Source organism: Camellia sinensis, chromosome 9, assembly GCF_055761805.1.
Source record: "Camellia sinensis isolate YWXY chromosome 9, ASM5576180v1, whole genome shotgun sequence".
NCBI lineage: Eukaryota > Viridiplantae > Streptophyta > Magnoliopsida > Ericales > Theaceae > Camellia > Camellia sinensis.
In genome coordinates, this window is record NC_138969.1 from 48786024 (window position 1) to 48858112 (window position 72089).

Here is a 72089-nt window from a genome sequence, read left to right on the forward strand (position 1 = left end):
GCCAAACTGGATGGCTGGCTATGCCTGTTTCCCCTTTTGGCTACCTTGATCAGTTACCTTAGAAGTATCTTCTATGTTGCATTCTGGCACTTCATTGCTAACAGGTTCCTTCGAATGGTTTTTCTCGACTAGTTTTTCAACCAGAAATGTTTGCTCAGCTATGAAGGCTTCGAACATTTCTTCCTCCACCATTTCTTTCTTTTGGCTTATGCCAATTTCTTTTTCTGTCTCGCTATCACTCTCCATCAGAGCTTTCTCCGATCCTGCTAAGCTAGACTTCTCTCTGGCTTTTAGTTCAGAATGAACCTTGGCCAACTGTTTTCTGCTGTAACCCACTTTGCTTTGTAGAGTTGGCTTTGGAGTATGGTCTGACTTTGGAGTCTTCTTTCCTTCTGTTTGGACCAATGAAGAGTTCTCTCCATTTTCTTTCATATCTTGCTGGTACTGAGTGCATCTGCATTGAATCTTTCTCCTTTGTGATCTCGACATGACTGGGACCATATCTGGTTCCTTTGTCTTTGGGTGTTTAAGCAATACCCAATTGTTCGGTGCCACCAAAGGAGGTTTAACCATTCTTCCTTGGTTTCCAACATCTCTCTGGGTAGGCACTTCCCTAGGTTTGTTTTGCATCACAAACCAATTTGGAACTCCAGGTACCCACGAACTTACTGACTCAGATGTTGAACTGCTTCTTTCTACCTTCGAAGCCATCTTCGAAGCTGGCTATGAAGGCAATTGCTTGGCCCTAACCTCATGTTTTGAGCCTGATTCAGGCCTTCGATAAAGGTGGCCACTTTCTGTCCTGTGTGAGGTTAGTCTAGGGGGCCAATCTCTGGCTTTGATCCCATAACCTGAACTCTTCTCCAGTCTTCTTTCAGAATGACTGCTCTCTATTTTGTAATAGTTAGGTGGCCTGGACTCATACAAGGTCCTCTTGCCTTTAGCATGCATTCTATCGACTGCTGGTTCAACTACCAATGGCTGCTGCCTAACACTAGCCGGATGCAGCCTTTTGTTATAAGCATTGGTTGGTTTAGGGCGTCTCTGCACATCCCTGTAATATTGCTTCCCATCAGTTGGAAGCCCTTTTAACCACTTATAACTCAGTCTGCACCTGGGACACGTCCTTTGCATTACTGCTACCTCTAAGGAATCATCATCCAGTGATTCTTCATCAGAGTGCTCCCTCTGGTGTGAGAAACCTTGTCCAATAGCTGGTGGGTTTCTAGTGTCCTTCTTGATGGTTGTTTGGTTGGCAACATGTATCTGCACATTGACTTTTTCCAATTCTGTCAAGGACAAGTTCTGAAAATCTGACATAATGACATTGGCTGCCACCTTTCCAACTTCTGGAAATGGGTTACTGTCAATCCCCATGGCCTTTTCTGCTTTGGCTGGGAACTTCAAACTTCATTTCCGAATTTGTTCTTGGATCCTGTCTCGAAAAACAATGTAATTTTTAGTCGAGTGAGACCAAGAGTTGTGCTATTTACAATATACTTTTCCTTTAAGTTCATCTGGAGATGGAAGTTTTACTCATTTTGGTAACTTAAGGAAGTTGGCCGCAAGCAAATGATCAAAAATGTCACCTGCCTTTGTTAAATCGAAAGAGTACTTCCTGTGAAGGTCTTTCTTTTTAAACTGCTGGTCTATTGTTGTATCCTTATGAATTAATACTTCATAGATTACAGGTTCTTTGCCCACAATCTCTGCTGCATCAATCTCATAGTTAGGATCTCTATAATATGTCTTGTACGATGCATTATTTCAATCTTGTTCCTTCTCTAGTAATGCCTCATACCTAGACATCTTATAGGTTAGTTCCACCAAATCTCTGAATTCAGTTGAGTCAAACTTCTTTCGAAGCCTGAACTCTAAGCCATTTTGAGCCAATCTTACGAATTCTGGTTCTAGCAGGATGACTCTACATTTATTTCGAGCCCTTTTAAATCTGGCAATAAACTGAGTAGTCTTTTCTTCAAGCCTTTGACTTAATCTTGCCAAGTCTGCCATGGAAACCTCTGGCTCCGACTGGAAGAATTGGGCATGAAATGCCTCTTCCATTTGTTGCCAAGTTTGAATGGAGCCAGGTGTAAGGTTGATGTACCATACAAATGCTCCCCCAGTTAGAGAATTTGGGAATAATCTCAGTTTCATATAGTCATGATTAGTAAATTCACCGCATTGAGCAGCAAACCTAGCAATATGCTCTACTGTTGATTGGTTTCCACTCCCATAGAAAAGGGTAAAATCTGGTATCCTGAACCCCCTTGGGTATTCATGTACCCTAGCTATCCATTCTGGGTATGGTTTTCTGTATACAGGAGTCTGGACCCCCCGAGCCATTGGTCCACACATCTCCCTAACAATATCAGCAATTTGGTCCCTAGGGACCATATTTTGTGCCTGCTGAACCACTACTGGAGGAACAAACACAAGGTTTGGTGGACAAACTTGTGCCTGTGGTCCTCTTGGTCCATAAGGTGGTACATTTGGGACTGGTTGTCCCTGTGGTGCAGGTTGCTGTTGGGGGTGTGGATAACCCCTTTGAGCCTGTCCTGCGAAAGGACTTGCGGAAGGTGCTAGAACAAGTGTTGTGTCCCTTCCATTTGTGGGAAAACCTTCCAACCCCCCTGGTATAAATTCGAATAAGGGATTATTATACCCCCTAGTGCCAGGTATGGCTTCGAACATGGGATTTGTGACCATTCTTATACCAGTTTCTTGTGCTGGGCCAGATCCACCAACTTGCATGGCTTCATTGTTGAGTACTGAGGCATTTTGACCTGCTATAGGCCTCGAAATGGGCTCATACCAAGACTGAGGTGATGGTCTTTCATAGTTCTGATTACTAGTTTGGCCATTAGAATGTCCATTAACTTGCATAGGCTGTTTATCTCTAGCCAATCTTTGTTGAGGGACATTTAAAATTTCCCCGGTGTGTCTTGTGTTTGTTGGTTGGTGGTTATTCATTTGATCCAAAAAGGATGTTGTCCACCTTTCCATTGTGTTCATTAATTACTGTCTCATGGCATCTACTAGACCATTCCATGGATTTATTGGATGAGTAGATGGAACAGTGGATGATCCAATTCCTTGGTTTCGTCCAATACTATGAACATGTGGTTCTTGTCCTGAAGTACTGGTCTGTTCGACCATAGGTTCTGATAACATGGGAGTTTCCACAGGATGTGTTACCACATTATCCTCTGGATTAGGTATTTCTACCTCTCCTTCTACGCCTTCTTCCAAGCGTTCATTTTCTCTTTGTCGTCTTCTTCTAGCCATTTCAATTGGTCCCACCGGGCGTACCAAAAATATATGTTGGCTTTTTGGCTTTTGAAGGTTATATTTGTAAATGCGAGCGTGCCAGCAAGGATCAATCAGTCCTTACAGAAATTTTGATTGCCAACCAATTATCAGACGATTGTGTTTTAGTTCTTTCAGCCTTAATGAAGAGGACTTTTACTGGTGGCTTGACTTAGGAGAAATTAAGCAAAATAACAGTTAAATGAAGAACAATTGAAGTATTTCATTAGAATGAAAACTTACAATGATCCAAACTCAGCCTCGTAGAGGTTTACAGCAACAATCTACTTGAAACTACTCCTGTGAATGAAGTGCAGTGTAGGAATTTTAAAGTGCAGAAATGTAAAGAACAGAAATTTAAAGAACAGGAAATGTAAAGACTGAAAATGTAAAACTGAAAAAGAGAATATGAAGTAAATGACTGGTTTGTTGGATCTGGCCTCGTTTGGGGACTGACTATTTTAGTCAAAAAGCCAAAAAGCTAACTAAAACTAGTCACATCACCTCTCTATTTTTCTGCACATCTTTTCGTAAAAAGTCAAAAAATTACTAAAATAGCCTGTTCCCAAACGAGGCCTGAGTCTGGGGGTTTTTTCTGGGACCTTCCCTACTATTTATACTTCTCAAGGATGACCATCGAACTACACTTCAAACCGTCGAACTGCTCCTCCATGATCGCTGATCATGCTGACTTAAAAGTAGTTCCACTATGCCATCACTTACTGTTGGGCTTCCCTCCTATATTTGAATTTGAATGTGAGTAACCGTTGAAGCCACGTCACCTTACATCTCTTTACTAATCCAATGCTACTCAGATCACGTGAGAACCAATATTAACTGCCACGTGTACGATCAGGATCGAAGACTTGAATAGTCTTCCTATATTACCCTTACTCTACCACGCGTTGAATTGTGATTGATTTTTACAAAATATTCAATCACATAATTTCTTAAATTTTTGTGTATCAATTATTCATAAAAAATTACTGAATTAAATCCCATTTCAAATTGACAAGGACAAGCGTACTTATTTATCAAAAATGATTGGTGGCCCTAAAAAATTTACCCCTAATGCCCCTAATTTCTAATTTTGGAAACTGTTTTTTTTTTTCTTTCTTTTTTCCTTTTTTTTTTTTTTTTTTTTTTTTTTTACCTTAAACGGAATTTCGGGGCATTCGAGCCCCGAAACGTCGGGCCCTCAATCACTGCGCCTTATTTATATCCTATTTAAAGTCTCATAACCACTCTCATTTGTCAATCGCGAGACAAAAGAAAATCAAATGAATAAGGGATTAAGGCTATATTTATATTATGAATTTGGCTAGAGATTTAAAAAGGAAAAAAAAAAAAAAAAGGACGATGTGATTAAAATATAAATTAATTTTTTTTTTTAAAATTTCTATTCAAATTTGCAATTCAAACATAACGTAAAAGATATATATATATATATATATATATATATATATAGGAAAATAGTTGGGTTTTGGCCTAATTTAAGAACTTGGCTAAAAGTTAAGTTGTGGCTTTTAACCTATTTTAGGTCATATTACTTTTTTTATTTTTTCACACATTTTTAAAAAAAAAATAAAAAAATCAATTTTTAACTAACTTCACAAAACAACCCTTAATATTATTTTTTACTGTCATAAAATGTTCTTGCAAACAAACAAGACATAATATATGGCTTCAACAAAGTTGTAAAAATATAATTACTCCAACTATTCAGCAAAGATAAGGATAATTATGGAATTATAACAAAGAAATTTGCAAATGGCAAAAGCATTGAAAAGCCCTGCTATTTTTCTTGTCATCAGAACATCTTCAATTCTTCATTATTATTATTTATTTTATTTAATTTTAAATTTGAGTAAAAATTTTAATTTGATATAAATTATTACAATCATTTCATTAAATTTTCATCAATTTTTTTTAAAAAAATAATAAAAATAATTTTTATATACTTTTTTTCCATCAAATTTAAATTTGATAAAAAAAAAAAAAAATCTAACAATGTGTGGTACAAGTTGGCCAAAGTAGGCAACCCCATCAAAGTAAACATGGATATGAGAACTAAAATGCATTTAAAAGGGAGGGCGCACCACTGATTTCCTTCCTTTTTAAAAAATTACATGTCAATTTGATAATTTATTATATTTTTCAATTATATTTTTGTTAAATCTGTACTCAAATCTAAGAGCTCTATTTATGACATTTCTAGTTCAATAAGTAATACTATTGGCATTTCAGTTGTTTTGTTAGGAGGGGCATGTGCAAATCAACAGTCTCATTAATGTGGCAAGCAACTTAACTGTAACAATTGTATCTTCTATGAGCCCTAACTCAGCATGATGACGTAGTTATCTCAAATTAATGAGAGCAATAATTACAATATTGCTAGAAATCAACCTCAACCACCGTTTGAGATATACTCTTGCGGATGATTGTCTTCCTCGTGCTTGCAGATGATTGTCTAGGATGTATGTCCCAACTTAATTGGAATATACTCTCCTTTGTAACACTTTGTTTTTTTTTTTTGTTTTTTTTTTTTTATTTTGGTGTTTTACTTGTTTTGCAGATTTTATTAAAAAATTGATTTCTTTGTTGTTCCACCCAAAAAAAAAAAAATTTGTCCATCTTGGAGAATCTCACAGCTTGTCTGTGACCAAAATATGGTAGAATACACTACCATTATTTTCACAAACTCATGCTATATTACACAATAGTGATACAAGCACAAGGACTCTGATCCTATGTTGAAAAATCTGGGTAATCCCCAAAAATATTGATTCGTGATTATGGTTCAATTTTAGACAATATATAACAATTCCAATCAAATAATCAAAAAAAAAAAATCGACACAAAGATTTAACGTGGAAAAATCACAATTGGAGCGCCTCCAATTGTGATTAAAAAATCACGGGCAAAAGTCACAAAATAATCCACTAAGAAGGCAAAGGAATTACACAAGTATACTCTCAATTACCTAGCGAATCCACGCCCGAATCGAACCAACCCGTGCCTCTTCCTGTCCTATCTTCACCTCGGAATTATCTTGCCCCACGTTGAAACCACAACGCCGATGTCGAATTTATGACGATGAGCCACTCCGGAATCCACCAAAGTTTCAGACCCAAATCCTCCGGAATCCACAGAAGAACTACACTCTCTCTTTATATTAAATAAACAAACAAACGAACCATTTGATATGATTCACTCAATTCATGATTAATCTCTCACAAAATATCAAAAGAAACAAGTAAACTAGCCCCACAAGAAAACCCTAGAACCCAAAAAGTAGATCTGGAGGCCGTTGATAAAAAACGGAACAAAACAGCGAATTTATAAAAACTGGATCGCGGCGCTTCGCTCGGGTGAAGGAATTCTTGCTCGAGCGAAGAAACTAAAACGCGTGTTTTTTTCAAGAGTCTTCGCTCGAGCGACCAAAGTCTCGCTTGAGCGAGAAAAGCAAATTCACAGTATTTTTTCAGACGGAGAAAACTTTTGGGAGCACAACATCTTCGCTCGAGCGACCAAACAACTTTGAGCGCAAATTTGCATTTTGCTTCGGGGGCGCTGCCCCTCAACCCCGCCGTGGTGCTGTCCCGGACCGGCCAAGGGGCGCTGCCCCTGGACCCCCGCGAGCTGACCGGGCAACTCGATCCCCGGCATACTCAGCAAAGTGGCAAACTTGATCTGATTCAGCACAAACTTTGATCTGATGCAGTACAAACTTCTCTGCAAAGGCACGATTTGGGTTGGATTCGCATCTAACAACTCATAACCTCACTGAAATAAAAAGTGCTAATAAAAATACAACTGAAAGGAGTTTTGTCAAACGGAATTGCTAAAAATAAAATCTAACATATGTAATGAAAATTTTTCATTATATATTTAATGGCTACGAAAGATAAATATAAATATATATATATATATATATATATATATATATATATATATATATATATATATATATTATTTTAAATTAAACAAAGATCACTACACTCATCATTAAATAATGTAATAATAACTAGATAGCACTGAAGTTCAATACTCGGCAAATTCATATAAAGCACAACTTCAATTTTGGTGGAATGAAGTAATCCTTGTGAAGTGTTGATATTTGAAGTTTTCGATAAAACGAGCCTGGATTTTCGAAAGCTTCTTCTCCGATTTGGAAGGAAATGGAAGTATAGGCTTCGAGGGTTTACTAATTTGATATTCTTGAGGAATATAAATTGCTTTCTTTACATCATCAAGTAGTTCTGTGTTGGAGTCGAATAGATTGGAAGAGTTGAAAAACATCTGAAACACTTTTAGACATGATAAGTGGAGAAGCTTGCATGGTTTAGGCAAATCATTGAATCTATCATCCATCAAAGCATGTTCAAGTAACTCTCTCTTCTTTTCTTCCAATATCTGTCTAACATAAGCAATTGAATCTTCAATCTCTGACTGTGGATACCCTTTGCAGTGAATCAAAACAAGGTTTGTTTTCCCATTTAGTTGCTCCTTCTGCGAGTGCACACACATGATATGAGCTTTTTGGAAAACAAACAACGTTGAAATTTTATTTATTACAAAAAAGGGTTTGTAGAATTACCTGATAACTTTGAATGTCGTTCAACAATCGTGTTGTAGCCATGAGCAATTTTGTGATGGTTTCATATTGGGAACATTTGAATTTATGATTTGGTAATTTCGGGTTTAAGAAACATGAAGCAGGCAAAACTATTGTGTGTGGCGATTGATATTGCACCAATGTCAAGGTATTCGTGCATGGATGGTATGTATCCATTGTTGCTCCATGTAGCCTCCACAAACCATGAGGCAAATGTTTCCCGCCACTATCTCACATGAGTTAGTTTTGAAAAATTAATTATTTCAGGCTTCCAATTATAATAAACAACGATTATTTAGTAAAATACATGACACATTTATATATATAAAAGCTTACAATATCTTTAAGAATTTTGGTTATGTCGCTTCCTTGTTGACGGAGGTGCTTATTTCCAATGTCACTCACAAGGTCTTCAAAAGTATCAAAGGTAATTTTACCATGGCCACTTAAACCATTTCCATCCCATCTGTTAATAAAAAATTTGAGGAAGTGACTTGATGGGCATTAAAATGTGTATATATATATTAGAAAATAGGATTGCACCTTTGAACTGCCTCTGTCAAGTATTTCAATTCTTTTAGAGAACCATTCATGTCAAAAAAGTCATCAGCAACTGTTATAAGTATTGCACTTTTTGCAACAATTAATCGAATAATAGAATCGTATGGCAAGTTATTGCTGACCGCCACGGCAAAGTAACAATAAGTTGTTTTTTCCCTTCCAAACCCCATGTCACTAAGGCACCAATCCTTTGACCACCTATACCCATAAGCAAGGAATGATCTATGATGATACGCATGAGCCATTTTACTCTAGTGATATCTATAATATTTGAATATAATGTGTGTGGGGACATATTTCTTGGATACCAACACGTGGCATGGCGACGCCGACGTGTCAGCCGAAGTGCCACATGTCGTGGTAGTTACGCCGAGGTGATCTCGGAGTTGCCAAGGTTATCTCCGAAGATATCGGAATTCGAGATAAGCGGGTAAGGGACAAGAGTCCTAGGTCAAAGAGGAGACTTAGCCAAGATAAGGATAAAGCTCTTAGGGAGTTTATCTTTATCTCTTGAAGAGTCCAAAGTAAGTATTAAATTGGAGTCCATAGAAGTTAGGCTTCTAGTAGGACTTGGATTGAGTAAACTATAAAAGAGAGGCACCCCATGGGTCTAAGGTATGCAGTTTTATACTCAAGCTTGTGAGTTTAGCACTTGATTATCTTTGAGAGATATACTGACTTGATCGTTGGAGTGCCCCTGGGTGGAAGAGCCACTGCCGGAGCCATTTTCTTTCTGTTACAGGTTACTGAAGCCATCTATTCTGCCGGTGCTCTCCAGCTGATTACTAGGCGGGCAGTGTGGTAAGAAAATTACCCTCACAATTTGGCACCGTCTGTGGGAATCTTAGAAGAATAGATGGCCAGTGACGGACAAGGGGGAAACATTGGGGGCGAAACTCCTGCTGGGAGTGGTAGACCAATCGACCTTGACGTTGAAGGAGACAACCACAGTACAGAAAATCATGACCAGGGCCACGGAGAAAAAGACGTCGGCCAGGAGGGCGACGCTTCAAAAAGGACAAACCAAAGTAAGTACTACAACGAAGATAACCTTCAGGTTTGGAGGGATAGGTGTCTACGAAGGGATGAGGAAGTAAAAGACTTGGCAAACAAACTGGCAGACCTACAGTCAGTGGTCAACTTCATGATGCAAAATAATGTTATGCAGCCACCATACCCGCTGCAAGATACGCCGATGCCACGATTAATACCCAGAAGGGAGGGAGAAAAGTAATCCCCGAAGTCCCTCAGCACACCAGGAGTAGAAGCCACTCTCATCGACGTTCCAGGGAAGTCGGACGAGAGGAACCAAGGCAAGAAGAGTCCCAAAGGACACATCGCATGAAGGATCCAGGACCCAAAGAACATCGTCATGTTCAAGGGCAAGCACTCTGCTTTGACACAATCTATGGAGAAAGATCGAAACGGGCCCACCACGAGGCCGAAAGCAGTGTGCCAAAAATATTGAAGTCTAGAGATAGCCGAGCTCCAGGTAGGAGTAAGGAAGACTTAAGGGACTACTTCAAAAGGAAGCAGCAGAATGCTGAAGCCGAGGTGACTTCCAAAGTTAAGCTGAGAACACCATTCTCGGTGGAACTTGACAAATTTGAAGCACCAAAGAGATTCAGTATGCCGAGGTTCTAAATTTATGATGGTAAGTCAGACCCCAACTTTCATGTTGGACTATACCTGAACTCAATGGCATTATACAGTGGGAACAAGCCATTGCTCTGCAAAGTATTTCCCTCATCCTTTGGGAAAATTGCATCCGATTGGTTCCATAAGCTACCAAAGGGAAGCGTGAAGACATGGGAAGGCCTGGCCGAGATGTTTGTGGCCAGGTTTGTGACGAACAAACTACAGCCCTTGAGGGTCGACGCCCTGATGGCTTTAAGAATCACCAAGGAAGAAGGCCTTAGGGCCTACGCGAAGAGATACTACGAGGTGTTCAATCGAATACCCGAATGCAACCAAGAAGTGGCGGTCGTATCTTTCAAGAACAGCCTCAAAGATGACTGCCCACTACGGAAGTCTTTGGCAAAAACACTGCCAAAAAGCATGGAAGAACTCATGGCAAGAATTGAGAAGTACGCCAGAGCCGAGGGAGATACATCGGGAAACAAAGAGATAAAGCAGGAAAAAGGAAACAGCTTGCCGAAGCGAGGCCGAGGTAACAACGGACTGACCAAACAAGAAACAGAGTTGAAGGGTAAACAGGCAGTGACAACGGTGTTCCAAATCCCTATCCATAAAGTCTTGGACCAAATATGAAACCAACCCTATTTCAGAACTCCAGTAAGAACACCAGGGGAATTCATGGGAAGAAACGTTGGTAGGCGTTGTGCTTACCACAATGAAGAAGGGCACCCAACTCAGGGTTACAGAGCCCTAAAAGCACACTTAGAAGACTTGGTAAGACAAGGCCATCTGAGGGACCTTATTGATGAAGCCAAGACAAGAGAAGAACAGGCAAGATTGCCTCAAGCACCAGCAGCTCCACCACCTCCAGCACAGCAACCACAGGCAGGAGGGCCAAGGGTGGTTAATGTGATCCACTCAAGGGTCAACGAGAACGAAGTCAGAGGAGAAACCCAGAGGGTAAGGCATTTACAGCATATCTACCAAATCGGGGAAAAAAGACCTCGGCCTGAAGAAAGCCAAGGACCAATGATAACCTTCACCAAAGCCGACCTAGAGATGGTCCAGCATCCGCATAATGATGCCTTGGTAGTATCCCTCCAGGTTGGGGAATGCCAAGTAAAACGCATCCTAATAGATCAAGGCAGCTTTTGTGACATCATGTATATCAGATGTTACAAGGAACTGGACCTTCATCCTGACGACCTGGAACAATCCAACAACCCTATGGTCGGCTTCAATGGAACGCCGACATGGCCACTGGGCGCAGCAAGCGTGGAAGTACAAGCTGGTACTAAGAAGATCAAAACAGAATTTATGGTGATTGACACACCCTCACCATATAACATCATCTTGGGAAGACCATGGTTGCACGCAATGGGGGTAGTTCCCTCAACATTGCATCAACTACTACGGTTCCCCACAGAGCATGGAATTGAAGAAGTCAGAGGAGATCAACTACAGGCAAAATGTTGCTCCATGGCAGCAACGAAGTCTACTTGCAACATTCAAGAGCCAAAAGAGGCAGAAATTGAAAACGAGGACATGGAGGTCCTAGATGATGTCGGCAAGGAGCCAACCAAAAAGAGTGAAGAGACACTAAAGAAAATCCTAGTCTAGGAAGGCGACGAAGAACGTTTCTTTCTTCTCGGTTCAGGCTTAGCTAAAGAAGAGGAAAGAGAACTGGAAGATTTTTTGAGAGCCAACATTGAGGTGTTCGCCTGGACACCTTATGAAATGCCTGGCATTGACCCCGAGGTCACTTGCCACAGACTGAATGTTGACAGGTCGGCAAAACCTGTGATTCAACGAGCCAGAAGACCGACGTTAATGCACGTCGAAGCAGTAGAAGAAGAAGTAGACAAACTTCTGGAAGCCAGGGCCATCCGAGAAGTTCACTATCCGACATGGCTGTCCAACACAGTAGTAGTGAAAAAGAAGAACGGTAAATGGAGGGTCTGTGTAGACTTTACCAGCCTCAACAAAGCCTGCCCCAAAGACAGCTTTCCTCTGCCCAAGATCGACCAGCTAGTAGATGCAACTTCAGGGCATGAAAGGATGAGCTTTCTAGATGCATACAGGGGGTACCACCAGATTGCTATGTACCCTCCAGACGAGGAGAAGACTGCGTTCATCACCCCTAAAGGCTTGTACTGTTACAAGGTAATGCCTTTTGGGTTGAAAAACGCAGGAGCAACTTACCAAAGGTTAGTAACAAAGATGTTCAAGCACCTGATTGGCAAAACGGTAGAAGTCTACATCGATGACATGGTCGTGAAGACCAAAGAATCTAAGGGACATCTTGCCGACCTAAAAGAGATCTTTGATATACTCAAAACATACCGGCTCTGACTCAACGCATCAAAGTGCGCGTTTGGAGTTGGATCAGGTAAGTTTCTAGGGTATCTAGTAACGAGAAAGGGCATAGAGGCCAGCCCGGACCAAATCAAGGCCATCCTAGAGCTGCAGAGCCTGACATCGGCGAAACAGTTTCAGATGCTTACTGGAAGGGCCGCAACCCTAAACAGATTCATCAGCAGGAGCTCAGATAAATGCAGACCCTTCTTCAACTTGGTGAAAAAAGCCACAGACTTTCTGTGGACAGAAGAATGCGAAGCCGCTCTAGCCGACCTAAAGAAGTACTTGACCACAACTCCGGTTCTTTCCAATATAGAACCAGGGGAAGAACTGTTTTTGTACTTGGCAGTTTCAGAACACGCAGTAAGTACAGTACTAATCTGAGAAGAAAAAGGGGAGCAAAAGGCGGTTTATTATGTAGGTAAAACCTTGGCCGATGCAGAAACAAGGTATCTACCACTAGAGAAATTAATGCTGGCCTTAGTAATGGCTTCAAAGAAGTTGAACCATTATTTTCAAGTGCACAAGATTGTGGTCCTAACAGAGCACCCACTGAAGTCCTTGTTGCAACAAGGAGACTTAACAGGAAAATGATAGTAAGATGGGCAGTGGCCCTGGGCCAATATGACCTGGAGTTCAGGCCGAGAACAGCAATAAAGGGCCAAGTTTTGGCCGACTTCATGGGAGAATTCACACCTGAAACCATCGAACATCGGGCTCTGTTGAGCCGAGATGAGCAGTATCCCAGCAAGCAAGGAGAAGCCCAGCCAAAGGCAAAAGAGCAAAGGAAGGAAAAACTTAGACCCTGCAGCATCTACATCGGCGATTCATTCAGACTGTTCGTCGATGGAAGTTCAAACTGTCAAGGAGCAGGGGCAGGAGTACTGTTGATATCTCCAGATGGAGAAATAATAGAACAGTCCATCCATTTGGGGTTCAAGGCCTCAAACAATGAAGCGGAGTACGAAGCATTAATTGCAAGGCTAAAACTGGCAGCAGCAGCAGAAGCAGATGAGGTAATTATTTTTTGTGATTCACAACTTATTGTTAACCAGTCAACAGGAGAATTTGCAGCCAGGGACGAAAGGATGTCGGCATATGCAAAAGAGGTCATCAGATTGGCAGCCCTATTTCAGAACTGCCGACTACTCCAAGTTAGCCGAGATGACAATACCCACGCCGACGCGTTGGCTTACCTGGCAAGTTCAATTCAGACTGGAAAAACAAGAACAATTATGATCGACTACATGTCGGGCCCGAGCATAGAACCAGAGAGCACAAAGAAGCAAGCAATGTGTGTGGACATGGGGCCAAGCTGGATGGATGCAATTATTGCCTTCCTGAAAGAAGGAAAGTTGCCAGAAGATCGTAAGGAAGCACACAAAGTCAGATTGAAATCTACAAGATTCTGTCTGACAGAAGATGGACATCTTTACAGAAGATCCTTCACTGGACCCCTTTTAAGGTGCGTACACCCTTTGCAGGTTGAAGATTTCCTATATGAAATTCATGAAGGAATTTGTGGTAGCCACGCTGGGGGCAGATCATTAGCCCACAGGGCCATTACCCAGGGGTATTGGTGGCCCTATATGCAGAAGGATGCTGAAGCCTACGTGAAGAAGTGTGAACAATGCCAAAGGTTTGCACCTTTAATACATCAGCCAACTGCTGACCTGAACCCAGTATCCAGCCCTTGGCCATTTGCCCAATGGGGCATGGATCTTGTCGGACAACTTCCCCAGGCAACTGGGCAGAGAAAATACCTGCTGGTGGCAACAGATTACTTTACCAAATGGATAGAGGCAGAACCTCTTGCCAAAATCCGAGATGTGGACGTCAAGAACTTTATATGGAGAAATATCATCACCAGATTTGGGATTCCAAGAGCAATAGTTGCCAACAACGGAACACAGTTTGACAGCAAACTCATCAAGAACTTTTGTGCAAAATTCAAGATCAAAAATTACTTTTCAACACCAAGTTTTTCCCAAAGTAATGGGTAAGCAGAAGCATCCAACAAAGTAATTCTGGATGGAATAAAAAAGAGACTGCAGGCAGCAAAAGGAAAGTGGGTAGACGAATTGCCCAACGTGCTTTGGGCATATCGAACTACGCCGAGAAGATCAACTGGGAAATCCCCCTTTGCCATGGCTTATGGCACAGAAGCTGTCATCCCATTGGAGATCGGCATCCCAGGGATCAGGACCCAGGGAGTAGAGAATGGCACTAACGACATCCTCTTAGCCCGAGATCTGGACCTTTTAGAAGAACGAAGAGAAAATGCTGCAATTCAGCTAGCAGTATACCAGCAACAACTTGCTAGAGCTTACAACAAAAAGGTCAATCCAAGAGATTTTCAACTCGGCGACCTAGTCTTGAGAAAAGTCGTCGGCAACAAAAAGGATCCCAGAGAGGGCAAGCTTGGCCCAAACTGGGAAGGACCCTACAGAATTACTTCGGTATTAGGCAATGGAGCTTATCGGCTTGAAGATAACGAGGGCAAAGCACTGCCAAGACCTTGGAACACTTGTAATTTGAAATTCTTCTATCATTAGATGTGCAGTATTTTTTGCCGATGTCTTTAATAAAGTTTTTTCAAGAATTCTTTCAACACATATGATTGATAAAATTACATACTGATGTTTTTTGGAGACATGAATAATGAGAACCCAAGTAGAACTCAGGTTCACATTGGGGGCAGAAAGAAGAAGAATGCGTTTACCACTTGTTGAAATTTGTAGCAATTTACAAGTTGGTTAAACCAAGATAATATTTAAAATTGAAATTAGACCGAGATGATGCTTAACCGAAGTTAAGCCGAGATGATTCCTTGTCTTCACTTGTTGAAATTTGTAGCAATTTACAAGTTGGAGTCAAGCTGATTCCTTGTCTTCACTTGTTGAAATTTGTAGCAATTTACAAGTTGGAGTCAAGCTGATTCCTTAATTCACTTGTTGAAATTTGTAGCAATTTACAAGTTGGAGTCAAGCTGATTCCTTAATTCACTTGTTGAAATTTGTAGCAATTTACAAGTTAGAATTAAGCTGATTCCTTATCTTCACTTGTTAAAATTTGTAGCAATTTACAAGTTGAAGATAAGCCGAGATTACTGTTTCTCTTCACTTATTGAAATTTGCAGCAATTTACAAGTCAAAGTGAAGCCGAGGTTATAGTTTGCAACTTATAGCAATCTACAGGCTGATCCAACCAAAGAAGATGCTTAATACTTGTTGAAATTTGTAGCAATTTACAAGATGATGTTAAGCCGGCATGTGATCATCTGTCAAAATTTACAGCAATTTACAGATTGAAGTAAAAGCTAAGTATATTGATTCAAACACTTGTTGAAATTTTCAGCAATTTACAAGTAGACCATTATTTAACACTTGTTATAACTTGCGAACAGTTTACAGTATATGTTAACACTTGTTGAAATTTGTAGCAATTTACAAGTAGGTTAGACCGAGATCACTGTTTACATACTTGTTGAAACTTGAGAAGAAATTTGCAGAGTTAATATTGAATAGTATATGTTGGAATTTATCAAGAGCTTTCAGGTCTGTATCTTGCCGAAGTAAAGTTGGATGATTGATGTACCCGAGGTGTGTAACCCCGAGGAGATTGCACAAAGGTGGCAAAATATAGAAGGCATACAACCATGCAGAAGCAAATCAAAGAGGAATTAAAAGATTGAAGCATCCATAAAAAAAACAATTTCAGTTACATACAAAGAAAGGCACATCGGCCATAAAAGGAAGTTTACATTGTTCAGAAAACAAAACAGAGTATAAAAAGGCAAGGAAATAAAGACATTCAAATCAGGATTCTTCAACATTAACAGCTGGGGGCGCTGGGACCTCGGAAGATTCTAGTGGAACCTTCTCGGCAATCTTTTCTGCTTCAATCTCGGCGTCAATCTCTGCAAGCGTTTCATCAAGACTTTTTTCGGCTGGAGGAACGTCGAAAGATGCTTGTTCAGGAGTTGCCTCAATAACCTCCTCATCCTCTTCATGAGTCAAGTCTAGGATTTGATCATCTTGAGGAAAAGATTGGGTCTCATCGGCGTCCTTAGGCTTCCTTACTAGAGCATCACCGTCATCCTTATCCTCATCTTCGGCTTCAAACTCAGACTCAGATTCTTCTTCAGCCCGACTTGGAGGTGGAAGAGGAGGAAATGGAAGAGGAATAGCTTCAGCCTTACACAACGACGAGTCATCTAGGATGTTGAGTTTTTTAGCAAGGGCCATCCAACCAAGGGAGAAGCCCCTGTTGCATGCCTGCCTAACTTGAAGTTTGTATTCCTCAGTGACGTCAGCCATCCCTTAGGCGTAGGCCTTCTCATCGACTTCTTTGATTTCGGCTTTTTTTTGTGGCCAGAGCCTCTTGAAGCTCTTTCTCAGCCTGAACCATTTTTTATTTAAACTCCTTCTTTTCAGCTTCGGCAACCTTTCTAATAGCCTCAGCAGACTCCGCTTTTTCTTTGGCCATCTGCTGGGCCTTAGTAGCGGCCTCGGCCTGATCTTTCAATTTCTTCATCTTTAATTCAAGAGATTTACTATCCTTTTTCAGGGCAGAAACCTCTCTCTTCGTGTCGACCACTCTTTGTCGATTTTCAAAAGATTGCATCGAAAACGAATGGGCATGCTGGATGGCCTAAAAGAAAACAGAAGTGTTAGAAAATCTTCTAAGTATGAAGCAGAAAGAAAAGACAAAACAAGAAACACTTACTTGAACGGAGTGCTGGAGCATTAGCGCATAATTCTCATACTCGCTGTACCCAGCATTTCGCTCCAGATCGCTTGGAAGAAGGAGAGCAGTACTGAGGGCGACACCGACATTAATGTCGTCGGCATTCTCAGTTGACATAATTGGCCTATCCTCCAAAGTCAACTTTGGGGCCCAGGGGACATCGGGTTTCTTGGACCCCGAAGTAGTAGCTGAGGCAGACCTCGGCTTCTTTGATTGGGTGGACTCGGAGGGTTGGGTCTCGGCGGACCTTTTTGCAGGAGCAGAAGAAGTCTTCTTACTCTCAGCAAGTTTTGAGATAGGCAAACTATCCTCAGCCTCAACAGCCTTGGCCTTAGGCTGGGCCTTCTTGATTCTTTTTGGCTTCGGTGGGGGCATTGGTTGGGTTGGTACAGCATCAGCATCAGTCGGGAGGTCGGCTAGGAGATTTTGGGCAATTGGCTTTGCACGACCCATTTTGGCAGTTTTGACAAGGCGTCGCCGACGTTTTCTTTCTGGTATTGGGATCAAGTATGGGGCCGAAGTGGATGGTTGATTGGTTGGGTCAGATGTGGATTCTTGATCTGTTCGGGATGAAAAAGCAGTTATAGTTGTGGCAGTAGGTGGAGAGAGGCTCTTCTTCTTTTTCTTCGGGACGTCGGGCAATATGGATTTGTATGTCGGAATAAAATTTAGTAACAATGGAGCTTTGCGCTTGTGGATTGGAAGATCAAGGAGCTTCTTTAAATCTTTTCCTGGGAAGTACGATTGGAGAAAGTTTTTTGGTAGCTGATGAAGATCTGTAGGACAAGCAAACAGACATTAGAAACAGACAAAGTTTTGAAGACTTGGAAAAGAAATAACTAAGTATTGATGCTGGGCTCTTACCCTTGCCCTCTTTAACTGTTCGAGGAAGAGGGTAGAGGTGAACATCTTCGTCTGGACCAAATTTCCAATTTCCTGAAGCAATGACAAAGTCATCCCCGGCTCCCTTGTTGGAGTCCGGGAGGTCGGCTACAATTTTGAATTCGGTAGACCTCGGCTTGAGGTAGTAGACATAACCTCTTTCCTTCAGGTTAAGGGGGCACATGGTATAACAATATTGTACATCGGCAAGGGTGATCCTAACATTCTCCTGCCTAGTTAGGGTTATGATACCATTAATCACTCGATAGGAGTTGATGGTAAGTTGCATGGGGTTTAACTTATAGAAGTGGAGAACCTCGTGAAAAAGGGGATTAAGTGGAAGCCGGAGTCCGCACTCAGTAAAAGCTACTATAGGAAAGGGCATTGAATCATCCGTGGGCATGGTAGAGTCATTATCTTCCGCCAGCCTCAGGTGGACATCGGCAGGAATGGAGAATTCTTACCTAAAAAATTCAAGTTTACTTGGGGTGTTTACCCGGTGTCTCCATATACCCATTACGTCGGCCTAAACAAAGAAGGCTGTGTTTCAGAAGATAGGTGTTTCATAAGGGTTGCTAGAACCTCGGTTTCAAATCTGAGTAAGGACTGGTAAGGTTTGTTTCAGTTTTTCCTAAAGATTGAAGGTTCTACAGACAAGTCCCAAACCTAAAACTATAAAGACGAAGATCAAGGGCACAGATCTGGTAAAGACACAGAAAACAGAGAACAAAGGCGAAGCTTCAGAAACAAGAACAGGGATAGACTATCAAGAACACGAAGAATACAAAGGGTTAAGGGCCAAGAACAGTGATGAAACAGTGCAAGTGTTCATGGCATGTGAAAAATTATGAAATAAAGACGCATTCAGGTAAATGATTCACAAATAATGCTTAAGAAGAACAGTAATAGCAAGAAACTTCAGAAAACAATCAAGAATTAGAAAAAGAGGGTAAGGGAGCCAGTTGCTTACCAGATAAAATGAAGCCGGAGCGATATTCGCCGAGATCAGACGACAGTTGTAACAGCGGCGAAAGCTTCGCAGGAATGGAAAAATAAGGACGGTCGCAAAGTTTGGGGCTTAGAGCAATGGCAGATTCGACGAATGCTAGAGCTTTTAGAGAGAGAAAAAGCAAGAAATCAAAATGCAAAAAGTGGAGAAAGGAAGAGGGAAGGAAAAGTTTTGTAAAAAAACTTGAAACGGCGGCAAAAAGCAGGGCATTTATTACGCCTGGAGCAACGCACACGTCAGACGGCGTAGACGAGTGAAAGACAGCTTTTAGGCGTATCACAGACATGGGCCAATGAAGACAAAGCACGTGAAAGGAACGGTTAGATGTGCATGACAGCTCATTCGCGTGGTGGAATTTATTTGAATTCTTGTTCTCCGAAAAGAACACATCGGCTTGAAGATGAATTATCTCGGCCTAACAGTTTTTTGAGCCACTATGCAGAAAGAAATATCGATATAGGTTCCATCACCTCAGAATGCCGAGGTAATAGAACCTAGGGGGCAGTTGTGGGGACATATTTCTTGGATACCAACACGTGGCATGGCGACGCCGACGTGTCAGCCGAAGTGCCACATGTCGTGGTAGTTACGCCGAGGTGATCTCGGAGTTGCCGAGGTTATCTCCGAAGATATCGGAATCCGAGATAAGCGGATAAGGGACAAGAGTCCTAGGTCAAAGAGGAGACTTAGCCAAGATAAGGATAAAGCTCTTAGGGAGTTTATCTTTATCTCTTGAAGAGTCCAAAGTAAGTATTAAATTGGAGTCCATAGAAGTCAGGCTTCTAGTAGGACTTGGATTGAGTAAACTATAAAAGAGAGGCACCCCCATGGGTCTAAGGTACGCAATTTTATACTCAAGCTTGTGAGTTTAGCACTTGATTATCTTTGAGAGATATACTGACTTGATCGTCGGAGTGCCCCCGGGTGGAAGAGCCACTGCCGGAGCCCTTTTCTTTCTGTTACAGGTTATTGAAGCCATCTATTCTGCCGGTGCTCTCCAGCTGATTACTAGGCGGGCAGTGTGGTAAGAAAATTACCCCCACAATGTGTAATGATTTACATGTATTGAAATACCACACATACCGTTTCACTTCCTCCAATTCATTCTGGTAGATTGATTGTCGAAACTTGTAGTTTTCCACAGCTAGTTTCATTAGCTTGTCATTATGAAGACATGATAACCTAATATTTTGAAGTTTTGTATTTACAACTGGTTTAACCTGATAATGAGCATGTAAATTAACTTAATTGTTGACATACCTGCATAAGGAGGCTTTTGCAACCCAAAGAGAATCAGCGTTATTTGCTTCAATCCAAAACCTATGATCAAGATGATCCATTCTAGCAATCCATGGAAGGTGTAACTCATGTTTGACCTATGCAATGAAATGGTTTCATATTTATTCAAGGAATAGGAACACAAAATGTTAACTTATTTAATATTTGGGTAAATTACAAATACACTTTCTGAGATTTGCTTAAAATATGAATTGTTTCTTATGGTTTAGAAAATTACAAATACCTTTCAGTCAGAATTTTTTATTTAACGGAATTAATTGAAAAAGTAAAATTTCTAACTGTTTACCTATACAATAATAAAATTATCTGAATTATTAATTGAAATAAAATTTTAATATTATTAAAAAACTATTAATTAACTTGATAATTTATTAATAAAAGAACTTATTTGTTATGAAATTAGAACCTTAAGGGACATAATGTAATTTCTAGAATCACAGGGAGTAATTTATAATTTAAGTAAATCTCAAGGGGTGTGTTTGTAATTTATTCTTAATATTTGTAGGAATATTAATTGTGAATATTTTAGTCAAAAAAAAAGAAGTAAGCACATATTGATGTAATGTTCTTCATATTCAACTCAACATCATGTATCACGTTTGATCTACATGATAGTGACAAAAGGCCTTTATATATGTTGTGATTTCCATTTGATATGCAATTTTTTTTTTTTTTTTTTTTATAACTAAAACGATTATTTGAATTCACGAATATATGTTTGCTTTATAAAAAAAGAAAAGGAAAAAAAAAAAGAAAGTAACATTTTATGTGCTCAAATAAGAAAGTTGAATTACCAATGTTTGAAAATTCGTGATCATTACAAGATCATCTTCTTCATTTCTTAGCATCATATTTTTTTCAAGCAATTTCCTTGAAAATGATCTTGCCTCTTCTAGTTCGTATTCTCCTGAAAACGTAAGATCTGTTGCTCTGTAAACATTAAACATTGCACTCATGAAATATCCACTATTGTTTTCTATATGAGCCAAGATGTCTTCATGATGAATAAACCAACAAAAGCTCCCTGCACATGCAACAAACTTATAATATATATGTTAGAAATTGGGCGCCCATGTGGCATGACCCTTAGAACCCTTAGAACCTTTTGAACCTCATCCAAATGGGTTTTGAATTTGAATTCAAACCTATTTGGATAGTCACTCAGGATATATATCTATCATATCATGATATGGATAGATGATATAGATATCAGATATTATCTCATTTAACAAATGGATAAATGAGATAAATAGATTATATATCTGATATATGGGATATAGGTGATTAAGTGGAAAAAACAACGTATGTTTTTTTCTCTTTTCCAAGATACTGACTCTCTCCCAAAATAACAATCAAAGCCATTTGCACTGTGGTTTGTGTGGGTGATATTCAATATTGTAATATCACTTCACTGCTGGGTTGATTGACTAGATTCAGGAAGCACGTGATTTATCCACGAGATTCTATCATCAAAGAGGTATGATCTAAACATTTTATTCCGCTGCATGTTTTATACTTTGATTTACATTGGTATCAGAGCCATTGATGGATATTTTCGTGTTTCTTTTTAATCATGTGTATATTTTTACATGTGTATGTTTACATTATATACATGAATGTTTGTAAAGGAGAAAAAAAAAATCTACTTTGATTAGATTAAGAGCATAAATATTTTTTTATGTTCATTAATGTCTTTTTTCATACCATAAACGGTTTTATTTTGAAAAAAGGAGTCCGGCAGTATAAAAATCGGACCAGCCAGTACCCTGGAAGGCGGCGCGTGGTATGCACGCGCCACCACGCCGCAGCCACGCGCTACCACGCGCCCACACGCGCCAGACGCCCCTACAGACGCGCCTGCACGCGCCATCACGCGCGCGTCAGCGGCGCTGTCCACGCGCACGCCGTCCGCGCCTCGTGCTGGAGCCGAGCGCTGAGCCGCGCTCCGAGCCGCGCCGAGCCGCCCCTTAAGCCGACTCGCGCCGAGTTGCGCTGAGCGGCGCCGAGCCGAGCCGAGCCGAGCCATTTTTCCCGCCTGGCTTGGCTCTAAGGCTCTGTTTGTTTGTTTTTAATTCTGAATTGCGTTAATTGGCCATAATTTATTCGGTATAGCTTTGTTTTAAGCATGGTTGGTACCGTTAGACTCAGAATTAATTTTTCTACATTCTGTAAAATTTTGAAAATTTTATGAAAATAAAAAATATTTTTCCTAAAATAATAATGCATTTTTTTTGCTTTAAAATGCATCTGGTGTTGCATGATTAACTTTCTGGGGCTGAATTTTTTATTGTAGACTATTGATGTAGTTTACTATTTACTGGTATAGTTATAGCATTTTATCAGATTCTGAAATATTTATTTCTGATTTTATGTGTGTTTATTAGTTATTTAAAATTCCAGAAAATTCCAGAAAATTTCAGGATGATGTACTTTCTATTTTGGCATAATTTAAATATTTAATACAACATATTTTTTTTAGAGTTTGTAATATGTTGTAATTAGAGGAGCATGATTATTTATTTATTTATTTATTAAAATTCCATTATTAAATGAATATAGCATGAGTTATTTGTAAATTTACATTAAGATGCTATTGTATGGAATTTATCATGCTTTGTATATGCCATAGTCAGTGGGAGGTTATTCGGTTGAGAGAAATCTTTGTAGATTAACTCCCGAAAACCAATATTTTGCGCATAAATTAAATTAAATTTTGGATAATTGTCACCTGTGGCGCAAGAGATGATTACGAGCATAGCGGATTTTCGATCTTGCTACTTGTGTAATATTGTCACTATTTAATTTAGTTTTTTGCGGCAAAATTATATTATGCTAATCAAATTAATCCCAATTCGAATTTCTCTCTAAATTGATTTAGCTTATGGAAGTTAATTTGGTTGACCTAGACTTAGTAGAGATGTTCAAATGTGAACAAACTAATCCCATTCTTTAGATGAGCAAAAGTCTATGGAGACTTTAGGTCAAACCTTAATTGAGCCAAAGTAAGGAAACATGACTCAAAGTCGCCGTGGTTTTGGTGCCTTGTTTGGCACAATAAAAACTAATGTGTGCGCTATGGTTAGCGGCATACTACGTAGTTTTGGTTGGCGAGTTTTGGAGTTATGAAATTAGTAAGCCCTCAATAGATCAGTATATGATCTTGACTAATGAGCTGCGCAGATTGACTTTGTAATTTGATTTGTAAATAATGTTACATCATTGGATGAAGTAACATTCAAGAGTCACGTCATCCTAGAAATGCGAGCTTAAATAAATTAGTCATTAAGTGTAAGACGAGTAGCCAGTATGAGCAGTGTTTTGCTCTCTACCCAATTATTGGGAGTTGGATGGAGCAAAATTTCATGCACTATAATAGTGTGCGTTGAAATATCACGTGAAGTTAAAAGATTAGCGCTTAGAAGCAACAAAATCTATTAACACTAAGTGAAAAGATTAGCGCCAAGTGGCTGCAAAATCTATTACCATTGCTAACTTGTCTAAGTCTGGACACTTTGTTTCCACACTCAAGTGTGAGACATGGATGAGGTGCTTCTTTGTGTGATTCCTTTACTAGGCTAACGTTTTGAATAACATTTACCACTAAGCGCAAACGTTGCAGCATAGTAATGAAAAGGTCAAGGCTGACAACGTTGTTATGACTCTAAGAATTTGACGCATCGCTTGTGAGAGCATTGTGTTGAAATTAGACTTTTAGCCTCATTCGCGCTTAAATTACTTCAGGAGCTGCCATAGGTGATAGCTTATTCTCTCCTTCTTGTGGATAGTAGAATTAATTGCAAGTAACTATGAAGCGAGAAATAGATATGGCAAGAGGAGTATCGTCATCTTTCAACTAGATGTATTAAAGTGTATGGAGAATAAGATTGACTTAAAGGTGCAGGGGATTAGCACTTACTAGTTAAATTCGCGACTTAGACGCAGTTGATATCTCCATGACATCCCTTTTATGATCTAGTGAATGTGACTTTGTCGTGAGTCATTACCTAGTTGGGCCTAAACCTTTAAAACTTGTCTTTGAGAACTCACACATTAAGATGATTGGAATTAGTTTATGACATTGGTCATGAACCAGTGGCTTATTATACTTAATCACATTAATGAGATGATGACACGATGGTTTGAGTAGGCCTTCTCGAGCCCACTCGCTTATGACATCCTGCTCTCATGTGAATGTGTAACTTTGTTCGCAATGGGTGCGCACAAGTAAGTAGGAAAGCCGTAGAAGGTCATTTGTATTGGTGCATTTAGTCCACTATGATATTTGTGACTAGATATGTGTGAGGGTATGATAGTTAAGCCTCAATCTCGACACATTTATAGATTACGATACGCATCTGAGTCAAGACTATTTGATCTCCCATAAGTCAAAAGTTTTGAGATGATTTTTGACATTGCACATATGAGGTTGAGATCAATTAGAAACAACTTTCATGTTTTTTAGTTTTGACCAAGGTGGCGAGTATCTATTTGAGTTATTTTTTAGAAAACTCTGTGAAGAGAGATGGATGCTTAGAAAATTGATTATTCCTAGTACTCAACAACACACTGGTGTAGTAGAGATAAGGAATTAAATATTGTTAATGTTAGGTGGATAATGGCGCAAAATGTTTCCCATTAGGAATTGTACTAGTTTGTTGCCTATATCCCTAACTAAGTGCCCTCCATATCAGATTTTACACTCCATTTGAGTAATGGGTTAGCGAAGAGCCATCCATGGGCGATCTGTAACCGTTAAGCAGCTTATCTTTATTTTACTTCTCATAAGATTGCGAAGTTCAGACCTAGGGTTCTATAGCGCATTATTTTACAAAGTCTTTGAGGATTAACCATTTTTATAATTTGGTTGACTTTCCATTATGACGTAAAACTGTTATAAAGTTATGCGTAAAGTATAGACCATGAGAAGACTTCCTCCTAGGGAGTGAGGTTATTTTGACTTAGGCTATGATTGACATAAGTTCGGAACATTGATTTGTGGACATTGTGACCCGATTTTTCATTAGAGAATTGGATAAGTAGATCCGTAAGGATTTACCTTCTGCTTTTATGGTGAAAAGTTAGGAGCGCAAAAAGGTTGCTGGTTCTAATAAATCTTTTACAACCTAAAGTAGTTATCCAAACAGTGGTTCTTAGATTTCGTCAAGCCATGATAGGCCAACGATGATCAATGAAGACCATTGAGGCATGATCAATGGTCCAAAAGAAGTTTTTTCCTTACTTAGTCATTATGAGCCAGGAATTTAAAAGGTTGTCGCCACCTAGGGTGGGCAGTCCTCCATTTTAGATATGATGGACATGGGTGATGTAATTCATATGCTCGGATGTACGATCCTTAGGGATTGTTTTAGGAAAATTCTCGGTTTGTCTTCGATGACTTACATAAGGAATATCCTAGAACGATTTTAGATGCAAAATTGCAAACCCATTGACTTACCTATCGGTAAAAGCCCGAGCCTTAGCTATTGAGTGAATCCTCAGATTGTCTTTGGGAGAAACAGATGACCTATATTCCTTGATCTTTTCTTTGTTGTAGGAGCCTAAAGTACGCTATGTGGGCGTATTCGGCATGATAAGTGTTATCTTTGATAAATGGTTAACTGAGTTATTTAGACATTGACCTTGCTCATTAGACTGTGGATAAAATGCTTTACTAGAAGCATATTAATTTGCTCCTTATAAGATTCAATGCCCTAGTTGGGCGCATCTGCACTAGTTGGGCGCATTAAGAATGAACGCAAATTGGTCACCAAAATATCTTTAGAGAGGTTATTGCGCAAGAGGTAGTGATCTTAAATCATTTCATGTGAGGTGCACATGGTGGATTCCGTTGTATATACTTATCGCAAGAGGTGCTGATAAGGCTTATGTTTGGAATCTATAATTGCGCAAGCTGTGGTCATTTTTTTTAAATCGATCACTTATTTTGAGATGATGGGATGTTGACACTATTATGATTTGTGTCATAATGATTAGCAAATGATGATGTCAGCAGGCAAGATTGGCTCACTCACACGAGCAATCGCCCTTGGCGCTTGGGAGCGAGCAAGGATGAGACTGGTGGTTTATTTTTATTCGGAGCCAAGAGAGGCTTAAATCATCCACTATGTATGTCGCCTTGGTTATAACCAAGATGAGGTCGTGTTAAGGACCAAACATGGATGTTAGTACCCACTTTCCATGTTGTACCTGTTATGATTAGCCAGATTCGAGATCTCATTTGGCGCCTAGAAGGCGAGCAAATAGAGAATTCGGGTTAGGCACTAAAAAGCGACTAGACTAATATCTGTACGGTGTATCGAGTATGACGTCACTCTTTATGGAAGAGTTACTCCACCGTAGCATGTATTCATACTATATGTGCTTGGCGACCGAGTAATGAGGTGAGAGAATGGATCCCTGCTTCCTCACCGTGTGAGTCTTACGTGTCATTATTGATATGACTTTCATTTATGTACCCTTTTGTGACTTTTGACTATGTCATAAGGTAAGGGGTTGATGTTCTGCTACTTTAGTATGTTGCCTGCGGTCATGCATAATTCGGCCTTAAGGGACATCACTAGGAAAGCGGTCAATCCTAAACTAAATGGCATGAGTGCAAAGGGAAGATCATCTAGTATTACACCACTGTTGTATATTCACTGCCGGCAACTCACATCACTCTGTATGAGAGGCGAATTGAGTGTGAATATATTGCAAGAATTGAGAGGGTCAAACATGCTCTTTTTTTTTAGGGATTAGAGATGTTTTTTGGACCGGTGTAATTAGATGGGTCTGGAGTATATGAGACACTATTTCTTTTCTTTTTGGGTTGATGTCTCTATGCTGGCTCATTTTGAGTTTCTAGTATAGAGCTCCCACATGCAGGTGTTCTCAGCAGTCGCACGGTGCAGTGGCTAGTATGAGATTGTTTATTTTTGGGGAGATTGAGTTTGAGACGTGGCAGTGTCATGCCAACTCATGTCCGAGTGGGAGATGTTAGAAATTGGGTGCCCATGTGGCATGACCCTTAGAACCTTTTGAATCTCATCCAAATGGGTTTTGAATTTGAATTCAAACCTATTTGGATAGCCACTCAGGATATATATCTATCATATCATGATATGGATAGATGATATAGATATCAGATATTATCTCATTTAACAAATGGATAAATGAGATAAATAGATTATATATCTGATATATGGGATATGGGTGATTAAGTGGAAAAAACAACGTATGTTTTTTTCTCTTCTCCAAGATACTGACTCTCTCCCAAAACAACGATCAAAGTCATTTGCACTGTGGTTTGTGTGGGTGATATTCAATATTGTAATATCACTTCACTGCTGGGTTGATTGACTAGATTCAGGAAGCACATGATTTATCCACGAGGTTCTATCATCAAAGAGGTATGATCTAAACATTTTATTCCACTGCATGTTTTATACTTTGATTTACAATATATATATATATATACACACAGAGAGAGAGAGAGGGAAATTCTTTTAAATTGGAGAAGCCATACATGGAGTTACATTATACCCATGCATCCGTAAGAGCCGAAATGCTAAAGAATCTTTGTATATCTTTGCTGGTATGAAATTAAGATTAGTCCCTTGTAACCCTTGCTTCTTGTAAGACCTAAATGTGTCAATTGCAAATTTTAAAAATCTAACAAAGTTAGTTCGTAACATTGAAATGTATCAAATATGGTTCCAAATAGAAATTATTGTATAAAGTAATTTTACCTAAAAACATTTGAAAGAATATCTTCAATCTCTTCCTTAAAATACTCGGCCAATCCTAACACTAATATTTGATTTACCAAGCAAAGCTTTACGATCTCTTCATCCATGGGATACATTGGTGGAACTGCACCAAAAATCGAGTCCTACTAAGAATATATGTATGTATTTAACAATTCTTTTATTTGTATAGAAATCAATGTAAGGTTATGTCCAGTTTTGTGTTCAGTTTCTGTGTTTTTAATTTTTTTTTTTGTTTTTGTTTTGGATCTAAACGTATATGTAAGCAAGCATATACTTACCTCCATGAGGACATCTTCGAACAAGAGATTGTAGGTACTCCTTGCACTTTCTATCTTTTGTAGCCACAAATGCATAAGCTGTGGCAGAGGGTGATTGGAATAAAGAGCCATCTTCGCTCAACTGCTTCACAATTACTTGCCGATCAATATCACTTGTTGATGGCAATGCCTCTAGATATGACAATAATGGATGATAGTGATAATTATCTACAAGCCCGTCCCTGCAATGCAAGCATGTTAGTCATTTTTTGTGTTATTACTTATTAATCATATTGAACCAAGTAAATAAGCAATTTTAGACATATTTCAAGTACGTAACAAATTACATTTTAAGAATTTGTTGCCTCTTGTAGAAGACATGGGACAATACTCCATTTAGATTGTCAGCAACATCAAAACCTGTTTCTTGGGCAAGTTCCACCATTGCTGGAAAAACAATAGCAAACCAACGAGGAAGATTGTGTTGTTTTTCTCTAAGAAGCATCTCTGCATTTTCATGAACAAATGCCAACCCTAACATGTAGAAACAAGTAAATTTTCAATCATCTTCCAAAAAAAAAAAAAAAAAACAGAGAGAGAAAGGAAAAAAGAGAAGCAAGATAACACTAGGGGGAAAAAGTGGGAAGTTAAAATTGTAAGCTTTGGTGCATTTTTATATAGTACAATAGAATGCATTAATTATTATTATTTTTTTTATCAGTAAATGAATCTTTATTGATAAGTACAAAGTATTATAAAGTGATACATCAATAAAGAAGAAGGCATTAAACTATTACATTAGAAAATCTAATAAAAGGGCATATCGGATTTGCATTCAGTAGAACATGAACATGGATGCATGTGTGAAATGTAATAAATAATAATATGTATCTTATGGGCACTTCACTTTTGTGAAATTTTTTTTTTTTTTGGGATCGGCAAAGAAAAATTTCATTAAATATGAAATTTGAATGTACAAGGAGATAAAACTCATTGAGGGAGATTCGAAGAGTAAAAATTCACTCTCCTACTACTGCTACTCGCGTTCTTACAACCAACCTCTTAGCCTCACGGTTTTAAATTTTAAAAAGCAACTAGAGGAAAAAAAAAAAAAACACTCTTGAGCCCCCACCTAACACACAGCTATACACCCCACGTCTGACTAAGACACTTGATACACTCTTGAGTCACACGTTCTTACACCCTGCACCATTGTCGGACGGCCCTACGCCTGACTCTCTTGGGCACTCAACCTCCATAATTTCCGGACACACAAGCTCCATTGCCGTCGAGAACTACCCGTCTCGAACTACCATTGCCGGACACCCACGCCTTGCTCTCGACTGGGCTGCTGTCAGTACGCCTTGCTCTCCACCCTTGAGTCTGTATCACTGCTGCCAGACACTCAGGTTGCTGCCGAGAACCACCTGTGACTTCAATACCTGCTGGTTTCTCCTTCTTGAGTCAACAAATTCCTTGCTCTCGACTTCGACCTCTGCCGGAACTGTTACTAGTGCCACCTTTTTTGCTGCTGCTGCCTCCTGTAGACGCGCCCTCGGGCCTCACTACAGTTCGGACTTAATTTGTGTCACAGTCCTGTATCTAATCTCGCAGAGTGCAATACAAGACCGATGACTCATCAAAGAGCCCAAATCCGGCAAATCGTTTTGGAAAACAGATTTTTTAGAAAGAAGTGCCAAACATGGACTGCTTTGCCAGATACAGAGTCGCCGCCTAAATATTTATTTTGGGGGGATTTGGAAAACCCTGACTCGTTGCCTAAGGCCACGTGTCCGTCATCACCAAAGTTGCCTCGGCTTGGGAACTTGGGTACGATTGGGGAAGGTCACTTCGTGAGCACCCCCGCTCGCCCGATCAAAGATCGGCCTCTACTAACCATGATATCTAGTTTTGAAAAAATTATGCGTTCTTATTCCGGTTATTAGCCTAGATTTACTACGTGATGCGCACAGCATACAAGTATAGACTGGGTCGCCTGAATTGGAACAAAACATTTCATGTTTGTTTATTTGAAAATGGTTTGATGGTGCTACCCGCAAGTAGGCTAAGACGTAGATTTGCCACCCTCTGGTGGGCTTAGAAAAACATGATTTTGCCACTATCTAGTGGGCTTTAAAACTCACAATTAATGAATTGTTCCAATTCAAATAACCCAACCTTCACCCACAGGCATTCAGGCCGTTATATCATATAAGCACATAGCCTCATGGTAAGCATGCTATCATGGCAGTCACTCACACACATGCAAGGATGCTAAAGCATATACACTTACCGAGTACTCCAAGCTAAAACAGAAGCTATGTTAGAAATCCATGCATGTTCCTAACTATACAGAAATGCCTAGTGCAACACATGCAAAATGCAACTAAGATAGGCTCGGCTATTCTAAAGATGGCATGTGAAATGCTACAACTAACAAGTATTCAACTCGGAATTGAAATACAAATGCAGTTAGTATGATGCGCCAAGCCCGGTGTATGCAAGACAGATGAATGAATGCAAACATGCTATCATACTGTATGCTAATTGAAACATGCCCTAATCTAACCATCATAAGCTGGTAAATAAAAGGGAGAAAGACGTGGGGTTGGAAGACATACATCACACGCACGCACACTTATTACAATTGTGCCCTCGCTCGGAGGGTCCGAATAAATAATATACAGTCCGAATAAATAGTACAGTCTGAATAAATACAAAATCCTAATTAATTAACAAATTAATCTAGGAAAGCAGGTAAATTAGCACGCAAATCCATGGACCGCCTTTGCTCTGTTCCAAATGATGAATGATGCATGCTTGAGTTGCCTTGCGCAGAAATCCATTACGATGCCCCAGTTTGCCTCTGTTTGCAATTGTTCTTGGAATATTGCGCAACGCTCCAGAAGGCCGCTGATTTCTGATTTACTGCAACAGAGAGCAACAAAGGGGCATGGCAAAGTATTTTCACATATATATGCATGACTACTCTTTAGGGAGTGTAGTCCTCGATCCTCGTGCCACCAATCACGCATATCGATGCATGATGGCCGAGGAGTCAAATTGCACGACGCAATATGAAATGAATGCACATGAAAACACAACAAGACCTAAACTCCATCATAGGTAATCCGGAGTGTCGGCGACAGGGAATTGAGACACGTTCCGTCACTCGGAGTACGAAACGTACCTCGTTTCCCGTGCTTGGGCTAACTCCTATCCCAAACACGATGCAAATGAGATGGCATACACAATGCGATTAACATACAACCTAGCATACGCAATGCTATGAAATGGCATACACAATGCTCGATGTGACATGGCATACACGATGCTCTAACATGCAATCTAGCATACGCAATGCTATGGACCGAAATGACAAACACAATGCACGATGGACTTACACTAATCATGAGTGGACCTCAGCCACACTCACATCAGTGGCCATGAGATGGAAAGAGACAACCGAAATGCGTGCGCACATGCATGCATACCGAGGATCGAACCTAAGGCATAAAATGCCACTCTACCAAAGCATGGCAAGGGATGAAAGATGGCATACAATGACACATGATATAGCTCTGAAATGTGATAAAAGGTGGTCCCGAAACATGCAACCATGTCACACAATGCAAGCTAGGAGGCCCAGGTACCGAAACTAGTGAAGTGCGTTACACTAGAGGTATCCAAAGCAATGCACCAAAGGCAAAACCAACCCCAAACAGACCCTAGGTAGGTCTGAAACAGTGGGGAAATGGCCTAAAATGATGGCTCGGAATGCAATGAAATGGAGCTCATTCAATGGTCGATAAATGAGGCATACAAGCCCGACTCTCAAACGCATTTAAAGAGATGAAAACATGGCAACATGGCATTCATATAAGCTCTGAAATTTGACAAAAGATGATCCCAAGGCATGAAAACACCTCAGTATATGCATAGAATGGATCTCAAAACTCAAAGCTAAGCATGGGCCTTGAACTACAAGCATGCAAAACTAACATCATTCAACCATGAGACCCAAAAACAGAGCTAGGGCAGTCCAAAATAAGCATATTATCAGTTTAAGACATGGCCAAAATGTGCTAACATGAAGGGCTAAAACAACACGCAACCTAGGCTAGTAAGCATGGTTTACATGGCATGTACATGAAGCATAAGAGAGGTCCTCGAACCAACCAAAAATAGGAACATAATATGTCAAATAAGCCCCAAATAACCACTGAAATGCATCCAACACATGCAAAAATGATGAGCTCCTTTGAAGGGCCATGAAAGGGATTACTCAACACATACGAACAAGGACACTTAACATGGAAAAACCAACTCTAGAAATCAATTATGACAAGCCTAAAACTCACCAAATTGGCCCTGGAATGGGTCAATGAAGCATACAATGAAAGGCCCCTTCAAAAGGCCTTGAATGGAATTGTTCTACACATGCATTATGGACACAAAATATGGTCAAAGAGGCCCCAGAAAGAGCTAGGGCAGACCTTGAAACTCACCGAATTGGGCCCAAAAAGTGACTTCACAACATGCAAGTGAGGGAGCCTTTGGAAGGCCAAAAAGGCCAACAAACAAAACAAGGAGAGAGAGGGTCACCCCCCTCTGATTTTAGCTCTCAAAAACACATCCAAGCCATTGAAAATCCACTGGATTTCAGTGGTTAAGAGGCCAAACCAAGGCCAATGCAAATACTCACATGCATAGCTCAAAACATGAAGAAATAAAGCATGAAAGGGGGAGAGATGACCCCAAACAGAGAAGTGACCTTAAGTAAACATGTTTATAAGCTCAAAAGGAAACTTTTTCTAGATTGTGACAAATCTCGAAAATGCTCACAAGTAGGACTAAGATATGATGCAAAATAGGCCTACAAAGAGGGATAAAGCATACAAGGATGTAGGAGACCTCAAACAGAAAAGTGTCCTTAATCAATATTCAAGAGGAGCTCAAAATATGACACTTTTTAGTTTATGAAAAAGTCCAAAAATACTTGCAAGTATGGCTAATCAATGGATCAAAAAAATGCACACATGGGGTCCAAACTCTGAGCTAAAACCAGATTTTGGAGCTCAAAATGATCCTCAAAGAACCTCAGCCCAATGGTAGTTGAGTTTGATCAAGGGTGCCTAGGCAAATGAGAGGTATATCTCTAAGTATAGCTCATGTTATGCACACATGGGCAAGAGAATGAGAGAGAGGCAGAGGTTTTAGGTCTGGAAGTTGTAGAGAGAGAGAGACTTTTTTTAGAGTGAGACACTCCCAAGCTTCTCCAAGAAGTTGCTCTTTGAAAAATGGGAGATATATCATCATATATAGCAAAAAAGGGAGTTGGCTCGAAAATATCTGATTATAGGACAGTTGGAGGTTGTGGAAGACAACTGGAGGGAAAATATCTATCAATTTTGAGCTTTCTGGGCATAAGTGGTCGGCCGACCACCTTTTATGGTCGGCCTGCTACTTTTCCTGGTTTTTCAGGACAAAAAATTGGTCTGCCGGAAAGAAAGGTGGTCAGCCAGTGATTGGAAAGTCCAAAAGTGGTCAACCAGGTGTCCCAATTAAAGCCCGAGAAGTTATCTTTCCAATGGCACAAACCTTGCATCAAAATTCCTCCTATGCAAAAAGTTATGCCTGTTTTGGTGAAGCCGCGCAGATTCGGTCCAACCGGAGTGATGCCCTACTTCAACCAATCATATCTCTCCCGTCCGGAATTGGCTTTAGGAGATTCTTGAGTGAAAAATGAAGCCCCAATGAAGCCCCAGAAGTAAGCATTCCAACGGTGGTAGCCGCATAGCTAGAATCCAAGTATGAAAATGAATAATCCCGATTCAGCGAGGGCTGCTCGACTCTCTCTTACCCGGATTCATGCCGAACTTCTCCCAAACTAGTTTCTTCTCTCTTCTCTTCTTTTCTTCAACTCCAAACCCCTAAGTAAGGTGTTTTGAAATATTTTTCAAAGATTTCATCTCTCTTTCATTCATTTCCACTTTGTCCTTGCTCGGTTTATCGAAAAGCATAACATTTAACAAAATGCGAGCCTCGGAACATCGTAGGAATTTTATTTCAAAAATGTTTTGAAAGAGAGGGTTTTAAAGTCTAAAAACGATTCAAAATAGCTTTGGTCCAAAATGGGGTGTAAGGTTAGGACTTGACTCTTCTCTTACCGAAGAAATTGAACCTTTGCCCTGCACACCTTTCTCCACAATGTAAACCATCAGTCGCGTCCAAGTCTTAAGGGTGGTCAAAAATGGGGTGTCTACACCTCCTTCTTTGGTTCTTCTTCAGCAGCCACTGGTTCGGTTCTTCTTCACCACGCTTCTACCTTGAAAATCCAGTTTCTATCTTAAATTTCTCCCACAGTTTTCCTCTCCCAAACACCTCCCTCGGTTGATCCTCACCAACACGCTGAGTAGACCCCTCTTTGTAGACCCGGCTCCATTCTCCTCTTAACCGAACACAAGCTCCGACCACCATAGAGTTGAATAGAAATCACCCCTCAAACTCTCACTCGCACGGAGCGCTCGAATGAAGATCCTAAACAATTCTGGATCCTCCACCCCTCAAACTCCCGCTCGCAGAGAAGTGCCCGAATGAAGTTCCTGAACCAACCCACCCATGGTCAACGCAACTCCCGTAAACCGAAATCCAAGGCCGAAACTGAACCCCATGGCCGAAGCACCACTACCACCGAACCTCTTCAATCCAAGAAAGAATCCACCAAACCCACCTAACAAAGCTGTGAAAACAATCACCCAAAACAAAGAGCAACCTAAGCAAATCTAGAGAGTAGATCTGAAAAGGAGAAAAACGGAAAACAAATGGGGGCTCAAGATTATTAGGAGAAAAAAGCATCAACACAAGAAGAAAAGCTAGGCTAGCCAACCGCCATGGCCAAAGGCGGCGGCCGGCTGGCCAGTGGTGAGGCCAGAGATGGTGGTTTTTTAGAGAGAGAGTTTTTTAGATTTTTAAATTTGATATAAGTGATGGGTCATATTGTATACACTACTTTTGTGAAATTTTAATAGTACTACTATAATAATATGTACCTTTCTTTATATTTGTATCTCCAACATTCCATATTTTCAGTGCAACCATGCAAGCAAGTGTTGCAGGAAGGCTATCAATAGTGGGAACACCATTGCTATCGAGCTCTCCCCAAAACCCTTCTTCTTTCTGGTTGTTTAGTATCCAATCCAAGCAACCCTTAAACATGGGATGATCACAGTGTTGAGTGCTTGGAATCATGGCTAACCATGCTGTGTCATAAGCAGATTTGGAAACAAATGAGTAAAGATCAAAGTTTGTGAACATCTCTTCTTTGATCTTCTTAACCAGAGTTTCAATAGAGAATAATGAGGATTCCATATGCATGGAAAGCAAAAAGAATAATCTTTACTTAACTGTATTTTTTTTGTGTAATAATGTTTGGATGGTTTGGCATCAAGAAACCAAAACAAGCTATTTATATAGATGTTTCTAGTGAGATGTCCAAGGCACCAATGTCAGATGTATTGTTCATACAATAACCCTAAACACATTCAGAATTTTTATCAATTTTATTAAAAATATTAATGTGGTCGAAATTCATTCTGCGTGTATATACATCAATTCAATCTCAACTGTACATCAAGGTTAAACAAGGGGTTGTAACCTATATGGCTAGCCTTTTGCCACCAAATCTCTCATAAGAGCTCTCCTCTCAAAACTCTCTCTCTCTCTCTCTCTAAAAACCTCCGCTCCAGGCCTCTCTTTGGGCCGGCCGGCCACCGCCTTTGGCTATGGTGGTCGGCTGGCCTAGCTCTTTTCGGTGTTGTTTTGGTAGTTTTTTCGTTCAATAAACTTGATTTCCCCATTTTCCCCTCCTTGGTGTGTTTGCATTGCTGCGGTAGTCTCTGTTTTTTGGTGATTCGGGGCCCGGTTTAGCTGCTTTATTAGGGGACGTCCAGGATCTTCATTCGAGCACTCTTCTGCGAGTAGGAGCTTGAGGGATGAACTCTGGTTCAGATTTGGTGGACAAGTATCGATGCTTCGCTTCGTAGGCGATCCAGTTCTGTCTGGTTTTCGTTCGTGCACTCCTCTCCGAGTGAGAGTTTGAGGGGTGAAGAAGAACTGAAGTGGGTCATTTTCTTGGGTGTTCACCTGTGAATAAGATAGCGGTGGCAGTGAGTAAGAAGAACTGTTGGGTGAGGATCTGTGGGTGAGTTAGTGGTGGTAGCGGGTGTTGATCTGCAATGGGTGGAAATGCAGGGGAGTTGGAACTGCAGTGGGTGTATTCGGCAGATAATGTTTGGCTATGTTGGAGCTGCAGTGAAGTTTTCTGGTGGTGGCTGTGGGGAGTCTTCTAGGCCAGATTAGCAGCATAAGGGTGGGTATTGGGAGTTGCAGCAGAATAAGTGTGGTGTGGGCAGCAATGGTTGGTGTAGGCTTTGGGAGTAGGGAGTTGCAGCAGCGTAGGGGAGGCGTGGGCAGCAGCATAGGCATGGGTGGTGAGGACTTTGGGAGTTGTAGCTGCAGAGGCCTGTGAGTTGTAGCTGCACAGGCGTGTAGGGACTGTGTGGGTTGTTTGATTAGATTTTAGTTTGGGCGGTTTGGGCTGTTTCGGTGTTGGAAAAATCAAGTTTTGGTGGGTTGTTTTGGTGGGTTGAATTTGTGGGATTTCTTGTATTTTATTTTCTAGTTAAGTCCTTCTTAACTTTTTTTAAAAAATTGAGAGGCCAAGGGGTTGGTTGTATGGATGCGAGTAGCAGTAGTAGGGGTACTTTTGTACTTTCCGAATCTCTCTCGATGCATGTCGTCTTCTTGTACCTTTAATTTCATGTTGTTAAATGAAATTTTTCTTTGCCGATCAAAAAAAAAAAAAAATCTCTCATAAGAGGACAAGAACTAGGTACATAGTATTGCTGTTCACACAATATCATTATTGAAGTCATTACAAAATAATTCTATAGATAGAAGCGTTCATACCAAAAATTTTACTAAAAATATGAAAGGGTAAATGTGATTAATTCATTTTATCGAGCATTTCATATATTTCATTCACAAAAAAAATTAGGTCGATCCGATAAGTGCAACTTGTTTAATTTATTATTTTTGTCATCAAAAAAATTTATGGTTCCTTTTTTAAAAATACAATTGTCACCTATTTTTTTAGTAAAAACACGGTAAATTGAATAAGTTACAGTTATCGGATCGACTAAATTTTTTTTTTGAATGAAATACATGAAATGCCAGACAAAATGAAAGATTTTAATTATCGAAACGAGACTCATAATGGGCCCATAGGCCGAAACAACCCCCTTCAGTCTAGATTTTGAACTGAAAGGCGTGATGAAAAAAATTGTAATACTTGAATATCTAATGATGTTTAGATGCATATATCTTTTAGTAAGATTTTATTCAGAATTTTAGTCTATATAACATTACTCCTCATATGAATTCTAACTGACATTATATATACTTGTTCAAAAAAAACTGACATTATATATATTTGGTAAGTTATAAGAGTTATAACAATCTCTTCACACATAATTGCAATTGTATATGTAAAATATATGAAAAATGATTAAATACTTCAAAAATATCATATGATATTATTTATATGATATTTTTAATAAATAAAAAATTACAATACACTAATTCTTTGTTGATTAATCCAATAATTAGAGCCACATTATTTCATTTATTTGTCTAAAAAAATCACAAGTATAAAATTTAAAATTAGCTAACTATCAATTTTGGTTAAAACAAATATAATAAAATCATATAGTTACGATTTTCAGATCAATTAGATATTTTTCATGAATAACTTATGTACACAATTTAACAAAATAAACAATTAATATTAGTAAAATAGAACATACAGTCTAATCTTTTCGGTCCATATAGTAGATTGGAGAGAAAGATAACTTGATAGCTATGAAGCACGGGTGCGGGTGTGGATACGTTACGGGTATTCTAATATGGAAACCCCCCCCCTGAAAAAAAAAATAGGATACAGGTACGATATTGGGGTATACGTCAATAATTTCTTTCTTTATTTATTTTTTAAATTTTGAGATTCAATCTACAAATCAAAATTTAATACCAAAACTAAAAGCAAAAATTATAAAACCAAAAGAGAAATTGTAATTTAATAATACCAATACCAAAACAAAGTCTATAAATTATTTTAATAACATTAAATATGAGAAATTACAAAACAAAATTTCATTTCATAAGTGAGCTCAGCAAAACTTGAAAACTTAAAATTTTAATTTTTACTTCCATCAATTTCATTATTGAATAATACACCTTTCATCTATGACACATTAAGTAAAGGATTTACAATTTCAAATAAATCAGAATCTCTAATAAATTAAATGTATTTCCATCAATGTCCCATAGTTTCGTATACTCTCGATGTACCCATTCTATACCTATGGAGTACCTACGGAGTACCTAAGTGTCAAAGAATATATAAGAGTACCCAGTACGCATATAACTCTATCGGTACAAATACCAATACCCAAATAAATATCGAATACGAGTATGCAACAATTTTAAAATTTCCGTGCGTCATAGCTTGATAGTCAACAATGACACTATCGACCAATGCAAATATAATTGATTTAGGTCTTGTTTGTCATATCCTAAAAACGTTAAAAAATCAAAAAGTCACTATCTAATTTAAGTCGCATCATCTTATTTAAGTTACATCACTTCTCTACCACATCACTTTAAATTCAACCCATACCCAACTCACATTTCATAAAAAAAATTAAAAAGTATACTTATTTAGATCATCCTAAACCACCCCTAGTCAATAGAGGAAGATGACTTGATAGTCCACAATGACACCATCGACCAATGCAAATACAACTGATTTAGTCAATAATGGCACTATCGAGCAATGCAAATACAATTAACTTGGCTTTGTTCAGCCATGTTTTAATTTTCTTTGTTTAGGGCTTGTTTGGAAGGCACATATTTTCCAGTGGGAACACAAATTCATTTGAAATGAATTAGTTGCCAATTAGAAAAGAAAAGAAAAGAAAAAGACACAAACTGATTCGCTTTCATAAGAAAAACAGTTGGTATGAAAGGAATTTGCCGTCAAATGTCCAAAATACCGCTTGACTTGTTGCATTTTCAAGTGGTCCTTATTTATTTATCTACAAAACATAAAATAATTTATTAGGTGTCAGATTTTCATTGGTTAAACAACTGTGTTACTGCAAGCTGGTGTATGGTTGGAGTAGGAGTGTAAAAATAGTCCCGGCCTGTGGGCGGTCCGACCCGGTTGGGTTGGGGCCCGAGACCTTGGGCCTAGGCTTAGGTCATCATTTTGAAGTTGGGCCCGGCCCATCGGCCCATTTAAAGCTCACACAAGGCCTAGCTCGCCCGAGACCCAATGTTTTTTTTAGTGAAAAATAATAAAATTTTGATAGAAAAAAAAATGTACAGGTCCGCCCAAGTCCGGCCCAAACTCACTGGTTTGCCCAAGGCCCGAATACCCTTGGGCCTGGGCCTAATTTTCTAGCCCATGGGCCAACTCGACCTGATCCAAATTTTGGCGGGAGCTCACGACGCTTGACATGGGCCGGGCCGGGCCAAATTTACACCCTAGGTTGGAGGAAAAGGATATACAAATTAATGATAACGACATCACATCTGTAAGTAGGAAGTGCAATTATGGGAGCAATCTGAGTCGAGTTGGAATTATTTTAAAACTTGAGCAATATATTTTTGAATATGATGCTAGCTTAGTCAAAAATTTATAAGTTTAAATTAAATTTGGACGGTTTAAGATAGACACTACATAATCGAGCAATCTAAAATCTAAATTGTACAATATACATGTGAATCATTGGCTGTTGAATGATATTAAAATAATTTAAATCGTCAAATTATATTTAAAACTTTATCATCAAACATTATAAAGACCAACACAGACATATCAGTTCTTGAATTCTTAGCACTTTCATCTCCATCTCTCTCACAGTATATGAATTATTTATTTTGATATTATTAATGTTTTTATAAAAAAAAAAAATTGTTAATAAAGTCCAATTTTAACTAATTAATTAACTTAGCTACACCAAAGAAAAATCACAAATTTAGGTGTAATAGGCAACTCAGACAAGTTGGGCTTAACTCGGATCGGGCTTGAATAGACAACCTCATATTACAATTTTGTCTTTAGTTGGTCTAAGTAACTCTCAGTGCAATTTAGGTTAGACCTAAACAATTCGTCAACTTACCCGAATCTATTCAAGCTACACCCTTATCTGTAAGTAATAATAATAATAATAATAATAATAATAATAATAAAATTATATTGGGTGAAAACTTTAGCAAACATTATGGATTATTCAGTTCAAGACTTCATCTCTTCTTTAGAATTTATTAAACACATCAGGCCTCACGCTTTGATCAGTGGTAGGTGAGATATCACTTAGGGCATCTATAATGGATGTGTTAAAGTTATGTGTTAAAGTGTGTTATATGGCAAAAAGTGTTAAAAGTAGAACCCAAAAATATGTGTTAAGAGTTTGTTAATTTAGTGAGTGAATAGTGAATAAATGATGATACAATGGATGTGTTAAGGGTGTGTGTTAAAAAATATATATTTGTATATAATAAATGAAATAAATAAATAATTTAGTTTAATAAAAAATTTCAAGCTCAAAATTAAATTTCAAGTCCAAAAAAAAATCCCAACAAGTAAAAAAAAAAAAAAATGCCGTTGACTGGTCAACTTGCCGGACGTCCGGCCAGTCAACCGGTAAGACCAAAAAATTTACTTTTTTTCTTTTCTTGAAGGATTTGGAGCCGGACCAGTCGGACGTCCGGGGGACGTCCCCAAAGCACATTCGCTCTCTCTTTCGCTGGCTAAAACGCTCGCTGCAGTTAACATATATATTAATATCTGACACTAACACACAAGACTAACACACACATTAACAGTTCCATTACAACCCCAAACAACATTTTCAGCTAGCTAAAACTTGATACCTGACACTATCCATTGTGGGTGCTCTTACCATCACATGGTTCTGTTTAGTGCTCATTGTAGTCTTTCTCGGTTGTCCACTGATCAACGTCCTTGTTTGGTCTTGCTTGTACATGAATTGATAATTTTTCTTGGGTGAATCTAATTGGCATAAGTTCGATTGCTATGATGCAGATTCAGCAAGTCCTCTTAGTTGTAATACTTCATTTTCATTAATAATATTACTCATTTTTTGCAAATAAGAAAAAGGGAATTTAGTCAAACAATCGTGTTGGGGACTCCCAGTGGGGGTGACCTCTAACACCCCCAGCTCTACGTGGGGGGCTGTGTTCTCAAGACTGAAAAAAAAAAATTTTGAGCCAATCAAAAAACAGTGGGGGTGGTGGGGGTGGGGGAGAAAGGGGGTCTGAGACATTTTTCTTAGTCAAAATCCCCTCCTAATAAAATTTTAATACATTAAGGATAAGTACAAAATTTTTTTCTTGAAAAGTCTAACATATATCACTATTATCAAAATATTAAATTTTAAAATAATATAACTTTTGATATAAATGTTGGTTTTAAATAAAATTATATTTTTAGAATCCTCTCATCAAGATCTATCAAAAGATCCATATTGACTATGAAATTCTTAAAAAAAATAAATAAATTTATTACCGTCAAAATTGATGTAAACAGTAACATGTTACTCTGACAATATTATCCAAAGAAAAAGAAAGAAAATATTTTACTTTGTCATTCCTCAATTATGTGTATTCTCTTTAGGGGGTTTATGAAACAAAAAAAAAAAATTGTGTTGTCATTTTTACCAAACAATGGTCCAATAGAGAGGTTTTTGACTAAATTTTCCTAGAAAAAAACTATTATTATTGTTTTTGTTGGAAATGGTTTGGAAAATCTGGATAAAAACAGATTTTTTCCGAACTTTAGTCAATTATTTAGGTGGGACTTGAACGCCGAAGTTGGCGGGTCAATGTCACGACTCAAACCCGCCCCTATGGGTTTAGCACCGTAACCGGCCAGTAATCCGAGATTACCGAAGGCTTGCTTAATAGTAAGACAGTAATACAGAGTACAGAGGCATGGTGGAAGCCAAAACAGTAAATAAACAGTGTCCAATGAGCTGTGATAGTCTGTATGTAAAAAGATTTTTCATACGTATATACATGAACAATACAGAACAGTATGTACAACATTTACAGTCGATCAGAACAAGGACCTAATCCCTGTTAGACAATACAGTACAGTGCTATCAGTCTATACAGTTATTACAAAACAGATACAGAGACAGACGGGGGGAAATTAAAACACCCCTAAGCCATAACTTGGCAGGCTCGGAACCTCGCAGTGAGGCACAGTGGTTGGCTTGACAAAAAGGAAGTCTAACCCACGCTCCTAGCTCCGGTCTGGTGCCTGTACACCTACATATATATATAAACAGTGAGCTAAAGCCCAGTGAATAACATAATGCGTAAAGAGGTTAAGAATGAATGTCCTTACAGTATTGAAAACAATCATTTCAATCAGTATATCAGTTGTTCAGTCATTACAGTCATATGTGGTACATCCATTAGCATAGCAGTCCAGTAAACAGTAGGTCTTAAGAGACCGAACAGTCAATGATGGCCATCAGTAATGGTTCCAAACATGGGAACCGGCAGAGATCTCTATAACAGTAGCAGTAACAGTAACAGTAGTTGCTAAGGATGCCACAATACAGTTCACAATTAGGACATCATTCATTCAGCAACAGTATCATTTCAGAAAACAGTACAGCTCAATTATTCAGAAGGTAATCATATTTGAACATATCTTTACACAGTTGTTACTCACAGAGTTCTGGGCTACAGTTGAGCTAGAGCGCGTCCTCAGATGCCAACCCTACACAGTTTACAGGATGAACACACACTAAGTTCACATTCGGGAAACAAAGACTTAGTCCCTACTTTGCCTCGGTGTGATTCTACATCTATATCCTCATTAAGATGCCTTAAACTAGGCCTAAGAATGCCTAGGATGAAATGAGGATGCAAAGATGCACTTTAAAAGCATTTTTAGAAAACAGGGGTCACGCTCGAGCGTAGGTTACTCCGCTCGAGCGGACATGCAGACAAAGGTTTCCGCTCGAGCGTAGACTTACCCGCTCGAGCGTTCTGCAAAAATGTCAAAAGTGCTGGATAGGTGAAATTCGCGCTCGATTCGGCGCACGACACCCGCTCGAGCGTAATACACAAGGTCCCGCTCGAGCTGACTTAAAAGCAGAACAAAATGCTAGGAGCACGATTTCCACGCTCGAGCACCAGTCACCCCGCTCGAGCGTGAGTTCAAAATCTGGAATTCCCAGATTTGAACCTCAAGCTCGAATTCAACTTTAGATGCATCAAAACCATACTATTTGGGCCAATTTTCCAAAAAACATTCTGAAACTCAAAGTTTAACATGATTCAAAGCTCAAATGTAAAATCAAAGCCCCAAAGGAAGATTAATTGAACCCAAATTGAAACTAAATTTCATGAATATGAAGAACAAGCAAACATGCATGAATTTAACCAATTCAAAGCTTCTAACACTTGCTCTAATGAGCCAATTCTTACAAAATAAAGATGAAATCATGGTCTACTCTCAAAACATGGACATGCATGTGAGGAATTATGAACTACAACCTCATAACTTCAATATATATATACATGCATGCAACAATTAAGCTTCAACACAACAATTTGAGCCATAAACTGGCTCTAGTCTTCAACTTTGCTCTAAACCATGCAAGAATCAATTTAAACACAAGAATAAGAAGATGAATTTCTACCTTAAGTCTTGTATTCAAGTATAGAAACTCAATTGCACAAATCCTTAACAATTTCTTCAAGTTCTCTAGCCAATTCTCCAAGTTGAACTCAATTCCTCACACTCCCTCACTCTAGTCGGCTATGGGACTCAAAATGGCTAAAGAAGTATGTTTAAAGAAGGGTGAAATGTGTTTAGATAGTGGGCCACTAGTGTGGCATTTTGGTGAATTAAGTCAAGTGGTGTAATTTATCAACGTTTAATCTAATTTAAACATACCAAATCACATTTCAGATAAATACACCATAAAATCACATAAATTCTAATGATCATAAATCATCAATCAATTTCGGATTCGGCCGCCGATAAGGCCTTCAATTTGCAGTTTAAAGTATAAAACATGAACAAATAATTAAACAGTCAAACAGATAGAGTTGCAATTTAACTAATATACTCAATCAATTCGGCTTCAGTTTTCAGTCAGTCAGTCAATTAACATATTTAGCCTCAGTTTAACAGTAATCAATGGCTTATCAGTAAACAGTGGTGAGGGTTATTATACTCAAAGTGGTAACGCGTTCTATGTCGTGTTGTGATTCACGTGGTATATTTGGTTGCTCAAAACCATTATCGAGAAAATGGGAAATTGAAGCCAAAGTGAGCTCCATGGAAATGGAGTTTTGGTAGAAATTCCTTAAGGTTGGAAAATGGCTTATCCCACATTGATTTGGTGGGAAGTTTTAAATGGGTTTATAAGGTATGGGATTGGAACTTGGGGTGTGCCCCAAGGGGTACCCAAGTTTTGTAGAGAGGGAGGTTATGGGCAAAATGGGCTTGACCCATTGGACCTAAAAGTCACCACACAGCACGCCACCGTCCGGTCGGGCTGGGCTGGGGCGCGGGTGCGTGGTTGGGTTGGGCTTGTTTGGCCCAATGCTAATCTTTTCTCTATACCCAAACAGGTCCCTTCCGTTTTTATCTGTTTGAATTTTGAACCCAACAGATTTAAATCTGTTTAATTCAAAACCAAACAGGTTTCATACCTGTTCAAAACAGGTTAGCACCTGTTTAATTCAAAATCAATGGCCACCACTATATCTATAAATAGGCAGCCCTCATTTGATGTTTTACATTCAGAAATTTCGTACTTCTCCTCTGCAAATTTATTCTTCATTTTGCTGCATTTAATTTTTGTGAGAAAGAGTGTAAACACTTAGTGTATTCGTTGAACAAATAAATTGTACTGCTGCATTTATTTGTAGTTGATCATTTCATCCTGGGAGATAGACGTCCATATTCTGAAAGTACCGTGGAGAGGACGAATCTGTCTTAAGGAGACAGTGTCGAACACTGGACTTGATCAGAATAATATTCAAAATATTAATCAAGTAAGTTATTTATTTATTTTCTGTTTTATTATTTATTTAAATCAGATTTTAATTTTGTTTTTATAACAAAATAAAATCTGTTTTTATTTATTTAATTCTACTTCTAGTTTGATTTTTGTAATCAAACTTTCTCTCTGTTTTCCTATTTTCTTTTATATTCTGTTTGTCGTTTAATATTCAAACATAATTAATTAATTTAATTACAGTGAAAATTGTCCAACAATTTTTTAATGTTACTTTGTATAATATCCCAATAAGTTAAACAAGCTAGAGGCCCTAATGGGAATGTATGCATTCAACTTTCCATATTCTTTTCTTTGTGCTATGTGGGAAAATTATAAGAAATAATATATAACAGAAATAAATAGATTTGGGCATACTTTTTACGCTCAAATTAAATCTATGAATTATGCGGGTGAATCACGTGCCTCCATTGATGTCTTCCAATAATTCTCAGCAGTGGGGTTGAACTACTAGAGAACTACCCACACTCTTCACAATACAAATGTATGGTTCTGTGTTTCCATGGAGAGAGAAAAGATGAGAGAGTCTAGGAGAAAAAGAAAACAAATATTAATTACCCATACGGTTAAAAACTTACTCTCCAAAATATAATACGTATATTATGTAAAAGAGTTATAACCATCGACAACTTTATCTCCTTAGAGATGATATAATAAGTTATATGCTCTTATCTCCAAAAATAGTTGATTCAAAATGAATCTCTCCTAACAGGGTCTTTCACTGGGTCATGGGTCATGCCACAATGGGCGACCAAATCGGGTATGGGTTCTAAACCTAACCCAATTTCCAATATCACCCTCTCGAACATGCTCTAGCGTGACACCATGCTTCCTTTATCTCAATCTATCTATCAAACACGATCATACTAACCAGTGGATTGTACAACCGCTGAGAACACCTGCATGTGGGAGCTTTATATTAGAAATTCAAAAAAGCCAGCATAGAAACATCAACCCGAAAATAAAAATAGTGTCTCATATACCCCAAACTCATCCAAATACACTACTCCAAAAACATCTCTAATTCCTTAAAAGAGCATGTTTGACACTCTCAAATATTGCAATATATTCACACTCAATCTGCCTCTCATATAGAGCGATGTGAGTTGTCGGCAGTGAATATACAACAGATGTTTAATACTAGATGATCTCCCTTCACCCTCATGTCATTTAGTTTAGGATTAACCGTTTTCCCAGTGATGTACCTTAAGGTCGAATCATTCATAACTGCAGACAACATAGCCTTACCTTATGACATAGTCAAAAGTCACAAAATGGGACATGTAAGACTCATACGGTGAGGAAGTAGGGATCTATTCTCTCACCTCATTACTTGGTCGCCAAGCACATGTAATATGAATACACACTACAGTGGAGTAACTCTTTCAAAGAGTGACGTCATACTCGATACACCGTATAGATATTAGTCTAATCATTCTTAAGGACACAAGTCGCTTTCTTGCGCCTAATCCAAATTCTCTATTTGCTCACCTTCCAAGCACTAAATGAGATTTCGCATCTAGCTAATCATAGCATGTAGTCCATAGGAAGTGAGTACCATTATCTATGTTTGGTCTTCAATATGACCTCATCTTGGCTCCAACCAAAGGGATATACATAGTGGATAATTTAAGCCTTTCTTAGCTCCAAATAAAATAAGCCACTAGCCTCATCCTTGCTCCTTCCTAAGTGCCAAGGGCGATTGCTCATATGAATAAGCAAATCTTGCCTGATGACATTGTCATCTACTAATCATTATGCCACAAACCATAATAGTGTCAATATTCCATAATATTAAAAATGAGCAATCGATTGAAAAACACGACAACCATAGTTTGCGAACTTTTAGATTCCAAACATATTCCCTATCAACACCTCATGTGATAAGCATATATAACAGATTCCTTCACGTGCACCTCACATAAAGTGTTTTAAGATTACTATCTCTTTGCGCAACTACCTCTCTAAAGATATTTTGGTGACCAATTTATGTTCATCTAAGGTGCGTCCAACTAGTGCATTGAATCTTACAAGGAGAAAATTAATATACTACCATTATCAGTAGAGCATCCTATCCATAGTCTAATGAGCAAAATCAAGCCATAAACTATTCAGTTGACCATCTACAAAAGATAACACTTATCATGTTGAATACGCCAACATAACGTACTTTTGGCTTCCACAATAAAAGTTTGTTTCTTTTTCAGACAATCTGAGGATTCACTCAATAGCTGAGACTCTAACTTATACCGATAGGTAAGTCAATAGGTTTGCAATTTTGCATCTATAATCATTGTAGTGTTTTCCTCATGTAAGTTATCAAAGACAAATTGAGAATTCTCCCATAACATTCCCTAAGAATAATACATCCAAGTATATAAATTGCATCATTTATATTCATCATGTCTAAAATAGAAGATTGCCAACCTTAGCTGGCGACAACCCTATAAATTCATGGCTCATAATGACTAAGAAAGGATAAATTTCTTTTGGACCATTGATCATGCCTCAATGGTCTTCATTGATCATCGTTAGCCCATTATGGCTCGAAGAAATCTAAGAATCGCTAATTGGATAACTGTTTTAGGCCGTAAAAGATTTATTGGAACTAGCAATCTTTTGCACTCCTAACTTTTCGCCATAAAAGTAGATAGTAAATCCCTACAGATCTACTTATCTAATTTTCCAACAAGAAGTTGGGTCATAATGTCCACAAAGTAAAATTCTGAACTCATGCTAATCATAGCCTAAGTTGAAGTAAACCTTACTCCCCAAAAAGAAGTCTTTTCATAGTCTACACCTTCCTCAATGGTGCAAATTTTTAGTATTTAGCGAGTTTTATGCCTCCAAAAACAACTATCCAAATCGCGCATAACTTTAGAACAGTTTCGCGTCATAATGGAAAGTTAACCAAATGTTAGAAATGATTAATCTTCAAAGACTTCGTCTTAAAATGCGCAACATTGATCCATTTTCTAAAAATAGAGGACTAGAGAGCATTTGGCACTATCCTATGCTATTTATCATCTTGCAGAGAAATCATGAATGTTTCCCTCTCAATCACCAAGTGATGACATGGAAAATTTTCACATTTGCTACCACGCAACTAGTAGGCACGTTGCTCCCACCGTCCCTAGGATATTGGAAATTTCTTTTCATTCTCAATTAGGCTACATAAAGTGGTATACTTAGAATCCTTTATCTTATAGAGTTCCAAAACTCTATTCACGCCACATTTACTAAAAAAACTTTATGTGACTTAGTTACACTCCTACAACTGCTCACCTATAAACACATGACCCGGAGGGTTTACATGACAGCATACCATAATATGCCACATGACCCTAAGCGTTTACAGGACAACATATGTTAATACGCCTTATTACTCTAGGTCTCAACTTCCAAACCTTATGAGAAGTAAAATAAAGATAAACTGCTTGATAGTTATAGATCGCCCAAAAATGACTTTTCGCTAATCCATTACCCAAATGGAATGTAAAAAACTAATACAGAGGGCACTTAGTTAGGGACATATGCAACAAACTAAAGTGTAATTTTCAATTGGGAAACATATTGTGCCATCATTTACCTAACATAAACAATACTTGATTCTTTATCTCTGTTACACCATTGTGTTGCTGAGTACCAGGAATAATCAATTTTCTAAGTATCACTTTCTCTTCATAGTGCTTTCTAAAAAAGAACTCAAATAGATACTCGCCATCCTAGTCAAAACTAACAGCATAAAAGCTCTTATCTAGTTGATCTCGACCTCATATGTGCAATGTCAAAAATCATCTCAAAACTTTTAACTTATGGGAGATCAAATAGTCTTGATTAAGATGTGTATAATCTATAAATGTGACAAGATTGGTGCTAGCTATTATGCCCTCACACATATCGAGTCACAAATATCATAATGGAGTAAATGTGCCAATACAAATGCCCTTATTCGGCTTTCCAACTTACTTGTGTGCAGTCATTGTGAACAAAGTTACACATTCACATGAGAGTAAGATGCCTCAAGTGAGTGGGCCCAATGACCTACTCAAACTATTCATCTCATCCTCTCATCAATGTGATTTATAACCAATGTCATAAATTAATTCCAATCATCCTAATGTGTGAATTCTTGAAGACAAATGTAAAGATTTAGGCCCAACTAAGTAATGACTTATGACTAACTTATGTTCACTAGATCATAAAATGATTTCATGGAGACATCAAGTACACCTGAGTCGCAAATTTAACAAGTAAGTACTAATCCCCTGCACCTTTAAGTCAATTTTATTCTCCACACACTTTACTGCAACAGTTGAAACATGACGATACTCCTCTTGTCATCTCCATTTCTCCCTTCATAGTTAGTTGCTCCTAATTCTACTATCTACTAGAATGAGACAATAAGCTACTAACCTATGATTGCTCCTGAAGCAACTTAAGCGCGAATTTGGTTAAAGAGTCTAATTCAATACAATAGTCTCATGAGCGATGCGTCAAATTCTTCATAACAACCAACTTGGCCTTGACTTTTAATTACTATGCTCTAACTTTTGTGCTTAGTGATAAACGCCATTCAAAGTCGTTAGCCTAACTAAAAAATCATACAAAGAAGCATCTCCTCATGTCTCATACACAGGTGTAGAAATAGTAAGTGTCTAGACTTAAACAAGTTGGCAGTACTAATTGATTTTGTAGCCACTAGGTTCTAATCTTTTCACTTAGTGTTAATAGATTTTGCAGCTTCTAAGTATTAATTTTTTAACTTCAAGTGACACTTCAATGCACACTATCATAGTGCGTGAAATTTTGCTCCATCCATTCCCATCAACTGGGTAGAAAGCAAACATTTCTCATACCGGCAAGCCGTCTTACATTTAATGGCTAACTCATTTAAGCTCGCATATCTTGGATAACGTGACTCTTAGATATTGCTTCATCCAATGATGCAACATTATTAAAAGTTAAATTACAAAGTCAATCAGCACAACTCAATTGTCAAGATCACATATAGATCTATTAAGGACTTATTAATCTCACAACTCCAAACTTGGAATTTGAAACTGCTTAGTATGTTACTAATCAAAGCGCATACATCAGTTTTTATTGCGCAAATCAAGGCAACAAAATTACGGTGACATTGAGTCATGTTTCCTTACTTTGGCTCAAGTAAGGTCTGACTTAAAGTTTTCAAGACTTTCTGCTCATCTAAAGAATATGATTACATTGTTCACATTTGAACATCTCTACTAAAACCTCGTTTAAAAACATGCTATTTTAGTAACTTTTTGACTTTTTACAAAAAAGATGTGCAGAAAAGTAAAGAGAGTGATGTGATAACTTATAGTGACTTTTTGACTAAAATGTATAATTGACAAACAAGGCCTAAGTCTAGATCAACAAAATTAACTTTCATAATCTAAGGCCTCGTTTGGGGACTAGCCGGTTTAGCCAAAAAGTTAAAAAGTCAACAACCTATACCAAAAAGTCAAAGATTCTCTTTTCTCTCTACTTTTTGCATCTTTTCGTAAAAGTCAAAAAATCATCCCAAACATACTAGTTTTTTTTAACTCATATTTTAGCCAAATAGCCAAAAAGTTACTAAATTAACATGTTCCCAAACGAGGCCTAAGTCAATTAGAGAAAAAAAATGCGTTTTGAGATTAATTTGATTAGCATATCACAATATAATTTTACCACAAAAATCTAAATTAAATGATGACAATATTACACAAATCGCAAAATCGAAAATCTATACTCATAATTATCTCTTGCGCCACAAGTGACAATTATTCAAAATTTAATTTAATTCATGCGCAAAATATTAATTTTCGGGAGTAAATCTACAAAACTTTCTCTCAACTCAACAACCTCCCACTAACTATGGCATGTCTAAAGTATGATAAAATATTTAACTCCACATGATAGCATCTCAATATAATTCATAAAAGAAAACATATTAGAATATTTAATCATGAAATTGAAATTCATCAATATAAATAAATCATGCTACTTAAAATAAAAACACACTATAGATTCTAAGCATTTGAAAGAACTTAACATGCTGTGTACAATATTTAAATAATATCATAACAGATTTCTGTAATTTCTATAATTTTAAAAAAAATTCTAGAATTACAAGTAATTAATAGTTATGCAGAAAAAAAGAAATATATATTACAGACTCTAAAAAAAAAATACAACAATCATAAAATTTCAAGTTTAGAATTCAAGTCATGCTCTTTTAAAGGTAATTTAATGTAAAAATATTAAATTATTCCTTAATAAAAAATATTTTATTTTCAAAAAATTCTGAACCTTTATAATATTGTAGAAAAATGAATTACGAGTCCAATGCTAGAAACCATGCTTCAATCATCAATAATATACGGGGAACTTACTGATAAGTCCCATGTAACAAGTTCAAAACCCAACTAATCCCAAAACAAAATACTTGCACCAATTAGTCCAACACATTTTTAATTGTTACCAAAAAATCCTTTTTTTTTTTTTTAATTTATAGACACTGTTCACATCTTACTACCATCGGACTTTCGTTTAACGGTCGCCGGAGACTCACCGGAATGTCTAGAATATTGCCGGAAAAAAAAAATTAAAAAACATGTTATGAAACTGTAAAATTTTACAGTTCTAAAGAATGTTATAAAACTGCAAAATTTTACAGTTTTAAACCATGATTCATTCCAGCACCAAAAAAAAATTTGAAACTGCAAAATTTTACAGTTTTCACCGCCTGTAACTAAAACTCGAAAACTGCTTGTTCAGAATTCGAAAATTTTCTCCATTAGAACAGAAAAACAGAAGTGTATAGCAGAGAGAGAGGAAAAAAAAAAGAGATCGAAGGGGAAAGACGGATGTCTAACCAAATCTGTGTAGATCTACTCAGATCTGATGTAGATCTGAGTAGATCTATATCAGATCTAAGTAGATCCATTCATCTTCTTCGTCGGAAAATATATCATCTTCTTCGTCGGAGTTGATTTCAATGCTTGGTGGTTATCAATGAACCCCGATCAATTGAGAAAGATATGATCACCGGTGGTCCTCTTCCATAACAAACACGGTGACAGAAAAATGTAGAAAAAAAAACGAGAGAGGAAGGGAAGCAAAAAGCAGAGAGAGAGAGAGAGAGGAAAGGACTTTTGGGTGTAGTGAAAAAGTAATGGGATTAAATGGAGATCACATATTTCCCATGGGACCTATGGGTAATTTCCCCATAATATACAAACAATTAACGTAGTTTTAAATTAAAAAACAAACAAACATGACCTTAAATAGCTGCACGCAGCCAGCGGCTCAGCGCTTACATCAGTACATCTGTATGATGACATCAGTGCGTGCGTCATGATTACATCAGCGCACATGTAAGGCTCCAATCCAATGTTTCGATTCTTACCTGAAATTAGGATCAGCAATGGTAGAGGGCCACAAAAATAGTGGCTCAAATGGCTCAAAACTGCCAAAACGACGTCGTTTGGGGAGCAAAACCTGCTAAAACGACGTCGTTTTGACAGTTTTGAGCCATTTAAGCCACTGTTTTTGTGACCCTCAAACATTTTTCAATTAGGATTTGAGTTTTTTTTCCTCAATACTAAATCCAAATTGGGCTTATAGTATAGCGTTTCAAAAGTCTCAAAAAAAGAATTCTAAATATATAATTTTCATAACATGGAAATGAAGCATGTAAAATAGTATACAGTTAAAGTTACAAAAATAAAATAAGAATCTCTATTTTTTTTTAAGATTTGATCGTCTGATTTTTACAAAACTTTATAGATTTGATCTATATTACATGAATCACAACATATATGAAATTCAGATTGATCGGAGACATTTTGAAAACCATCAATGTTCTTGCATGAAAAATATATATACATATTTTAATATTACATACATGGTTTAAATCATATTTCATGCATAAAAAATATTAAAACACCCAACAATAACTCTGATAGTAATGCAAGAAAAATAAGAAATAACACACAACAGAAGTAAATGGATTCAGATACATCTTTTACACTTAAATTGAATCTATGGATCATGTGGATGAATCACATGCCTCCATTGATCTTTTCGAATAATTTTTAGGGTAGAATTATTAAAGAATTATCCATACTCTTTACAATATAAAAGTATAACCCTGTGTTTTCATGGAAAAAGAAAAGAAGAGAGAGTCTAAGAGAGAGAAAAAGAGATACTAATTACCCATACAATTAAAATCCTACTCTCTAAATATAAAACGTATGTTAACTCTTTCTTTTGAAGAGATAAGATAATGCATTATATCCACCTGTTCTCAGAAAAAATTGATTCAAAATAAAATCCCTCAATAAGTTATGGATCACATCACCGTAAACAATCCAATTGAATATAAATTGTAAATCCCGACACAATTTCCAACGGACTAAATTAGATTAATAGTAAAGGCTGCTATATTTTGTCCAAAAGGCTCCGATCGTAAATCGTAAAGGCTACATATTTTTCTTGTCTAAAAGTTTAAAAAAAGAAAAAATCTCCTCCTACAAAGCCTCAACTAAAAAATATATTTTGGGACTAAATGCCCAAAATTTTATTTATGAGAATACAAAATTAAATTTATATAAGAAAATAATATAAGTTTTTTAATAAATAATATAATTCAAATAAATTTTTTTTTTTGTAATAAATTCAGTCAGTTCAATATTGACATAATTTTTTTTTATTTATTAAAGAAACACTTTACAATCAGTTAATAAGGCCTGCTTAAAATATTAAACGAGAATATTATTTTTATTAATTTATATATATATATATATAATTTTTATATTTTTATTTCATTTATAAATACTCAATTTGGGGTGATTTGAAAAGTCGATTAAAATTTAACTTTTTAATAGCTAAAATACATTTTTTTCGTCAGTTTTACTTAATAAAAATAGATTGATAGTTTATATTAAATACAAATCAAAATATTAGGATTTAACTGAACAAAACAAAAAATTTAGAAATTATTTTGTTATAAAGTTTGAGGTTTTTTATATTTTTGCATAATTTCCCCTTTATTTTTCTGTGAAAGTAATACACACACATATATATATATACACACACGCATACATTTGTCTAACATGGTCAGATAATAAATAAATAAAAAGTTAATTATCTAAAAACCCTATTTACAAATGTTATGATAGCTCAGGTCTTATCTAAAATTTTTTAAACCAATAAGCTTTATTTAGTAAAATTGAGAATATTATCATTTTTTTTTTTAATTTTTAAAACTAAGAACATTATCAATTTTACATAGTAATGTTCTAGATAATTATTTCACTAACTGATAAAAAAAAAGATTATGAGATTAAATGTTTTTGCCCTTCTATTTATTGGTTTGATTCAATTATCTAATAAAATCGAGGACATTATCCGTTTTTTCAGTTTTAAAACTAAGAACATTATTAGTTTTTTCATTTTTAAAGTTAAGTTTTGTTTTGTTTTTCAATTTTGCATATCATTGTTCCATCATCATGCTCTTTATAGAGACAAAATTTTTAGTTTTGCACAAAAAAATAATTCAGTTTTTTTAATTTTTTGCACAATTTTTTTTTGGTTTTCTCAATTTGAAAGTTGATATTTTAAACTCTTGAAAATAAAAATAAATATCAAATCATCATGTTCTTTTATAGAGAATCATAAATGATGAACAATTATTGTTTAAAGGGAAATTCAACTATTAAAAATTTAATAAAACTTGAAGATTTAAAAAATCTTAATTAAGACTTAACGGAGTATAAGTTTATAAATTGAGACTTATGTATAAATGCGCATAAATAAACTTTGGAACCCACCAATTATTACACAGAATGCAGAACAAAGTGCCAAGAAATATCACTTTCAGTGTTGCAATTGCTATTTTACAATTAGTAGGGATTTGAGGAAAAGAAAATTTCCGAAAGAAAATGTCAAGAAATATTCACTTTGAATGTTGCTGTTGTTGTTCAAAAATTAGTAGGGATTTGAGAAAAACCAAAACATAGAAACAGAATTTACAATTAGCAGCAGAGTTGAAGAACAGGTTGAGCCCATCGCCTCAATCTCCATTCCATTGTGTTTCCATAGAACATGGGAGCTTCTAAGAGGCACAACGCTAACAATAATTTCAAGGATAAATTATACTTACATCTCTTGAGATTTAAGTTTAATACATATCATTTCTTGACGGTTGGAAAATTACACTAACTTCCATGTCATTGTAATTATTTAGACGAAATGAAAATATTGAACTCATTTACTCTCTCCCTTTTCTTACATTGCTTTACTTTTCTTTTTCTTTTTTTACCCTAATGTAATTTCTTTTATTTTACTATTATGAATTGTTGCCTTATATATAAGTAAAGGGGTTTGTCAAATGAGACTATTAACCACAGGAATGAGAATATAATTTTCAAAATATTAGGGAGTGAAATGTAATTGGACCAAATCTTAGGAGTTGTCAGTGTAATTTATCCTAAATTTTATTTTTAATGTTGGGTAAATTACACTGACACCCCCTGAGGTTTCTATTTAATACAGATTCCCCCCCTCATGTTTGAAAAATTACAATTCACTCTTTGAAGTTTGTAATCTCATTATAAATTGCCCCATTGATTATTGATGTCATACCTTAAAATTTTTTAAATGATCATTTTATCATTTTTCTTATCATTTCTTCTTCCTATCATCATAACTACATTCTACAACTTTCCATCATTAAATTGTACCCGAATATATTCTTATTAAGTGATGATATACAAACATAAATTTTATATAAAATTTTCAAATACAGTGATATAGCTTAATGGTGACCTTTCACTTTAAAACAAAATGTCCATTAACATTTCTTATATTTACAACAATATCACTATCACAACATTTTATGAATATAATTTTTCATTTTTATTTCCACCATCATTTTTCTTTCTCGTGTATTCACCCACATTTATTATAGTATTACTAAACATCATCGTTCACATTTATCATAGTATTACTAAATTTTTGTATTTTTTATATTTATTTTGTATTTGATGAATTTAAAAAAAAAATCACAAAATATTATATTTCTTAAATATATCTAGATTGGGTATATCTAAAAAATAAAATAAAATATTCTTAAAATATTTTTAAAAAATCCAGTAAAAATAAAAAAAAAATGAAAAATGAAAAAAAAAATTAATTTTTTTGTGTGAGTTAAACCAAAGAAGATGATTGGAAATGACATGAATAAAATATTAGTATTATTTTATTATTTTATATGTATAAAGACTAAAGGGCAAATATGTCAATTTAATATGAGAGGGGGTAAGTATAATTTTTCAAACGTGAAGGGAGATCTGTATTAAATAGAAACATCAGGGGTGTGGGTGTAATTTACTCTTTAATGTTTGATATATTGATGTGAACCCTATAATCTTTGTATTTTTTGGTAAGTATATGTGATACTGCATTATTGGATGCCTCCAATCTTGTTCTTATAAGTCATTATGATTGACTTCCAAGACTACATTCCTTTTATTTAATGGTAGTATTAATTTCTGATATGTTGTTTGACTTATGTCCCTTTGAGTATTATTCCTTCTCTTGAAATTCGAAACTTTCTGAGCCACATCATTAGCTTCATTATTCAAGAACCTTGCGACATGAGTTACATTTGCTAACTGAAATTGAGAAAGCAGATGCAATACAACAACATAGTATGGCAACATGCTTATACTTTGACATTTGAAAATCCCTTTTACTTGGTTAACTACCAACTGAGAGTCTCCAAATATGTCAACTGCATGAGCTTGTAATCCAATAAGTATTTCCAGTCCCATTATTAAGGCTTCATATTCAGCTTGATTATTGGAACAAGTACTTTCATCCACTCTGAAACCATATGTAGTTTCTACCCCTTGTTGTGACTTAATTACTATACCAATCCTAGTTAAACCATTGGCTTTTGATCCATCGAACCACATTTGTCATGGCTCAACACTAGCCATACCAAGTTCGATTATCTCTTGGCTTTTTGTTTGAGATGGATGGTCTGCCAGAAAATTAGTTAAAACTTGTCATTTTACTACTTTTTGGGGAACATATTCTAAATGAAATTCTGATAAGGCTAGTATCCATTTGCCAATTCTTTCCCTCAACATAGGTCTAGATAACATATACTTAACCAAATCTGTGGTTACAATTACCAAGACAGTTGTAGGCAAAAGATAGTGTCTTAATTTCATTGCAGCAAAATACAATACAACGCACAACTTTTCTACAGCTGAGTATTTACATTCACAAGAATTTAGAAACCTACTAAGGTAATAAACAGCTTGCTCCTTGCCTTCTTCATTGTCTTGGGCTAAGAAAACTCCCAATGAATCTTCTGTTGCAGCTATGTACAACTTCAAGGGCTTATCACCCTTTGGTGGCATCAGCACTGGAGGGTTGGCCAAGTAGGCTTTAATTCCTTCGAAAGTAGTTTGATGCTCTGCTGCCCACACAAATTCCTCTTTATCTTTTACCCTTAACAAGGAAGAAAATACTTTAGTTTTCCCTGCAGTATTAGAAATGAATTTTCGAAGAAAATTAACCTGTCCAAGAAACTTTTGTAATTCTTTCTTACTTGATGGAGGTCTGACTTCAATGATGGCTTTGGTTTTATTCTGGTCAATCTGTATTCCTTTGTTGTGTAGTACATAACCCAAGAAGTTTCTAGATGATACGCCAAAAGCACACTTAAGAGGATTGAGTTTCAACTTAAACTTTCTCATTCTTTCAAAACCTGCTTCTAAGTGAAACAAATGCTCCTCCATGGATTGGGATTTTACTACAATGTCATCAATATAACACTCTAAATACCCTCCAATGAGGTCATGAAAGATAGTGTTCATAGCCCTCTGATATGTAGCCCCAGCATTCTTCAGGCCAAATGACATTTTAACCCATTTGAATGTGCCAATATTTCCAGGACATCTGAATGTTGTCTTGTGGATATCCTTCTCTGCAATGCAGATTTGGTTATAACCAGAGTGCCCATCCATCGTTGATTAAATTTGATGCCCTGCGGAACTGTCTACCAACAAATCTACTATAGGCATAGGATACTCATCTTTTGGAGTTGCTAGATTTAAGTTTCCGAAATCGATACATACTCTCATTTTACCATTCTTCTTAACTACATGCACAATATTGGATAGCCATTCAACATACCTGGCTGTCCTAATAAAGCCTGTCTTGAGTAGTCTAAGAATTTCCTCCTAAACTTTCTGAATCACTTTTGGACTCATTCTTCTTGGTTGTTGCTTGTATGGCTTGAAATTAGGCCTCATAGGGAGCCTATGTTCTACTAATGACCTATCCAATCCTGGTAGTTCATTATAAGATCATACAAAACAATCTTTGTATCTCTTTAAGACCACCAACAACTGGTCCCTGTTAAGAGCATCCAAACAAGCACTTATATAGGTGGGCTGCTGTATGGAACCTTCTCCTAAGTCCACTTCTTCCAAGGGATCTTGTACCTGAGAACTCACTGTTGCTTTTCCTTTGATTCCTTATGACTTCGAAGCAATCTCCTTACTTTGTTCTGCTCCCAGTTTCTTTGGTTCGACATCCTTACCCTCCTCCTCATAGACAAAGTCTGTCCATAAGGCATCTTCCTCCTGTATTTCTTAGACTTTTGTTTCAATGTCCAAAGCACAATATTTGTCTAAGGCCAAAAATCTGACCTGTTGTTGTTCCCTCTTACAACCAATTATCATGGTTTTTTTCTCTTGCCCTTGCATTTTCTAGACTATTGATTTTACATCCAATACTGAGAACTTAATTAGAGCCAAAGACTTGGCTTCTTGGGTTTCATCTCTTTGCCTACTACCAGGCATCATTGTCATCCTTAACGACAAACTCTTCATCAGCACTCTCCTGGACCAAGTGTTTTAGGTGTGCAAATTCTTCATCAGCCGTCACATCGGCTGATCCATAAGGTTTTCTCAGTATACCGAGTGGTGCCACTCCTTCAGTATATAATTTGGCTTCTGCGAAATCTGCACAAGCTATGAAGGGTTGAGGATCTGCATTGATTTCCTCCATCTCTCTATTGCACAAGGCCATCATGATTTTCTGATGTAAAGAAGAAAGCACACATTTGTTGGTGTGAATCCAATCTCTTCCAAGTAAAGCATTATACTTAGCATTGTCGTCGATAACGAAGAATGCTGTCATGCAGTCCTTGGTTCCCACACTCAGGTTGATGGGCAAAATACCTTGGGCCATCTGTTTGTCTCTAGTGAAACCAGCAATGGCTGTACTGGTTGGGATTAGTCTGGGGTTCTTCTTTCCTAGTTTCTTCAACGAAGATTTTGGAAGCAGGTTTACTGTCGCCCCGTTATCCACCAGCACCCGATTCATCTGTATTCCATCGAAGAAGGCCTTGATATACAAGGGTTTAACATGCTGTGTCATGGACGTCCTGGGATACTCAAAAGGGTACGAGAGGCTAATACTTACCTCTTCCTCACTCTCGTCCTCAGTTTCCATTGGTGTGGCTGCTTCGGATTTATCTTGCACCGTAGTTACTAGTGAGCTTTCACTGGAGACTGGAATTGGGTCAACCTCCTGACCTTGGTTTTCATTTTCAGCTTGAAACTCCTATGGTAATACAAGCACCATATTCACTGACACCGGAGGGAACGAGCCAAATTGGACGACTGGCTGCACCTGCTTTTCCTCTTGATCAACTCGTTCAATTACTTCAAAAACGTCTTCCATGCTGCATTCTGGCACTTCTATATTAGTAACTTCCTTCGAATGGTCTGTTTCTGTTAGTTTTTCGACCAAAAATGTCTGTTCAGCCATGAAGGCTTCAAACATTTCTTCCTCAACCATTCCCTTCGTTTGGCCTGGGATGACTTCATCTTCTATCTCACTATCACTTTCTATCAAAGCTTTTTCCAATCCTACCAAGCTGGATCTTTCCTTGGTCTTTAGTTCAGAATGAACTTTGGCCAACTGCTCCCTGCTACAATTCCTTTTGTCTGGGAGAGTTAATTTCAGATTATGGTCTAACTTTTAATCTTCTTCTCCTCCTGCCTGGCTCTTTAACTGAACCAATGAAGAACTTTCCCCACCTTCTTTCAGATCCTTCTGGTACTGAGTATACCTTCGTTAGATTTTCCTTCTTTGGGACCTAGAAATCACTGGGACCATATTTGGTTATTTGGTTTTCGGGTGCTTAAGCAATACCCAATTGTTTGGAGCCACTAAAGGAGGTTTGACCATCCTACCTAGGTTCTCAACAACATTTCTTTGGGTAGACATCTCCTTAGGTTTGTTCTGCATGACAAACCAATCTGGAACTCCAGGTACCCACGAACCTACTAACCCAACTGTTGAACTGTTTCTTTCTTCTTTCGAAGCCATCTTCGAAGCTGGCTGTGAAGGCCACTACTTGGCCCTGACTCCCTGTTTTGGACCTAACTCAGGCCTTTGATGAAGGTGGCCACTTTCTGTCCTGCGTGAGGCTGGTCTAGGAGGCCAATCTCTGGCTTTGATCCCATAAATCGAACCCTTCTCCGGTCTCCTTTCAGGATGACTACTCTCCACTCTGTAATAATTAGGTGCTCTGGACTTATATAAAGGCCTTTTGCCTTTAGAATGCACTCTAGCGGCTGCTGGCTCAGCCATTAATGGCTGCTGCCTAATGTTGGTTGGATATGGCCTTTTGTTATAAGCGTTGGTTGGTTTAGGACGTCTCTGCACATCTTTGTAATATTGTTTCCCATCAATTGAAAGCTTTTTCAACCACTTGTAACTCAACCTGCACCTGGGACACATTATTTGCATGATAGCTGCTTCTAAAGAATCGTCATCCAGTACTTCTTCATCAGAGTCTTTTCTCTGGCATGAGAAACCTTGTCCAATAATTGGTAGATTTTCATTGTCTTTCTTGACAATTGTCTAGTTGGCCACATGCATCTGCACATTGACTTCTTCCAATTCTTTCAAGGTCAAGTTCTGGAAGTCTGGCATAATAACATTCGCTGCCACCTCTCCAATTTCTGGGAATGGATTAGTATCAATCCCCACGGCCTTCTCCGTTTTAGCTGGGAATTTTAAACTCCCCTTTCGAATCTGCTCTTAGATACTATCTCGAAAAACAATGCAGTTTTTAGTTGAGTGAGACCAAGAATTATGCCATTTATAATACACTTTTCCTTTAAGTTCCTCTGGAGACGGAATTTTTACTGCTTTTGGTAACTTCAGGAAATTTGCAGCAAGCAAACGATCAAAAATGTCATCTGCCTTTGTTAAATCGAAAGAGTATTTCCTATGAAGGTCTTTCTTTTTAAATTGCTGGTTAATTGTTGTATCTTTATGAATTAATGCTTCACAGATCACAGGTTCTTTCTCTACAATCTCTGCTGCATCAATCTCATAATTAGGATATCTACAATACGTCTTGTATGATGCATTACTTCGATCTTGTTCTTCTTCTAGTAATGTTTCATACTTAGACACCTTATAGGTTAATTCCACTAAGTCTCTAAACTCAGTTGAGTCAAACTTTTTCCGAAGTCTAAACTCTAGACCATTTTGAGCCAATCTCACAAATTCAGGCTCTGGTAAGATGATCCTACATTTATTTCGTGCTCTTTTAAATATGACAATAAATTGAGTAGCCTTCTCATCAGGCCTTTGACTCAATCTTGCCAAGTCTGCCATGGAAACCTCTGGCTCTGTTTGGAAGAATTGGGCATGAAATGCCTCTTCCATTTGTTGCCAAGTTTGGATAGAGTTAGGTGTAAGGTTAATATACCATGCAAATGCTCCCCCAATTAGAAAATTTGGGAATAATCTTAACTTCATATAGTCATTATTGGTAAATTTACCGCACTGAGCCGCGAACCTAACAATATGCTCAACCGTTGACTGGCTTCCATTCCCATAAAAAAGGACAAAATCTGGTATTCTGAAACCTCTTAGGTATTTATGTGCCCTATCTACCCATTCTGGGTATGGTTTCCTGTACACAGGAGTTTGAACCCCCCCTGAGCCATTGGTCCACACATCTCTCTAACAATGTCAGTAATTTGATCTCTAGGGACCACATTTTGTGCCTGTTGAACCACTACTGGAAGGACAAACACAGGGATTTGATGGACAACCTTGTGCTTGGGGTCCTCTTGGTCCATAGGGTGGTATATTTGGGACTGGTTGTCCCTGTGGTACTGGCTACTGTTGAGGGTATGGATGACCTCTTTAAGTCTGTCCTACAAAAGGTGCTGGAACAGGTGTTGCGTCTCTTCCAATTGCAAGAAAACCTTCCAACCCCCAGGTATAAATTCGAATAAAGGGTTAATGAACCCTCTTGTGCTACGTATGGCTTCGAACATGGGATTTAGAACCATCCTTATGCCATTTTCTTATACTAAGCCAGATCCACCAGTTTGCATGGCTTCACTGTCAAGTAATGAGGCATTTTGACTTGCCATAGGCCTCGAAAGAGGCTCATACCAAGACTGAAATGATGGTCTTTCATAGTTTTGATTGCTAGTTTGACCATTAGAATATCCATTAATTTGCATAGGCTGTTTATCTCTAGCCAATCTTTGCTGAGGGACATTTGAAATTTCCTTCATGTGTCTTGTGTTTGTTGGTTGGTGGGTATTCATTCGATCCAAAAAGAATGTTGCCCACATTTCCATTGTATTCATTAACTGCTGTCCCATGGCATGTAATAGGCCACCCCATGGATTCATTGGCTGAGTAGATGGAACAATGGATGGTCCAATTCTTTGGCCTCGTCCAATAGTATGAACATGTGGTACTTGTTCCGAAGTACTGGTCAGTTCGACCATAAGTTTTGATAAAATAGGTGTTTCCACAGGATGTGTTATCACATTATCCTATGGATTAGGTATTTCTACCTCTCCTTCCACGCCTTCTTCCAAGCGTTCATTTTCTCCTTGTCTCCTACTTCTAGCCATTTTAATTAGTCCCACTGGACGTGTCAAAAATATATGTTGGCTTTTTTGGCTTTCGAAGGTTATTTGTGTAATTGTGAGCGTGCCAACAAGGATCAATAAATCCTTACAGAAATTTAATTGCCAACCAATTATCAGACGATTGTGTTTTAGTTCTTTCAGCCTCAATGAAGAAGACTTTTACTGGTGGCTTTGCTTAGGTGGAATAAAATGACAATGATTAATTAAAGAACAATTGCAGTATTTCATTAAGTAAAACGAAAGACTTACAATGATCCAATTCAGCCTCGTAGAGGTTTACAGCAACAATCTACTTGAAATTACTCCTATGAACGAAATGCAGTGCAGGAATTTTAAAGTACAAAAATGTAAAGAACAGGGAATGTAAAACTAGAAAGGAAATAAAATAGAATAAAACTGGTTTTTGGATCTGAGTCTGGGGCTTTTTCTGGGGCCTTCTCTGCTATTTATACTTCTCAAGGATGACCATCGAACTGCATTTCTAACCGTCAAATCGTTTCTTCATGATCGCTGATCCTGTTGCCTTATAGTTAGCTCCACTATGCCATCACCTGCAGTTAAGCTTCCCTTCTGATTTGGAATTTGAATATGAGTAACCGTTGAAACCACATCCCTTTGCATCTCTTTGCTGATCCAGTTTTACACAGATATTGTAAGAATCAATACTAACTGCCACGTGCACGATCATGATCGAAAACTTGAATAGTCTTTCCGTATTGTCTTTATTTTGCCATGCGTTAAATTGTAATTGGTTTATACAAAATATGTAGCCAACACCAACTCATGCGGTATTACACAATAGTGATACAAGCACAAGGACTTTGATCTTATGTAATGAATTTTTATTATTATATATCTAATGGTTAGGAAATATAAATATAAATATAAATATATAATTATTTTAAATTAATAAAAAGATTATTACACCTACCATTGAATAATGTAATAATAACTTAGATAGGACTGAAGTTCAATACTGGACAAATTCATACAAAGCACAACTTGAATTTTGGTGGAATGACCACTTTCTCAAACCCAACTCTTGAAGGAATCCTTGTGAAGTGTTGATATTTGAAGTTTTCGATAAAACGAGCCAGGACTTTCGAATTCTTCTTCTCCGATTTGGAAGGAAATGGAAGTATAGGCTTCAGGGGTTTATTAATTTGATATTCTGGAGGAATATAAATTGCTTTCTTTACATCATCGAGTAGTTCTGTGTTGGAGTCGAATAGATTGGAAGAGTTGAAAAACATCTGAAACACTTTTAGACATGATAAGTGGAGAAGCTTGCATAGTTTAGGCAAATCATTGAATCTATCATCCATCAAAGCATGTTCAAGTAACTCTCTCTTCTTTTCTTCCAATATCTCTTTAACATAAGCAATTGAATCTTCAATCTCTGACTGTGGATAACCTTTGAAGTGGATCAAAACAAGGTTTGTTTTCCCATCTAGTTGCTCCTTCTACGAGTACATGCGCATGATATGAGCTTTTTGGAAAACAAACATCGTTGAAATTTTATTTATTACAAATAATTGTTTGTAGAATTACCTGAAAACTTTGAACGTCGTTCAACAATCGTGTTGTAACCATGAGCAATTTTGTGATGGTTTCATATTGGGAACATTTGAGTTTATGATTTGGTAATTTCGGGTTTAAGAAGCATGAAGCAGGCAAAACTATTGTGTGTGTGGCGATTGATATTGCACCAATGTCAAGGTATTCGTACATGGATGGTATGTATCCATTGTTGCTCCATGTAGCCTCCACAAACCATGAGGCAAATGTTTCCCGCCACTATCGCACATGAGTTAGTTTTGAAAAATTAATTATTTCAAGCTTCCAATTATAATAAACAACGATTATTGAGTAAAATACATGACACATTTATATATATAAAAGCCTACAATATCTTTAAGATTTTTGGTTATGTCGCTTCCTTGTTGATGGAGGTGCTTATTACCAATGTCACTCACAAGGTCTTCAAGAGCATCAAAGATAATCTTACCATGGCCACTTAAACCATTTCCATCCCACCTGTTAATAAAAAAAATTGAGGAAGTGACTTGATGGGCATTAAAATGTGTGTTTATATTAAAGAAAATAGGACTGCACCTTTGAACTGCCTCTGTCAAGTGTTTCAATTCTTTTAGAGAACCTTTCATGTCAAAAAAGTCATCAGCAACTGTTATAAGTATTGCACTTTTTGCAACAATTAATCGGATAATAGAATCGTATGGCAAGTTATTGCTGACCGCCACGGCAAAGTAACAATAAGTTGTTTTTTCCCTTCCAAACCCCATGTCACTGAGGCACCAATCCTTTGACCACCTATACCCATAAGCAAGGAATGATCTATGATGATACGAATGACCCATTTTACTCTAGTGATATCTATAATATTTGAATATAATGTGTAATGATTTACATGTATTGAAATACCACACATACCTTTTCACTTCCTCCAATTCATTCTGGTAGATTGATTGTCGAAACTTGTAGTTTTCCACAGCTAGTTTCATTAGCTTGTCATTATGAAGACATGATAACCTAATATTTTGAAGTTTTGTATTTACAACTGGTTTAACCTGATAATGAGCATGTAAATTAACTTAATTGTTGATATACCTGTATAAGGAGGCTTTTGCAACCCAAAGAGAATCGGCGTTATTTGCTTCAATCCAAAACCTATGATCAAGATGATCCATTCTAGCAATCCATGGAAGGTGTAACTCATGTTTGACCTATGCAATGAAATGGTTTCATATTTATTCAAGGCATAGGAACACAAAATGTTTATTTAATATTTGGGTAAATTACAAATACACTCCCTAAGATTTGCTTAAAATATGAATTGCCTTTTGTGGTTTAGAAAATTACAAATACCTTTTAGTCAGAATTTTTTATTTAACGGAATTTATTGAAAAAGTGAAATTTCTAACTGTTTACCTATACAATAATAAAATTATCTGAATTATTAATTGAAATAAAATTTTAATATTATTAAAAACTATTAATTAACTTGATAAATTATTAATAAAAGAACCTATTTGTTATGAAACTAGAACCTTAGGGGACATAATGTAATTTCTAGAATCATAGGGAGTAATTTATAATTTAAGTAATCTCAGGGGGTGTGTTTATAATTTATCCTTAATATTTGTAGGAATATTAATTGTGAATATTTTAGTCAAAGAAAAAGAAGTAAGCACATATTGATGTAATGTTCTTCCTATTCAACTCAACATCATGTATCACGTTTGATCTACATGATAGTGACAAAAGGCCTTTTTATATGTTATGATTTCCATTTGATATGCAATTTTTTTTTTTTTTTTTTTTTTAAACTAAAACGATTATTTGAATTCACGAATATATGTTTGCTTTATAAAAAAAGAAAAGGAAAAAAAAAAGTAACATTTTATGTGCTCAAATAAGAAAGTTGAATTACCAATGTTTGAAAATTCGTGATCATAACAAGATCATCTTCTTCATTTCTTAGCATCATATTTTTTTCAAGCAATTTCCTTGAAAATGATCTTGCCTCTTCTAGTTCGTATTCTCCTGAAAACGTAAGATCTGTTGCTCTGTAAACATTAAACATTGCACTCATGAAATATCCACTATTGTTTTCTATATGAGCCAAGATGTCTTCATGATGAATAAACCAACAAAAGCTCCCTGCACATGCAACAAACTTATAATATATATATATATATATATATACACACAGAGACAGAGAAAGAGAGAGACAGAGAGAGACAGAGAGAGGAAAATTCTTTTAAATTGGAGAAGCCATACATGGAGTTACATTATACCCATGCATCCGTAAGAGCCGAAATGCTAAAGAATCTTTGTATATCTTTGCTGGTATGAAATTAAGATTAGTCCCTTGTAACCCTTGCTTCTTGTAAGACCTAAATGTGTCAATTGCAAATTTTAAAAATCTAACAAAGTTAGTTCGTAACATTGAAATGTATCAAATATGGTTCCAAATAGAAATTATTGTATAAAGTAAATTTACCTAAAAACATTTGAAAGAATATCTTCAATCTCTTCCTTAAAATACTCGGCCAATCCTAACACTAATATTTGATTTACCAAGCAAAGCTTTACGATCTCTTCATCCATGGGATACATTGGTGGAACTGCACCAAAAATCGAGTCCTACTAAGAATATATGTATGTATTTAACAATTCTTTTATTTGTATAGAAATCAATGTAAGGTTATGTCCAGTTTTGTGTTCAGTTTCTTCTGTGGTTTTAATTTTTTTTTTTTGTTTTTGTTTTGGATCTAAACGTATATGTAAGCAAGCATATACTTACCTCCATGAGGACATCTTCGAACAAGAGATTGTAGGTACTCCTTGCACTTTCTATCTTTTGTAGCCACAAATGCATAAGCTGTGGCAGAGGGTGATTGGAATAAAGAGCCATCTTCGCTCAACTGCTTCACAATTACTTGCCGATCAATATCACTTGTTGATGGCAATGCCTCTAGATATGACAATAATGGACGATAGTGATAATTATCTACAAGCCCGTCCCTGCAATGCAAGCATGTTAGTCATTTTTTATGTTATTACTTATTAATCATATTGAACCAAGTAAATAAGCAATTTTAGACATATTTCAAGTACGTAACAAATTACATTTTAAGAATTTGTTGCCTCTTGTAGAAGACATGGGACAATACTCCATTTAGATTGTCAGCAACATCAAAACCTGTTTCTTGGGCAAGTTCCACCATTGCTGGAAAAACAATAGCAAACCAACGAGGAAGATTGTGTTGTATTTCTCTAAGAAGCATCTCTGCATTTTCATGAACAAATGCCAACCCTAACATGTAGAAACAAGTAAATTTTCAATCATCTTCCAAAAAAAAAAAAACAAAAAAAAAAAAAACAGAGAGAGAAAGGAAAAAAGAGAAGCAAGATAACACTAGGGGGAAAAAGTGGGAAGTTAAAATTGTAAGCTTTGGTGCATTTTTATATAGTACAATAGAATGCATTAATTATTATTATTTTTTTTATCAGTAAATGAATCTTTATTGATAAGTACAAAGTATTATAAAGTGATACATCAATAAAGAAGAAGGCATTAAACTATTACATTAGAAAATCTAATAAAAGGGGATATCGGATTTGCATTCAGCAGAACATGAACATGGATGCATGTGTGAAATGTAATAAATAATAATATGTATCTTATGTGCACTTCACTTTTGTGAAATTTTAATAGTACTGCTATAACAATATGTACCTTTCTTTATATTTGTATCTCCAACATTCCACATTTTCAGTGCAACCATGCAAGCAAGAGTTGCAGGAAGGCTATCAATAGTGGGAACACCATTGCTATCGAGCTCTCCCCAAAACCCTTCTTCTTTCTGGTTGTTTAGTATCCAATCCAAGCAACCCTTAAACATGGGATGATCACAGTGTTGAGTGCTTGGAATCATGGCTAACCATGCTGTGTCATAAGCAGATTTGGAAACAAATGAGTAAAGATCAAAGTTTGTGAACATCTCTTCTTTGATCTTCTTAACCAGAGTTTCAATAGAGAATAATGAGGATTCCATATGCACGGAAAGCAAAAAGAAAAATCTTTACTTAACTCTATTTTTTTTGTGTAATAATGTTTGGATGGTTTGGCATCAAGAAACCAAAACAAGCTATTTATATAGATGTTTCTAGTGAGATGTCCAAGGCACCAATGTCAGATGTATTGTTCATACAATAACCCTAAACACATTCAGAATTTTTATCAATTTTATTAAAAATATTAATGTGGTCGAAATTCATTTTACATGTATATTTCATTTACATCAATTCAATCTCAACTGTACATTAAACAAGGGGTTGTAACCTATATGGCTAGCCTTTTGCCACCAAATCTCTCATAAGAGGACAAGAACTAGGCACATGGTATTGCTGTTTACACAGTACCATTATTGAAGTCGTTACAAAATAATTCTATAGATAGAAGCGCTCATACTAAAAATATGAAAGGCTAAATGTGATTGATGAAAAGAAGGAGGATTCCCTCAGTCCAAAAAGGGGCTGTTTGGGCCTATGGGGTTTACCATGGAGCCTATTTTAATAATTCAAACAGTTCACTCTATCGGGTATTTCATATATTTCATTCACAAAAAAAATTAGGTGGATCCGATAAGTGCAACTTGTTTAATTTATTATTTTTGTCATCAAAAAAATTTATGGTTCCTTTTTTAAAAATACAATTGTCACCTATTTTTTTAGTAAAAAATACGGTAAATTAAACAAGTTACAGTTATCGGATCGACTAAATTTTTTTTTTGAATGAAATACACGAAATGCTAGACAAAATGAAAGATTCTAATTATCAAAATGGGACTCATAATGGGCCCATAAGCCGAAACAACCCCCTTCAGTCTAGATTTTGAACTGAAAGGAATTCTTCTCCTGACGAAAAAAATTGTAATACTTGAATATCTAATGATGTTTAGATGCATATATCTTTTACTAAGATTTTATTCAGAATTTTAGTCTATATAACATTACTCGTCATTAAATGAATTCTAACTGACATTATATATACTTGTTCGAAAAAAATTGACATTATATATTTGGTAAGTTATAAGAGTTAAAACAATCTCTTCACACATAATTGCAATTGTATTTGTAAAATATATGAAAAATGATTAAATACTTCAAAAATATCATATGATATTATTTATATGATATTTTTAATAAATAAAAAATTACAATACACACTAATTCTTTGTTGATTAATCCAATAATTAGAGCCACATTATTTCATTTATTTGTCTAAAAAAATCACAAGTATAAAATTTAAAATTAGCTGACTATCAATTTTGGTTAAAAAAAACATAATAAAATCATATAGTTACGATTTTCAGATCAATTAGATATTTTTCATGAATAACTTATGTACAAAATTTAACAAAATAAACAATTAATATTAGTAAAATAGAACATATAGTCTAATCTTTTCAGTCCATATAGTAGATTGGAGACAAAGATAACTTGATAGCTATGAAGCACGGGTGCGGGTGCAGATACGTTACAGGTATTCTAATACGGAAAAACCCACAAAAAAAAAAAAAATAGGATACAGGTACACTATTGGGGTACTTCAATAATTTCTTTATTTATTTATTTTTTTTAATTTGGAGATTCAATCTACAAATCAAAATTTAATACCAAAACTAAAAGAAAAAATTATAAAGCCAAAAGAAAAATCGTAATTTAACAATACCAATACCAAAACAAAGTCTATAAACTGTTTTAATAACATTAAATATGAGAAATTACAAAATAAAATTTCATTTCATAAGTGAGCTAAGCAAAACTTGAAAACTTAAGTAAAGGATTTACAATTTCCATCAATTTCAATATTGAATAATACACCTTTCATTTATGACACATTAAGTAAAGGATTTACAATTTCAAATAAATCAGAATCTCTAATAAATTAAATGTATTTCCATCAATGTCTCATAGTTTCATGTACTCTCGATGTATCTTTTTTCTGTACCTATGAAGTACCTACGGAGTACCTAAGTGTCAAAGAATATATAAGAGTACCCAGTACGCATATAACTCTATCAGTACAAATACCAATACCCAATAAATATCGAATACGAGTACGCAACAATTTTAAAATTTCCGTGCGTCATAGCTTGATAGTCAACAATGACACTATCGACCAATGCAAATATAATTGATTTAGGTCTTGTTTGTCATAACCTAAAAAAGTTAAAAAGTCAAAAAGTCACTATCTAATTTAAGTCGCATCATCTTATTTAAGTTACATCACTTCTCTACCACATCACTTTAAACCAACCCATACCCAACTCATATTTCATAAAAAAAATTAAAAAGCACACTTATTTAGATCATCCTAAACCACCCCTAGTCAATAGAGGAAGATGACTTGATAGTCCACAATGACACCATCGACCAATGCAAATACAACTGATTTAGTCAATAATGGCACTATCGATCAATGCAAATACAATTAACTTGGCTTTGTTCAGCCATGTTTTAATTTTCTTTGTTTACGGCTTGTTTAGAAGGCACATATTTTCCAGTGGGAACACAAATTCATTTGAAATGAATTAGTTGCCAATTAGAAAAGAAAAGAAAAGAAAAAGACATAAACTAATTCGCTTTCATAAGAAAAACAGTTGGTACGAAAGGAATTTGCAATGTCCAAAATACCGCTTGACTTGTTGCATTTTCAAGTGGTCCTTATTTATTTGTCTACAAGACATAAAATAATTTATTAGGTGTCAGATTTTCATTGGCTGAACAACTGTGTTACTGCAAGCTGGCGTATGGTTGGAGTAGGAGTGTAAAAATGGCCCCGGCTTGTGGGCGGTCAGACCTGGTTGGGCTGGGGCCCGAGCCCAGTTCGAGACCTTGG

The 72089-nt window shown here is 37.0% G+C and overlaps 1 protein-coding gene and 1 pseudogene across 3 annotated transcripts; both read right to left on the reverse strand.

The window, feature by feature from the left end:
- Window positions 1–7361: 7361 nt before the first annotated feature.
- On the reverse strand, window positions 7362–35918 carry LOC114255821 ((E,E)-geranyllinalool synthase-like; annotated as a pseudogene). Its single transcript, XR_014339648.1, has 12 exons — window positions 35502–35918; window positions 28797–28983; window positions 28471–28691; window positions 28172–28295; window positions 27949–28064; window positions 21218–21447; window positions 20385–20500; window positions 20208–20306; window positions 8471–8686; window positions 8264–8393; window positions 7910–8153; window positions 7362–7821 (listed from the first exon to the last, which is right to left on the reverse strand). The product of XR_014339648.1 is annotated as a (E,E)-geranyllinalool synthase-like (transcript).
- Window positions 35919–64537: 28619 nt separating this feature from the next.
- On the reverse strand, window positions 64538–69369 carry LOC114295608 ((E,E)-geranyllinalool synthase). 2 transcript variants are annotated; one of them, XM_082886791.1, is made up of 12 exons: window positions 68922–69368; window positions 68312–68498; window positions 67986–68206; window positions 67683–67806; window positions 67460–67575; window positions 67110–67339; window positions 66287–66402; window positions 66110–66208; window positions 65774–65989; window positions 65566–65695; window positions 65210–65455; window positions 64538–65121 (listed from the first exon to the last, which is right to left on the reverse strand). In XM_082886791.1, the coding sequence occupies exons 1-12, from the start codon at window positions 69238–69240 to the stop codon at window positions 64645–64647; spliced, it is 2481 nt and encodes an 826-aa protein (XP_082742917.1). In that variant the 5' UTR covers window positions 69241–69368; the 3' UTR covers window positions 64538–64644. The 2 variants fall into 2 exon arrangements, with proteins under 2 accessions (XP_082742917.1, XP_082742916.1); XM_082886790.1 differs by having other exon boundaries at window positions 65566–65989; window positions 68922–69369.
- Between the last annotated feature and the right edge of the window lie 2720 nt (window positions 69370–72089).

What these genes read in the sequence shown, in the direction of transcription:
- LOC114295608 (XM_082886790.1), bottom strand. Translation starts at nt 69,240, where the DNA reads ATGGAATCCTCATTATTCTCTATTGAAACTCTGGTTAAGAAGATCAAA. An exon ending in AGGCAACAAATTCTTAAAAT is followed by an intron (nt 68,207 to 68,311) that starts GTAATTTGTTAC and finishes CTTGCATTGCAG; the next exon opens with GGACGGGCTTGTAGATAATT. An exon ending in ATTCTTTCAAATGTTTTTAG is followed by an intron (nt 67,576 to 67,682) that starts GTAAATTTACTT and finishes TGACACATTTAG; the next exon opens with GTCTTACAAGAAGCAAGGGT.